Source organism: Papilio machaon, chromosome W (assembly GCF_912999745.1).
Source record: "Papilio machaon chromosome W, ilPapMach1.1, whole genome shotgun sequence".
NCBI lineage: Eukaryota > Metazoa > Arthropoda > Insecta > Lepidoptera > Papilionidae > Papilio > Papilio machaon.
The window spans coordinates 5,796,871-5,868,959 of record NC_060015.1 but is presented as its reverse complement, the minus strand read 5'-3'; the positions used below and the strand labels follow the sequence as shown (position 1 = coordinate 5,868,959).

Below are 72,089 nucleotides of genomic sequence, written 5' to 3'. Positions count from 1 at the left end.
CACACGTCTTACTGTTTAATAGAAAATTTATGTTGTTTAAATTTAGTTAGCTCTCTAATTCCGTGACGTCGGATTGTCGATAAAAAAATTGACTGAAAAAGTCAATTGTCCATCATTAATTGTCAGTGTAGTATATATAGTACATCGCTCCTATTGTCTAAATTATATTTTAGTATATTATATAACTAAACTATAGATAGGATTATTGAAAATAGCCTAAGTTCTATTAAAAGTCTCGACAAAATCGGCCCATACGATTCGGAGATTATTCATATGGCCATTTCCCGCTTGGGCCTTATACTCGTAATTTTTATTTATTTATTTATTTAAACTTTGTACATACCCATATAATTTTGTGACATCAAATAAGAAATGAAGTGTTGTACTGGAGAGCTTAACTCTAAAAGAGTTCTCTTACAGCTAACCATTATATAGAGAGAGCCATTATATTTTTGTTTATAAACAAAAATTAACTTTAACTGTTAACTTTAACTTGCGTTAAATTTTCGTAAATTAAACGCTTTAACGATTAACGAAGTTAAATTTTTATTTAACGAATTAACGATTAACGAAGTTAACTTTTTGATTAACTGTGCCCACCTATGTGAAGATCATCTTGTAACAGATCCAACAATACAAACATTCATATTTATATTCACACATATTAGTAAGAAGTAAGATTAGACTACAGATATAGGACACGGAATTGGCTATTTGATGTACAGTGCATTACGATGTAACAGGAAAGGCGGTGGAATTATAATTTATGTCCGGAAAAACCATAAATTTCAGATTACGAACATAAAGACACTGCACTGTGAATCATTGGTCGGTACGATATTAACACCAAATAATAAAACATTCTATATCTGTACATTGTATAGGCCACCTGACCAAAACAAACACTTGTTCTTCGATGAATGCACCAGTGTCATACAAACTAATTTTGCTAAAAAACATAATGTAATCATTTTAGGTGATATAAACATCGACATAAAAACGCACACACCAATTCGCTGTTACTACTTAAGTAAAATGGCTGAGTGCGGTCTAGCGTGCGCGATAACGGATTACACGAGAATAGATAACAAAAAAACCTATATATCCAAAACTTGCATAGATCACATATTTGTTCGATCGCACACGCTAGACCTGTACTCCGCCTCGGTTGGTACGGTACTAGCCGATCACTGCCTAACCGTTCTCACCTGCGTAGATAAGGCGGCGAACACACCAGGTGAAATTTTGAACTCGATTTATTATGATAGGAAAAAACTTAATAATATGCTAAATGAGATAAATTGGTCTCCAGTAGATAAAATGAAATGTCCTAACAAAATATATTCCTTTATCAAAATGAAATTTAACGAATGCTATGAGAAATCTAAATTAATAAAAACAAAACAGAACATCAGTAAACGCGATAATAAAGAGTGGATTAATAAAGACGTAATAAATATGTGTAAAAAGAGGGATAAGCTATATATTAAGTGGAAAAAAGACGTCAATAATACAATTCTTAGTCAGGAATACAAAAAATATAGGAATAAAACTAATAAATTCATTAATAAGACTAGGAATAACTATTACCATCAGAAAATTAAAGAAAGCATGTCCAATCCAAGAATTACATGGACTATAATAAATAAATTATGTGGTAAAATTTGTGAAAGTTTAGATGAAACGCTAGACAAAGCATTCTGCTTTAGACACGTAAATACGGATTCCATAGCTAATAATTTTGCGAACGAATTTGACAAAGGTGTACAAAACATAATACCGAAATGTAGCACTAACCTATTGTCATACAAATCGTATTCAAAGAATCAAAATGTGACTTTTAGGATGCAAAAAGCTAACAATAAACAAGTTTTAAAATTAATAAATAATTTAAACAATAAAAAGGCACCAGGGGTCGACGGCATACGCCCGGTCGACCTTAAAGCTATCTCAGATAAAATTACCAAAGTTATTGTAAAACTAATAAATACCAGTTTCGATACTGATACCTATCCGACAGAACTTAAAATAGGCCTAATACGACCAATCTACAAAAGCGGGCGCCACGATGAATACTCAAATTATAGACCCATCACAATTCTCCCATGTATCAATAAAGTCATGGAAAAATTCGCATGTGATCAATTCCATACATTTTTGCAAAAAAACAATGTCATATCACAATATCAGTACGGATTTCAGCCTAAAAAATCAACCACACAACTCCTATCAAAATTCACCGACGAAGTAAATAGGCATCTAAACGAAAAAAAACATGTTCTGGTCGTATTTATAGACTTCAGCAAGGCTTTTGACACCTTAAATCACAAATTTCTATTACAAAAACTCGAAAATACCGGATTTAGAGGGCCCACCCTTAAATGGTGTACAGATTATATCAGTAACAGATTCTTCCAGGTCAAAGTTCAACAATCACTGAGCAAAAAAACAAAAGTAACAACTGGAACAGCACAGGGTTCAGTAATGGGTCCACTCCATTATTTGACCTATGTAAACGAGCTCGATAAAATAGTCGGCAAATGTGATCTATACCAATACGCTGATGATACGTGTCTTATCTCCGCAGAACGGGATATTGAAGATGCCGTTAATCATTTAAACGAAGACTTTAAAAACATACAAATGTGGGCTCACGATCTCGGACTAGTCATTAACGCCAAAAAAACAAAAATTATACATATACATTCCAGTCATATTAAGTACGAAAAGCCTATACAGATACTAGCCCACAGCCACGCGTGTCTACATCAGCAAAACAAGTGTACATGCGATCCCATATCTGTAGTTCAAAGTCACAAATACCTTGGCCTAACTATAGATGAAAGTATGAACTGGAAAACCCATGTTGATAACGTATGTGACAAGTTAAGAGCCACGTTAGCTAAAATAAATATAATCAGGCATAAAATACCTTACAAAGTACGTCTAAGCCTATACCATGCTCTAGGGGAGTCGATCATCTCATATGGGTTAACCAGCTATGGCAGGACATTTCGCACATATCTGGATAGGATATATAACCTACAAATTAGACTCTTAAAATGTATTGTTCCTCGTCACCTTAAAGAAAAATACAGAGAAGATTACTCAAAACTTTTCAAAATCTGCAACGTTATTCCGGTACACGAAAAAGTCAAACTCTTGCTATTATCGGAGCGTTTCTCAGAATTAGAACCGTTGCAAGAACATTATACATATAATACTAGATACAAGACACAGGAAAAATATCGATCACCAAAAGTAAATAACTACTACGGGAGTAGGATGAGTAAATATATTTTAACCAAAACACTTAACGACATACCCTTAGAAACACGAAAACTACTTAATAATAGAAACATTAAAAGCAAACTTAAAGAACACTTTTTACAATAATAATATAAAAATAACTGAAAACACTTATTAAAACGCAAGTAAAAAATATATATATTTTATAATAATAAAAAATATATTATTTTATCATATATATAAAATACATAATAAAATGTAACAATTAAAGAAAATACACAAAAAATCTAACTAATAGGTAAACTAATTATATCTAAAACTAAAAATATAATTTATACGCCAGTGTGTTCGCAACCTAACATTGTAAAAGAATACCAACAACACCTACCCTCGAAATGATTTGTTAATTTAGTTAGTTCTATGATAAGATTTTATATTGTATAATTGGTACACTTTAAGTTGTTATGTATATTAGATATGTAAACATATGGTGAACTGCGCAGTGCCGGGATAAACATTCCATGTTTAATGGCACTAAGTCACACAACTGAGCAAAAAATCTGTAAATTTTGTTGATTAATAAATAAATAAAAATAAAATAAATTGTACTCCTATAGAAAGAACCCACCCGTTTATATAACAATTTGAATACCTTATTATTACAGTAATTTAAAATACCAAATTAATTATAGTTTCGACAGAGAAAACTTACTTACAATCTGTTCTTTCATTGTAAAAAACAATTTAGGATACCTTCGCATTGTATTTCTAAATGCGTTCTTATCTAAGAAAAGAAGCTGCAAGAAAAAAACAAATAAATAATTATTAAATCTGCAGAATTGATATATTGAAAGATTGAATTCTTATGAAAGCAGAAAGGTAGGAAAAAGATTACCTTGCAGGAAATCATTGCAACAACGGACGGCGACGCATAAGTCCCATCCGTTACTAAAGATATTTCGCCGAAATAATCCCCATCAATGAGATACTGAATGTCATCGTCCACCGAGGAACAAACTGCCAATACTCCAACGTCGACAATAATAAGGCCGTCGCTTGATAGAGATGTCTTAAAACAAAATACATATGTTACATATAAAATCATATTCTTCTATCTATGAAAGTTCCTTTCCTAAAGAATATGTTTGGAGGAGCGATAATCGTAGTTTTGTATTTAACGATACTTTTTATATACTTTATAGAGTTTTTAAATTTCATTGCTTACCTCGACCACAACGTCATTTTCTAAATACACCTCTTCAATTAATAATAACACTATTTCTTCAATCAAGTTTTGCGGGAATTCAGAAAAATAGGGTATCCTAGAAATGTACTTTCCGTAAGAACTTATGATGATTTCTTTTTTTAAAGATGCAGGAATCGCATGAAAGCAACCATTTTGTTTCTCAGTTATGGTCAGTTTAGTCATGTTGAAATTATGATATTTAAGAACTTTTTGACTGAAATCGTCAGATAACTGACGCCAACGCAGTAAGTTAACGATTCTGTATTTATTCATTATTACTTGCTCTTGGGGATATTTGATACGACTGAGACAACCATGACACTCTATTAGGTTCCACATGTAAAAAACATTGGCTAATATAAAGGAAATGAGTGAAGCCATTTTATCCCAATAATAGATCTGTGGTTTCAGCCCAAAACTAAACAATAAGAATGATTTTAATACACGAGCTAGCTCCAGGGTGTAGAAAAGAACATTAGGTAGGGGATATCTTTCATCATATCTGAATTTAACAACGGAAAGAAAATAGGAAGAAGGATCTATTTTTCCGTTATGCATTACGGCTAGAAGAGAAATCGTATCAACCAATTTTACAACTAGGAGCATGGTACTAAGACCTAAAACAGCGATGCGGAGAAATTTGAAGAAATACATGGCACGAAAAGAACTTCGTTCTCTATTCCAATAATTAGCTGCATCATATAATCGATAAAGACGTACTATACCTATAAGCCTCAAAGTATATACGAACGTGTTACATTTACAAAGTGCACAACTAATGTTTTTGCCGTATTTAAGAAACATTATAGACTGGAGTGGTAGTGACGAAACAAAATGGAGGAATAACTTTGTTGAGCAATAATTCAATGTTGACTTCTTAACGTCTAAGTTAATGCTTCTATCTTCTTTAACAATGTACCCAGTCAACATGTTCACAAATAAATCCATAAGGATAATTGCTTCACAGATCACTCCAATAAAATAAATTTCCCATGTCAGTTCTCCATATAAGATTGAAGTACTATGATGAAATATTGCTTTGCTTAATAGATCAGAACTTAATAGAAGGCATTCCCAAAAATTCCTGCAAATTAATATATTTTGTATCAACGTTTCATACGTTAGTACACTTAAAAATTCTTGATATTTCTTAAATGTAACATATTATACATGTAAGTGTTGGTGTAGATAGTGGTCCCAATCCAACATGTATTTCCAAGGTTCACCGTTTCCCACCCGTCCATATACGAATCGGGTATGGGTGAGTGAGGGGACCGGCGCAACAATAGTACAAATTAAGAGCGGAAACGGAAATACAATGACCCATGCCATAATTTCAAACCTAAGCCTTTCAATGAATAATTTAGCTGTCTTTCAGTTATTTACCAAATCACGCCACTGTTGAAAAAATAAGTTTCATACCTGAATTTACTAAATGGATGAATGCTTGCCCCATGATAGCGAAATTGTTTCATCCTTTCCATTCGCATAGAATGAGAACTTCGATAATAACTTCTAGATCTTTCATCACTGTAGGAAAGTAGAAACAAATCACTCCACCAACGTCTCAGGCGTGTCCACCAATAAAAATTATTTTCTTGAATGTCCACATCCAAAACATCTTTATCATAATCTATTGAACAAGCGTGGTCGTAATAGGATTCTCCATACGAATTTACGATTTTCTTGTACATATCTGGAAAGGTAGGTAAACTTTCCAAAACATGCAAAACTGCTTCTGCCTTCTGCAAATAAAATGTGACGTAAATTTAATTGAAAAAAAAACCTAACGATTTTAAAACATTATTGACAAGTTATTATTGGACCATTATATCCTTCTTGAAAATGACAGCTCACGCTTCAATATTAAAACTCACACTGCATTGGTGTGAAATTAGACTTTTTTCAAAAGAAGTTAGTTTATAAAGTTTGCGTGCAAAAAATTTCGTGCAGTAGTCGTACACTTCAGTACACTTGCTGGGAATGGGAATACAAGCTTTGCGGTGCGGTGCGTAGTCGTCATAAAATAGAGAAGAGAAGACTTTCTGCTTCTTGCAAACTTCCCGGTCCTGGGCGATTTCTAGGTCCTGGCCAAGTCTATGACACGGTAATAATAATACCGTGAGTGAGAGAGATACAGTTATACCCAATTCCTGTGACGTGACAAAGACAGGGATAACTATCTTCTGTCCCTTTCTGCGTACCAGGCTTTGGAGTTTGTTTGGAACAAAGGTTGTCCCCTACAAACAACCTAGGTTGTCCCTAACAAAGTTTGACATTCGTGCTATTTTTCGAAAATTGTGAGTACTTAGTGGCTGTAATTGTGCAAAAATATTTTGATATTACAGTTTTAGTGAGACCAAGTGTATAAAACATGGTATACTGCTGTATTGTTGGTTGTAAAAGCCGTAGTCAGCGAAAAGAGAAAAACATAACCTTTCAATCGTAAGTACTGAAACTACGCACTTATTCACATGTATTCATACAAAATAAGGAAGAAAATACAAACTAGTTGTTTTTTACAGTCTTTGTAATAACTAATATGTTAAAATACGGGTAAAATTAGCTAAAATAAAATAGTATTTTTCGAACATTATGCGCCCAAACGCAGATGTCATTTGTGTCAAATAATATACTGTAGATCTGGGAAACAAGCGGCCATATTAAACTTCTTTTCAAATTGGTTGGTTATTACCCGTAAAAATAATACCACCATCTTGTTGTAAAAATTACCCTGAATTTAGGGGAAATAAATTATAGTATGTATAATGTATATAAATGAAACAATTCACATTTTTTATACTATTTTCAACAGATTTCAAAAGGAGTTTTTAATTCTGGTATATGCTGTGTTTTTAAATATTTAATACTTTCTTATCCCGTTGATTTTAAAGAGTATGCTTTTTAATTTGTCCCATGTAAATTTTGTTTCTTAGAAATTACAATCAAAATAGTTTAATATTAAGTAGTTTTACATGTAGTGTTCACTGTAATGATATACAGAGTAATTTAAAATTATATGACTATAATATTGGTATGTTTTTTGTAGCTTTTTATGAAGACTTAGGGCTTCGTGCATATCGAAGAAAAATAGGACATCGTTTGAATGCTCGTCTAATGGACCTAAGACTGAAGAGATGCCGCGCTTTGTTGAAGCGGTACGCGGGAAAAAAATATCGGGAAATTCTTTTTTTGGAGTCACTCAAGACATCCTTGATTAAGGCAGCCGCCGATATTGACATGGACCTCGTTCGTGCTGCGATAGACGACTGGCCGAGCAGATTGAAGGCCTGTATTCAAAATCACGGATGTCATTTTGAATAAACTTTAGTGTCATAAGAATCTATGTTTTGTTAAGTTCAATTTGGTATATAAATGGTCACATAATGAATAAACTTGTTTCAATTATTTTATATTAAACATGTGACAGAATTTATGACCTGACTAAGTATTACTAAAAAAATCTGTTTACGTAATCTTAGTCACATAAACAAAAATTTTTTGTTTATGTTTTTTATATTTATTACGTTTATTAATTACAATTTAATTGGGAATATATAAATTGGTATATATTAAATTATATCGTAATTATTCATTTTCGGGACAAAACAAATAACTGGTAACCCCAATCCTTTTACTTATATATAGGTATAGTCTATAGTACTCTCTATCTGTCCCTTACGGGTGAACGCGCATGCCATATCTATATAATTCTTCATCTGAGGTCCTGGCGTTGTTGTTAAAACTTTAAACCAAAGAGCATAGAAAAGTTATTTCATTTAATCTATGACAGATGGCGACGCGAAGAGACAATTTGTGTGCGACGAAATCGGCCATTATAGTCGCGTCGTTCTTGTATTTTTGTTTAATATAAATGTTTTCCATTATCTAAGATGCCGAAAAATATTACTAGTGAGGTTCGTGAAATAATCCTTAAGGTTAAAGAGTTCATGGACGAAGAGAAACGAATGCAAGCTCCAATAATTCCACTTAGTAAAGTGTACGTCAGAGTTTCGGCTGCCACAGGTTAGCGCTTTCTATGAGAAAAATATTTTGTTTTTAATAGGTTTTAAACAGATATCCTTAACTTATAATTGTAGCTTCCTTTTTTTATCAAAAATGTCGCCCTATTTAATTTAGTAAAAGATAATAATACATTATTCCACCTCATTGCACTATCAAAAATTGCAGTTATTGTAAAAGAGACTAAATCCTGTTCATTCTATTTTAACAATGGCCAAATTATTGATTTATGGAAAAACAATATTACAAAAGGTGATAAGCTAAATGCACAGATACATACATATATATATATATATATATATATATAGAATAATAAGTGAGGTGCAGAATCCTACAAAATCTCTCCATAATCAATGCACTTTTATAGTGTACTGTTATAACAAATATATAACTTGAAATAATAATTTTAATCAATTCAACCCGCCAAAGAAAAGAGTTACAGCTTTCATCAAGAGGTTGCAATGTATGAGGACAGTATTAGATAAAAAGTTATCATTTTATTTTAGGTGTTTCTGAGCGTACAGTACTAAACATTGTAAAAGAAGCTAGATTAGTGGAACAGGGTCTTCTTGATCCAGAAACTTTGAGGAAAACACCTAAGAAAAGAGTGCGGACTAAAGGAAAAATTGAAGTGGATGAATATGATTTGCAGGTGATTAGGAGAAAAATTCATGAGTTTTATGCATTCAAGAAAGAAGTACCAACAATTAATAAATTGTTACAAATACTAAAAGAAGAAATCAATTTCAAGGGTTCTAGAGAAACACTTCGCAAAATTTTACGCAAAAATGGATTTCAGTTTAGGAAATCAAAACATGTCAAAGATAAGGAACCTGCAATGGCATCAACATCGGCAGTTCCTCCATACATTCATACAATGTTTAGTCATAAGCCTTAAGCTATTAATGTATTATACTTTAGGATCAAGAAGTTTTTAGCAGTAGTTTATTCAATATTACATTACTTTAATGTATTGTTTTGTAAGTGTATTGATTTAAATACAGATCTTTATCTTTAATCATAAATGTGAAAAAGCAATGATTTTTATTATATTTACCATGGGTTTCTGAGTCCAAAATCTCTTTATAAAACATATTGTCATCCATGTCATTATCTTGTACAAAACAGAGGTAACAACATATTTTAAACTATGATTTTGGTCTCGGAAGCCCACAGTCAGTGTGACAATAAATAAAGTGAGGCCTGTCATAATTGGTGTATAGAAGTTTTTACAGTATAAAATATAAGTAATATTGCAACCACTTCTTCTTCTTCTTTGTGCTCTTCATTACTGAAGGTCGTGCTCATCTTGAAGTGCATACACTGATGTATCGACGAGCTGCTTCCACACCGCTCTGTCTGCGGCTTGTCTCATGGCGGTCGGAATGTTGAGCCCCAATATTGTCTGGACTTGGTCAGACCAACGGATAGGCGATCGTCCTCTTGCTCTTTTACCCTCGCCTTTCCCTACCACAGCCAGTTTGTTGCAATTGCAAATTGCAAGCACAGGAGTGCACATTTGTTTTATTCTAAGATGTTTTCATAAGTTAAACTCTGATGTGTGGGTAATCATTTGATAAAAAATATTGTGACTATTTTGTAAGCTAGATTTAATTCGGCATTATATATTTAGATCTGTTATTAGAAAGATTTGTGAGTTCATTAAACAGTAACATACTCATATTTTGGCTGTTGCTGTTACAAAAAATTAAAATCTTATATGTGGTCTATTTTTATGTAAATAGTGGTAATACATATACATATTTATGTTATAAATATGTGATTAATTTATCAAAATATTTGACTGATATCTTTAATTTGTGCTAATAAAAATCCATGGTGAAATTTTTAACAGTATTTTAAATTATTTTAACTGATGTTAAATAATGATTCTATGAATGTATAAGTAAGCAGTGACATGTAAATTTAGAAACTATTAAATGTTTGCATTTTGTAAATATGTTTAATTTCTATTCAATTAAAAATTTAAGCAGGGAATATATCGGACAGCCTTTTTATCATTAAGTAGTATGGTATATAGGTCTGTAAATTTTTATGGAGACCAGTTGAGACAACCTTTGTGGCAATTGTTATGAATGTAGGTGGATGTGGTTATTATTAGTGATGCAACGGATGTCTGTTTCCGTTTCCGCAAGTGCGGAAGTTCCGCACCCTTTTCAACATCCGTTTCTGTTTCTGTTTCCGCAACTTTTATAACGGAGATAAAACGGAACTTTACGACACCTGAGAGATCTAAATGCGCGGCGCGAGACGCGCAGTCCGCGCGCGGCCTTTCGGCACTTGTCGCATTTGTTTGTTTACGTACTTTTTCGTGAATTTAAGCGCGTAATATTTTCTGCTGCTGTTTGAAACAATCAGCTTCTCCTGCTGGAGTTGACTGTCTAGTTGTTGTCCATATAAAATTTGACAACTGGCAAAATGTGACTATTTCATACTTACGAGTTATTAAATGTGCTTTTGAATAAGTGATAACCATGCAATATATCATCATCATTATTATCATCAGCTCAGTATACATCCCCACTGAGGGGCTCGGAGCCTACCCCAAATTTGGGGTGATTAGGCCATAGTCAACCACACAGGCCCACAGCGGGTTGACTTCACACATATCATTGAATTTTTTCTCAGATATGTGCAGGCAGCATCACTATGTTTTCCTTCATCGTAAGAACGTCGGATAAATGTACATATCTAAATCGAAAAACACATTGGTACATGGCGGGATTCGAACCCAGGACCTGCAGATTGCAAGTCAAGTGCCACGAGCCACCGACGCCTAATAATTATATCTTTTTCTAATCTAGATTTGGTGTATTTGATACTTGGCACATTCACTGTTTACAAAATAAAAAAAGGTAACAGCTGGGAGCCAAAACTTTTTATGGTGAATTTTTATTTAGTATCTGGGAATGTTTGAACATATAGATAAATTAATAATGTTATTATAATTATTTAAAAAAAAACACATTTTTTGCATTTGAGCACTAGGGATCATCATTTTGAGCACTAGGGATGGCAATGGTTTAGTTCACTAATATGTAGATATTTGTTCCACTATTGCATTTCTATGTACTAATATGTTACAAGATTTTGACAAAGTCAAGTTTTTCATCAAATTCCAGAATATTGAGTAAAACCTGAAGGATACTAATCAAAACCAGCTTTTATCTTCTCGGTTCAAGATCTTGTAACATTTCATACACATACACACATGTGTCATAGCATTGTTACTACATTATTCCCACAACAAGAAGAGCTGGACTACGAAATACCCGCAAACGCCGCCGAAGTCCCTGCAATCACGAACGAGGAATTCGTAGGCGCATACAACGCAATAAAGAATAAGAAGGCGCCGGGTATGGATCGCATCCCTAACGTAGCTCTGAAGGCGGCAATGAAGGGAGAGCAAAATGGGTTTCAGGAGGTATTTAACAGTGGTCAGCAGTGAATGTATTAATAAAAAAAATATATTTGTTGTTTTTCAACACGAGTGGTTTGGCGAACATTAATTTTTAAATAGTGTAATTTTGTTTCCTGAAAATAAATTTAAAAAAAAACACGTATTTTAACTTATTGAAGCACAGTAAAAATACATACATTGAAGGCTAAAGGATACCGATATCCAATCCTTACTATCCTTACTAATATTATAAATGCGAAAGTAACTCTGTCTGTCTGTCTCGCTTTCACGCAAAAACTACTGAACCGATTTAAATGAAGTTTTGTACACAGATAGTCTAGAGCCTGAGGATGGACATAGGCTACGTTTTAACGCGAAAAAGGGGTTGTAAGGGGTTGAAAGTGGGCGTGAAAGTTTGTATGGAATTATCGTCATTTTTACAGGTAGAAGATTGAAACTTATTTTCAAGGCTAATTTGATAAAGATAAATATGAAATTAAATTTTTGGAAAAATTTTACCCCCAAGGGTGCTAAATAACAATAGGGGATGAAATTTTGTTTGGCAACATATTCGGTTTTGGTGAATGTTTTGTTTAATATGCTTTGCTGTAACCCTTACCAATATTTAGTCTAGAGCCTGAGGAAAGACGTAGTCTACATTTTAACGCGAAAAGGGGGTTTGAAGGGGTTGAAAGTGGGGGTGAAAGTTTGTATGGAATTATCGTCATTTTTACAGGTAGAAGGTTGAAACTTATTTTCAAGGCTGGTAATTTGATAAAGATAAATATGAAATTAAATTTTTGTAAAATTTTACCCCCAAGGGTGCTAAATAACAATAGGGGATGAAATTTTATTTGGCAATATGTAAGGTTTTGTTGAATGTTTTCTTTAATATGTTTTGCTATTACCCTTACCAATATTTAGTCTAGAGCCTGAGGAAGGACATAGGGCACATTTTAACGCGAAAAAGGGTTTGCAAGGGGTTGAACGTGGGGGTGAAAGTTTGTATGGAATTATCGTCATTTTTACAGTTGGAAGCTTGAAACTTATTTTCAAGGCTAATTCTATATAAATAAATAGGAAATTAAATTTTTGTAAAAATTTTGCCCCCAAGAGTGCTAAATAACAATAGGGGATGAAATTTTGTTAGGCAATATGTAAGGTTTTGGTGAATGTTTTGCTTAACATGTTTTGATGTTACCCTTACTAATATTTAGTCTAGAGCCTGAGGAAGGACAAATCCTACTTTTTAACGCGAAAAAAGGGTTATAAGAGGCTGAAAGTGTGGGTGGAAATTTGTATGGAAGTATCGTTATTTTTACAGTTAGAAGCTTTAAACTTATTTTTTAGGCTGCTGATTTGATATAAATAAATATGACATTTGAAATTTGTAAAAGTTTTACCCTCAAGGTTGCAATGTAACAAATCGGAATAGGGAATGAAAGTTTGTATGGGAAGATGTTTATGTGAATATTTTGTAAGTTTAATATTTTTTGGCATTTTTTATAAGTTTAAGTAAAAAAAACAACAACAACATAATTCTCGACCCGTAACCCAGAGGGGTAGGCAGAGACTCAGGACCTACATGTGGCGCGGTCCGGGCACACCTCTTTCTATGTTCTTCTACATACATCAAAGCATAGCACGTTGGTTAAATAAAATAATTAGCTCAAAAAAAATGCTACCCAAAATAGTATTTCACGCGGACGAAGTCGCGGGCACAGCTAGTATTAAATATTATTAAAATAAAATATATACATACTAGCTGTGCCCGCGACTTCGTCCGCGTGAAATACTATTTTGGGTAGCATTTTTTTTGAGCTAATTATTTTATTTAACCAACGTGCTATGCTTTGATGTATGTAGAAGAACATAGAAAGAGGTGTGCCCGGACCGCGCCACATGTAGGTCCTGAGTCTCTGCCTACCCCTCTGGGTTACGGGTCGAGAATTATGTTGTTGTTGTTTTTTTTACTTAAACTTATAAAAAATGCCAAAAAATATTAAACTTACAAAATATTCACATAAACATCTTCCCATACAAACTTTCATTCCCTATTCCGATTTGTTACATTGCAACCTTGAGGGTAAAACTTTTACAAATTTCAAATGTCATATTTATTTATATCAAATCAGCAGCCTAAAAAATAAGTTTAAAGCTTCTAACTGTAAAAATAACGATACTTCCATACAAATTTCCACCCACACTTTCAGCCTCTTATAACCCTTTTTTCGCGTTAAAAAGTAGGATTTGTCCTTCCTCAGGCTCTAGACTAAATATTAGTAAGGGTAACATCAAAACATGTTAAGCAAAACATTCACCAAAACCTTACATATTGCCTAACAAAATTTCATCCCCTATTGTTATTTAGCACTCTTGGGGGCAAAATTTTTACAAAAATTTAATTTCCTATTTATTTATATAGAATTAGCCTTGAAAATAAGTTTCAAGCTTCCAACTGTAAAAATGACGATAATTCCATACAAACTTTCACCCCCACGTTCAACCCCTTGCAAACCCTTTTTCGCGTTAAAATGTGCCCTATGTCCTTCCTCAGGCTCTAGACTAAATATTGGTAAGGGTAATAGCAAAACATATTAAAGAAAACATTCAACAAAACCTTACATATTGCCAAATAAAATTTCATCCCCTATTGTTATTTAGCACCCTTGGGGGTAAAATTTTACAAAAATTTAATTTCATATTTATCTTTATCAAATTACCAGCCTTGAAAATAAGTTTCAACCTTCTACCTGTAAAAATGACGATAATTCCATACAAACTTTCACCCCCACTTTCAACCCCTTCAAACCCCCTTTTCGCGTTAAAATGTAGACTACGTCTTTCCTCAGGCTCTAGACTAAATATTGGTAAGGGTTACAGCAAAGCATATTAAACAAAACATTCACCAAAACCGAATATGTTGCCAAACAAAATTTCATCCCCTATTGTTATTTAGCACCCTTGGGGGTAAAATTTTTCCAAAAATTTAATTTCATATTTATCTTTATCAAATTAGCCTTGAAAATAAGTTTCAATCTTCTACCTGTAAAAATGACGATAATTCCATACAAACTTTCACGCCCACTTTCAACCCCTTACAACCCCTTTTTCGCGTTAAAACGTAGCCTATGTCCATCCTCAGGCTCTAGACTATCTGTGTACAAAACTTCATTTAAATCGGTTCAGTAGTTTTTGCGTGAAAGCGAGACAGACAGACAGAGTTACTTTCGCATTTATAATATTAGTAAGGATTAGCAACCTCAAAAATAAGTTTCAAGCTTCTAACTGTAAAAATGACGATACTTTCATACAAATTTCCACCCTAACTTTCAACCTCTTACAAACCCTTTTTCGCGTTGTAAAGTAGTCTTTATCCTTTCTCGGGCTCTAAACTAAATATTTGTAACGGTAACAGCAAAACATATTGAACAAAACATTCAACAAAATCTAAAATATTCCCAAACAAAATTTCATCCCTAATTGTTATTTAGCACCCTTAAGAGTAAACTTTTTTCAAATATTGAATATTAATTTCTTTATATCAAATTAGCAGCCTCAAAAATAAGTTTCAAGCTTCTAACTGTAAAAAAAGACGATACTTCCATACAATTTTCCACCCCCTCTTTCAACCCCTTACAACCCCCTTTTCGCGTTAAAATGTAGCCTACGTCTTTCCTCAGGCTCTAGACTTTTTGGCAAGGATAACAGCAAAACATATTGAACAAAACATTCACCAAAACCGAGCATATTGCCAATCAAAATTTCATCCCCTATTGTTATTTAGCACCCTTGGGGGTAAATTTTTTACAAAAATTTAATTTCATATTTATTTATATAGAATTAGCAACCTCAAAAATAAGTTTCAAGCTTCCAACTGTAAAAATGACGATAATTCCATACAAACTTTCACCCCCACGTTCAACCCCTTGCAAACCCTTTTTCGCGTTAAAATGTGCCCTATGTCCTTCCTCAGGCTCTAGACTAAATATTGGTAAGGGTAATAGCAAAACATATTAAAGAAAACATTCAACAAAACCTCACATATTGCCAAATAAAATTTCATCCCCTATTGTTATTTAGCACCCTTGGGGGTAAAATTTTACAAAAATTTAATTTCATATTTATCTTTATCAAATTACCAGCCTTGAAAATAAGTTTCAACCTTCTACCTGTAAAAATGACGATAATTCCATACAAACTTTCACCCCCACTTTCAACCCCTTCAAACCCCCTTTTCGCGTTAAAATGTAGACTACGTCTTTCCTCAGGCTCTAGACTAAATATTGGTAAGGGTTACAGCAAAGCATATTAAACAAAACATTCACCAAAACCGAATATGTTGCCAAACAAAATTTCATCCCCTATTGTTATTTAGCACCCTTGGGGGTAAAAATTTTCCAAAAATTTAATTTCATATTTATCTTTATCAAATTAGCCTTGAAAATAAGTTTCAATCTTCTACCTGTAAAAATGACGATAATTCCATACAAACTTTCACCCCCACTTTCAACCCCTTACAACCCCTTTTTCGCGTTAAAACGTAGCCTATGTCCATCCTCAGGCTCTAGACTATCTGTGTACAAAACTTCATTTAAATCGGTTCAGTAGTTTTTGCGTGAAAGCGAGACAGACAGACAGAGTTACTTTCGCATTTATAATATTAGTAAGGACTAGTAAGGATTATGTAAGTTGTATAATCTGTTTAGTATATTCGTATTTAACTAGTTTAATTATACATAGTTCTTGCTCTTATTTATTTATTTTTGACCTTTTTTTTTAATATTTATGATACACCCCGCTATTTATGTTAGTCTCTCCTGTCCCACAGGGTTGCCTGGAAGAGATCGCTTATAGCGATAAGGCCGCCCTTGCGATGTAAATTAGTATTTAGTAATTCTTCTGTATAATTTGTATTAGCAATAAGAGTTAATAAATAAATAAATAATCTATTTTTTGAATATAAAGCTAATGTGCTCTTTTTTATTTTAAAGTAACCAATTTTTCTTTTTTTTTAATTATCTATATTAGGCTGCTACTAGTTGTATTTTTTTTTCGTTTGTATTATTAAATTTTAATGTTGTAAACCAGCAGATGGGCACCTCTGAACGGGCGCATGGCCCACCGGCACAGGCTGAAAACCAGCTCCACAAGGCTATGCCTTGCGGTACATGCTGAGCCTGCTGCCCATTGTTGTCATATTTTTTTTTCTGTTTTTAATGCCTGAAATATTGTATTCCTTATGATGACAATAAAGAAGTTTATTTATTTATTTAGTAAATAATAAAAAACGCTGTACAATTCAATCAATTTTTTTTATAATAATCCAGTTTACATTTTAACACTTTTTCTTTTAATAATAAATTTTTTAACTTTTGCCTTTCATTGGCCATCTGCATCTCGTGGAGTTCCTTTCTGCAAGCAATTTCTGTTTCAGATATTTGCAGTGCTGCACTTACAACACACACAACTATTATTATGTTTTAATTACATCCAAATAACAATTTGTGTATCATAAACAATTAATACTAGTTTCATCAACATCAGTATAATAAATTTACTGTGATTAGATTGTACTTTTTTACTAATTGATTGTTAAGATTACCTATCTCTCTCTACACTGAATCTTGTTTGAAGTACCAAAAACACATATAAATATTTGTTACTATAGGTATGTATCATGATAAAAAATAAAAATTAGATAAAAAAATAACACACCTTTTTATTTTTTAATTTATAATAATTTGGACTCTTCAGTTTTTTCATTGGTGGTGTGGTTGTGGTGGTGATTTGTGGTTTGTCTGGTGTACTTGTCTGTGACATCTGAAAGAATCAAATTTTAATTATTTCTGGATATTATTTAGGTACTTGCAGTTCAATGCATGCATGTTTGAACATGTCATATTTACCAATAAGTTATTTGTTGGTGTTGTTTTCGGTCTTTGTGGATGTTCCTGGTTGCGACATCTAAAATAATGTAATTAAAATTATTTATTATATATTACTATTATATTAGGTCCTTACATATGAAATTGGCGTTTTTCGTACTGGCCACTTTAATCACGAATTTCTCCTCTTTGGTAAGGAATTCCAAATTCAAATTTGTACAGCTATAGACTCATGTATTTGTGGTTCGATGACCGTCATTCATTTGTTTTTTTTCTTCTGTTTTTTTCTGTTTGCGTCACTCATTTTACAAAATGGAAAACTTAAAATATCGCATTATTTACGAGTACGAGTTCCGCCGTGGCACTAGTGCTGCGGAAACGACTCGAAGGGTGAATGATGTGTATGGCGGTCGCGTTGCAAAAGAAAACACAGCTCGTTTTTGGTTCCAACGTTTTCGTTCTGGAAATTTCGATCTGCAGAACGAGCCCCGTGGACGGCCTGAGACTCAAGTTGATAATGAAGAGTTGAAGGCTATTGTGGAAGCGGATCCATCGCAAACCACGTCCGAGTTAGCTGCAGGCTGCGATGTTAGTGATAAAACTGTTTTAATTCACTTGAAGCAAATTGGGAAGATTAAAAAGCTTGAAAGGTGGGTACCTCACGAATTGACTGAAGCAAACCGGCAAACGCGCGTCGACTGTTGCGTTACATTACTAAACCGGCACAATAATGAAGGTATTTTAAACCGAATCATTACCTGTGATGAAAAATGGGTTCTTTACGATAATCGGAAGCGCTCAGCGCAATGGTTGGATCCTGGCCAGCCAGCCAAATCCTTTTTTTTTTTTTTTTTTTTTTTTTGTACGAGGGGAAATGCAGTTACGCACCCCTGCGCCGGGCCTGTATGTGCAGTGGCGCAGGGAGTGTGGGACTCGCCTAAAGTCGTTCGGCCATACCCACTAAAACCCCTCGGGCCCTCCATTCCGCCTTGTGGCTGGGTCACGGGAACACTTACGCAATCTTCCGCGACCCAGCCGGCGTTGTCCACTCGGACTCTCCTCTTGTGGGGACAAAGATGTAGGGAGTCCCCACAACACACGTCTTAAGGCGCACCCGATACCAGGCGCGCCTAACACCCGAAGGTTTGGCGAGCGATGGGCCAATAGGCCGTCCATCGCCCGGAGCTCTGCCATTACGGAGGCAGACGGCGGGTGTGCGCCTGCTGCCTGCGCCCGTCGCGACGACGGCGAAGAGGGTCCGCGGCTGCGTCCTCCTCCCGCCGACGTTCCGCCGCCTCCTTCAGCGCCATCACCTCTTCGCAGAAGGAGGCGACAGCGTTCCAGGAGCTCTCGCTACCCACCATCGCGTTGACGACAGCGGGCAGCGAGAGGTCCATCCCGATTTCTGCCACGAGTGCGGCGCGCTGGGCCGACCAGTGCACACACGACTCCAGAGTGTGCTGCGCCGAGTCCTCAGCGTGGCCGCACTCATGACACCTCGCACTGGGCTCTCGCCGCGCAATCCGGCACAGATACGCCCCGAAACAACCATGTCCCGAGAGTACCTGCACCAGACGGAACGAGAGAGCCCCGTGCTTCCGACCCGTCCAGAGCTCGAGGACGGGCCGGATTGCCTCAATGGTGCGTTGGCCGGCGGACGCCGTAAGCAGCCGCTCCCGCCATTCGGTGACGAGCTGCGCCTCCGCCGCCCGCCGCCACGCACTCTCCTGATCCGGGGGAGGGATCTCCCCCCGGGATCGGGCTTCCACCCTCCGCCAGTAGGCGCCGGAGAGCACCTCCGCATCTAGGTCCCATGGTGGCGTCCCCGCCAGCACACAGGCCGCGTCGCATGACACGGTGCGATAGCCACGAGTTACTCTGACCGCCATGACCCTCTGCGGCTTTCGCAGCAGGGCTCGAGTCCGGGCGGTCAGAGTATCCGCCCAGATGGGTGCGCCGTAAAGCGCCATCGACCGCACCACGCCTGTGTACAGGCGACGACACCGCGAGCCCGGGCCGCCCAAGTTTGGCAGGAGCCGGCTAAGGGCCCCAGCTGCCCCCATGAGCTTCGGGACGAGACGCCGGAAGTGCTCTTCGAATTTCCATCGGCTATCGAGGACGAGTCCGAGGTATTTCATAGTGCCCCCGACGCCGATGGAAATTCCGCCCACCATGACCGCGGACTGGGTCGGAGGTGCTCGTCGAGGCCCGTGAAAATACATGGCCTCCGACTTGTGCAATGCAACCTCCAAACCCAGGCGTCGGATCCTGGCCACCGTTATGACCAGGCCAGCAGTGGCCCTACATCGGGCCTCCCTGTGGGTGCTGCCCCGCGCCGTCACCAAGGTGTCGTCGGCATAGCAAACGACTTCGACACCGCTTGGGAGGGGCAGGCGCAGCACCCAGTCGTACCCGATGTTCCACAGGAGCGGCCCGAGAACCGACCCCTGCGGAACACCGCACGAGGTTGCCTTCTGCAACCAGCCGACGCTGGTTGGATACGCGACCGATCGCTCGGAGAGGTAGGCCACGACGATCCTCCTGAGGTACGGCGGGAAGCCGTGGTATCCCAGCGCCTCCCTGATGGTTTCCCAGGGCAGGGTGTTGAAGGCGTTGGAAATGTCTAGAGACACGGCCAACAACACCTCGCCCCGGGACTCGGCATCCTCCGCAAGGGTCCTCACCCGCGCAATGGCGTCAAGGGTAGACCTGCCAGTGCGGAAGCCGAATTGGTTGGCGCTGAGATTCGGCCCCACCCTCTCCAGATGCTGGACGAGACGAGCGGCAACGACACGCTCAAAGAGCTTGCTGATCTCGTCCAGCAGAACGATCGGCCGGTACGCCGACGGCTCGTGGGCCTGACGTCCATCCTTTTTGAGCAGGACCAGTTTCCCCTTCTTCCACTCACTCGGGAACTGGCCCCGCTCCAAGCAGGCCTGGAAAAGTGCCCGAATCCACGGTTCGAGCGGCTCCAGCGCTAGAACCCAGGCGCAACCGGGCACACCGTCGGGGCCGGGGGCAGTGTTTTTAGCGCGCATGCGCAACACCGCCGCCCTCAGCTCTTCCTCCGTTACCGGCGGTGCACCTGAATCCGCTCCTCCCTCTACAGTGGGGTCAGCCATTTCCGGCGCCACGAAACCGGCAGCTGCCGGCGGGAACAGGCCAGCGACCACCGTGTTGACTTCATGAGGCTGAAGACTCTGGGTGATGGGGGGACCCCTAGACCGGAGCTTTCGCCGCACGGCCTTGTAGGGCCTCCCGAATGGATCGATATCCAGAGTCTTCAGCATCTCGTCATTCGCCTTGTCCTTCGCAGCGCCGATCGCCACCCGCAGGGCTTGGATCCCACTTCTGTAGAGGGAGTAGAGCCGCTCTTCTTCCGTCGGGTCCCGACGCCTCCTCCGACGGTAGCGGGTGTACCGGCGTCTCGCCGCTACGCAAGAACCGCGCAGCAGCGTGAGCTCGGCGGTCCACCAGTACACCGGCTCCCATACAAAACGCCAATTTCATATGTAAGGACCTATTAATAGAGCGTCGGTGGCTCAGGGGTTAAGCACCTTGACTTGCAATCTTCAGGTCCAGGGTTCGAATCTCTCCATGTACCAATGTGTTTTTCGATTTTCGATTTACATATGTACATTTATCCGACGTTCTTACGGTGAAGGAAAACATCGTGATGCAACCTGCACATATCTGAGAAGAAATTCAATGATATGTGTGAAGTCAACCAACCCGCACTTGGCCAGCGTGGTTGACTATGGCCTGGTCACCCCTAACTTGGGGTAGGCTCCGAGCCCCTAGGTGGGGACGTATAGTGAGCTGATGATGATGATGATGACTATTATAATAATAATAATAATATAATTGGTGACAGCATTTGGCTACTAAAACTTATTAACAGCTGTATAACACACATACCATTTCTATTTCTGGTTCAGCATTCTCACAGAGACTAATAAGTATTGGTGGTTCTGGTTTATCTATTTTATTAATAGTTAGCTGAAATAAGAATTATCATTGTAATGTTTTAATAGACATACATGTTTCTTTACCACAGATGATTTATTTATTTACCTGGTTATCTGAGTCAAACTCATTTGAGTCTACAGTGAACTCATGCGGAAGCCACACTGCTATATCATCACCAGTTGGTGGGTCAGTAGCAGGTGGTGGACCACCACCTGTTTGGAGAATTTTTTTCCGTTCCAGGCACTTCTTTTTTTTTCAGTCATTTTTATTATGCCCCACTGAGCTTTAATTTGTTGGAGTGTTCGCGGAGTACGGGCCATATTGTTAAAACTGAAACACAAAATGCTGAGTTATAAACTATTTACATAAAATACCTCATTTAATGTATTCAAAATATATCGAATTTGGTACACCTACCTTGTACGTAAATTATTCCAAGCCTCCACCTTTTTCGCGTTTGAGTTTGCATCTGTGTTTTTATTTTCTATTATTGAAACCGCCTCCCTTATCAATTCTTTGAATATCATCTAATAAATAGAAGCATAAGCAAGCGTTAGTTTAGGAAGTCTAAGAATGTTTCCTTACCTTGGTCCAATTTTAGGTGTATCACTACTAACTTTATCTTCCTCCAACCAGTTTTCACTTCTCTGCCTTTTAACAGTCGAGATCGATTTCAATGCCATTTTCAAATAGGTAACGCAGGGTTGTGCAGTGTGGTTCCGCTTGCTCTCGTCAATGGAATAATTTATTGCGAACAGTAACATATTTTTATAACTTGTGGCGGGGCAGGAGTGTGGAATCTGCATACAAAAAATGTTTCAGATGGTTTGCACGGGAAAAAGTCGATGGGTACTTAACTAACTTAAAAATCCTCGTTCGATGGCACTTGACTAATGGAATGTGTAGCAATAGTAGGTAAAAAAACTACTTTACTACAAAAAATAAATACAAATACGACTTGAAAACACTTCAGACTTGACGTTCCGTAGGTATAGGTACCTAGCGTAGACAGCAAAATATGGTTTTAAGCCGTCATATTGTCTATGAACAGACGTAATTGCGACAATCTGTACATATTATCTATGGTCGATTCAATATGTTCGTCAAACTTGTTTGCCAACTTCGTAGTAATGGCAACATTTTTGCTTATAGACGATTGTTAGTTATAGAAGGTTTATAGAACTGTTATGAATAAGCTCAGATGAAGAATTATATAGATATGACACGCGCGTTCACCCGTAAGGGACAGATAGAGAGTACTATAGACTATACCTATATATAAGTAAAAGGATTGGGGTTACCAGTTATTTGTTTTGTCCCGAAAATGAATAATTACGATATAATTTAATATAGACCAATTTATATATTCCCAATTAAATTGTAATTAATAAACGTAATAAATATAAAAAACAATGCGTAATTTTTGTTTATGTGACTAAGATTACGTAAACAGATTTTTTTAGTAATACTTAGTCAGGTCATAAATTCTGTCACATGTTTAATATAAAATAATTGAAACAAGTTTATTCATTATGTGACCATTTATATACCAAAATGAACTTAACAAAACATAGATTCTTATGACACTAAAGTTTATTCAAAATGACATCCGTGATTTTGAATACAGGCCTTCAATCTGCTCGGCCAGTCGTCTATCGCAGCACGAACGAGGTCCATGTCAATATCGGCGGCTGCCTTAATCAAGGATGTCTTGAGTGACTCCAAAAAAAGAATTTCCCGATATTTTTTTCCCGCGTACCGCTTCAATAAAGCGCGGCATCTCTTCAGTCTTAGGTCCATTAGACGAGCATTCAAACGATGTCCTATTTTTCTTCGATATGCACGAAGCCCTAAGTCTTCATAAAAAGCTACAAAAAACATACCAATATTATAGTCATATAATTTTAAATTACTCTGTATATCATTACAGTGAACACTACATGTAAAACTACTTAATATTTAACTATTTTGATTGTAATTTCTAAGAAATAAAATTTACATGGGACAAATTAAAAAGCATACTCTTTAAAATCAACGGGATAAGAAAGTATAAAATATTTAAAAAACACAGAATATACCAGAATTAAAAACTCCTTTTGAAATCTGTTGAAAATAGTATAAAAAATGTGAATTGTTTCATTTATATACATTATACATACTATAATTTATTTCCCCTAAATTCAGGGTAATTTTTACAACAAGATGGTGGTATTATTTTTACGGGTAATAACCAACCAATTTGAAAAGAAGTTTAATATGGCCGCTTGTTTCCCAGATCTACAGTATATTATTTGACACAAATGACATCTGCGTTTGGGCGCATAATGTTCGAAAAATACTATTTTATTTTAGCTGATTTTACCCGTATTTTAACATATTAGTTATTACAAAGACTGTAAAGAACAACTAGTTTGTATTTTCTTCCTTATTTTGTATGAATACATGTGAATAGGTGCGTAGTTTCAGTACTTACGAGTGAAAGGTTATGTTTTTCTCTTTTCGCTCACTACGGCTTTTACAACCGACAATACAGCAGTATACCATGTTTTATAAACTTTACCTTACTAAAACTGTAATATCAAAATATTTTTGCACAATTACAGCCACTAAGTACTCACAATTTTCGAAAAATAGCACGAATGTCAAACTTTGTTAGGGACAACCTAGGTTGCTTGTTGGGGACAACCTTTGTTCCAAACAAACCCCAAAGCCTGGTACGCAGAAAGGGACAGATAGTTATCCCTGTCTTTGTCACGTCACAGGAATTGGGTATAACTGTATCTCTCTCACTCACGGTATTATTATTACCGTGTCATAGACTTGTGAATAAGCAATTTTATCGCACGTTATATAAGCCTATAGAGCATTTTAACTAATGAACGTTATAAACGTTTCATAAGCGTTTTTTTATGAATAAGACCGTAAAGGTTTGGAAGTATTGACAAAATACATGTCACCAGCAGCCAAAAGTTTGTTTTGCATGCAAATAAAAGGATTTAAAAAAGAACCTAGAGGAAGGAGATTTATCATTGATGAAAAAATTTTAGCATTATCTCTATATAAGCCATCTCCTAAAGCCTACCGCTTGCTTAGTCAAATATGTGTAATGCCAAGTCGAAGAACATTGCAGAATTTCCTGCAAAAAATTGATTTATTGCCTGGCATCAATGAAAATATTTTCAAACACCTAGAAAACAAAGTGTCGAAAATGCCAAACAAACATAAATTTTGTTCCATATTGTTTGATGAAATGTCAATAGGAACTAATTTGCATTATGACAGGGCACATGACTGTATTACAGGCTTTATTGACAATGGTAGTAAACCAGAATTAATATTTGCAGACCATGTACTTGTATTTATGGTGAGAGGCATTGTCAAAAAATACAAACAGCCAAAAGGCTATAGTTTTTGTTCAGATACAACCAAGACAGCAGATCTAAAATTTCAACTCCAAAATGTAATCGAAAAAGTTCAAAACATAGGCCTCAAAGTTGTTGCAACTGTCTGTGACCAAGGGGTGACAAATCTTGCTGCAATTAAACAACCGATGGACGAGACCAAAGAGAAATATTTACGTAATAATATGGAATATAGAGGAGGATTTTTTGAAGTGGCGAGTTTGAAAGTTGTACCCATTTATGATGCACCACATTTAATAAAGGGTGTACGTAATAACTTGTAGAACAAAAATTTAAAATATATTGAGGATGGCCAGGTACGAATCGCGAAGTGGACACATGTGGAGAATCTTTTTTTAAGAAGCCCTACCTTTATGGGTGTAAAGTTAGCCCACAAGCTTACTGCTCAACATGTGGTACCAAAAATAATACCGAAAATGAAGGTCAAATACTGCACCCAGGTATTTAGCAAGTCTGTAGGTCTACTCTAATTCGACGAAACGAAACTTCGTTAACGAACGAATTTGAAACGAAATTTCGCAATGGACCTTACTCTATAACATTTTCGGACACGCACGCGAAGTTCGGATCCAGAGACAATTTTCGTGAACGATCTTCGTGAACGACATTGTGATGGTCTTTTTATGTGTCATTTGCGGCAAATTCCGGTTTTCGTATTATCTTAAAATAATAAAATTAATTGGCTTTATTTTCAATTTATACATTTAACTTGTAGTTTACCATGCATTTTTTATAATTTTCATGTACCAAATATGTAAACGCGATAATGCAAAGGTTCTTATAGTTGGTCGTTGCACGGTGGGACGAATACAAAACTGCGGGAATACGATATTTGAGGCAGTTCTGCTAAAAGGAAGGAAGCACAGTACCTTGTCTTTTTTCACCGGTCTTCTTCTGCTTCTGGACACCTCCAGCACGAACCCGCACTCACTTTAAAGACCTTTTCGAATAAAAGTTGCGGAGCGGCACACGCACAACGACGACGATTTCAGCCATTATAACTTTCAAAACGCGCGATTGCGGGGCGCGTCCTTCTCGCTCACCTGTACTGTGCGGGAAAAGGACGGGAAAGGATGCAACGACCAAACGTAAAAACGGCGTAACCATTCCCCCGGGCTTGAAGGAACGCCTTCAAAAAATTTAGATGAAAATAACGCGATATCTAACTTCTAACTAAGTACCTACATTACTAATACGACTAATAACTAAGTTAATGAAAAAACGAATGTAATTTAAGCGCGCTACTGTTTAGGTAACGGACAAAGTCGAACAACGGGACGCAAGTACGATCCAGTCGTAGTCCTAACCCGGGCGACGCGAGTGACTCCTGTGGAGTCGGGAAAAACTTCCTCTATGACACCTAATGGCCAATGTAGCGGTGGTGTATTATCAGTTATGATAATTACGACTGAACCCACAACGACTGGATCTACCGGCGTATTCCACTTACGACGCGATTGCAACGTATGGAGGTAATCCCTTCTCTAGCGCTTCCAGAACGATTGAATTAGTTTGTCTAATAAATTGTGCCTAGCCACAATAGTAAGGCTTTCATCTATTTCTTCCGCTGGCAAATACCGTAAAGGTGAGAGATTTAAAAAATGCGCTGGAGTCAAAGCAAGGGCTTCCGAAGGATCACTAGAGAGCGTTGAACATAAAGGACGAGTATTAATTACTGATTCAATTTGAGCAAGCACAGTGCTTAACTCTTCAAACGAAAGAGTGGTGTCACGCGACAGACAGTCGGCGGGATTGTCTGTACCCGAAATCCTTACTAATATTATAAATGCGAAAGTAACTCTGTCTGTCTGTCTCGCTTTCACGCAAAAACTACTGAACCGATTTAAATGAAGTTTTGTACACAGATAGTCTAGAGCCTGAGGATGGACATAGGCTACGTTTTAACGCGAAAAAGGGGTTGTAAGGGGTTGAAAGTGGGGGTGAAAGTTTGTATGGAATTATCGTCATTTTTACAGGTAGAAGATTGAAACTTATTTTCAAGGCTAATTTGATAAAGATAAATATGAAATTAAATTTTTGGAAAATTTTTACCCCCAAGGGTGCTAAATAACAATAGGTGATGAAATTTTGTTTGGCAACATATTCGGTTTTGGTGAATGTTTTGTTTAATATGCTTTGCTGTAACCCTTACCAATATTTAGTCTAGAGCCTGAGGAAAGACGTAGTCTACATTTTAACGCGAAAAGGGGTTTTGAAGGGGTTGAAAGTGGGGGTGAAAGTTTGTATGGAATTATCGTCATTTTTACAGGTAGAAGGTTGAAACTTATTTTCAAGGCTGGTAATTTGATAAAGATAAATATGAAATTAAATTTTTGTAAAATTTTACCCCCAAGGGTGCTAAATAACAATAGGGGATGAAATTTTATTTGGCAATATGTGAGGTTTTGTTGAATGTTTTCTTTAATATGTTTTGCTATTACCCTTACCAATATTTAGTCTAGAGCCTGAGGAAGGACATAGGGCACATTTTAACGCGAAAAAGGGTTTGCAAGGGGTTGAACGTGGGGGTGAAAGTTTGTATGGAATTATCGTCATTTTTACAGTTGGAAGCTTGAAACTTATTTTTGAGGTTGCTAATTCTATATAAATAAATATGAAATTAAATTTTTGTAAAAAATTTACCCCCAAGGGTGCTAAATAACAATAGGGGATGAAATTTTGATTGGCAATATGCTCGGTTTTGGTGAATGTTTTGTTCAATATGTTTTGCTGTTATCCTTGCCAAAAAGTCTAGAGCCTGAGGAAAGACGTAGGCTACATTTTAACGCGAAAAGGGGGTTGTAAGGGGTTGAAAGAGGGGGTGGAAAATTGTATGGAAGTATCGTCTTTTTTTACAGTTAGAAGCTTGAAACTTATTTTTGAGGCTGCTAATTTGATATAAAGAAATTAATATTCAATATTTGAAAAAAGTTTACTCTTAAGGGTGCTAAATAACAATTAGGGATGAAATTTTGTTTGGGAATATTTTAGATTTTGTTGAATGTTTTGTTCAATATGTTTTGCTGTTACCGTTACAAATATTTAGTTTAGAGCCCGAGAAAGGATAAAGACTACTTTACAACGCGAAAAAGGGTTTGTAAGAGGTTGAAAGTTAGGGTGGAAATTTGTATGAAAGTATCGTCATTTTTACAGTTAGAAGCTTGAAACTTATTTTTGAGGTTGCTAATCCTTACTAATATTATAAATGCGAAAGTAACTCTGTCTGTCTGTCTGTCTGTCTCGCTTTCACGCAAAAACTACTGAACCGATTTAAATGAAATTTTGTACACAGATAGTCTAGAGCCTGAGGATGGACATAGGCTACGTTTTAACGCGAAAAAGGGGTTGTAAGGGGTTGAAAGTGGGCGTGAAAGTTTGTATGGAATTATCGTCATTTTTACAGGTAGAAGATTGAAACTTATTTTCAAGGCTAATTTGATAAAGATAAATATGAAATTAAATTTTTGGAAAAATTTTACCCCCAAGGGTGCTAAATAACAATAGGGGATGAAATTTTGTTTGGCAACATATTCGGTTTTGGTGAATGTTTTGTTTAATATGCTTTGCTGTAACCCTTACCAATATTTAGTCTAGAGCCTGAGGAAAGACGTAGTCTACATTTTAACGCGAAAAGGGGGTTTGAAGGGGTTGAAAGTGGGGGTGAAAGTTTGTATGGAATTATCGTCATTTTTACAGGTAGAAGGTTGAAACTTATTTTCAAGGCTGGTAATTTGATAAAGATAAATATGAAATTAAATTTTTGTAAAATTTTACCCCCAAGGGTGCTAAATAACAATAGGGGATGAAATTTTATTTGGCAATATGTAAGGTTTTGTTGAATGTTTTCTTTAATATGTTTTGCTATTACCCTTACCAATATTTAGTCTAGAGCCTGAGGAAGGACATAGGGCACATTTTAACGCGAAAAAGGGTTTGCAAGGGGTTGAACGTGGGGGTGAAAGTTTGTATGGAATTATCGTCATTTTTACAGTTGGAAGCTTGAAACTTATTTTCAAGGCTAATTCTATATAAATAAATAGGAAATTAAATTTTTGTAAAAATTTTGCCCCCAAGAGTGCTAAATAACAATAGGGGATGAAATTTTGTTAGGCAATATGTAAGGTTTTGGTGAATGTTTTGCTTAACATGTTTTGATGTTACCCTTACTAATATTTAGTCTAGAGCCTGAGGAAGGACAAATCCTACTTTTTAACGCGAAAAAAGGGTTATAAGAGGCTGAAAGTGTGGGTGGAAATTTGTATGGAAGTATCGTTATTTTTACAGTTAGAAGCTTTAAACTTATTTTTTAGGCTGCTGATTTGATATAAATAAATATGACATTTGAAATTTGTAAAAGTTTTACCCTCAAGGTTGCAATGTAACAAATCGGAATAGGGAATGAAAGTTTGTATGGGAAGATGTTTATGTGAATATTTTGTAAGTTTAATATTTTTTGGCATTTTTTATAAGTTTAAGTAAAAAAAACAACAACAACATAATTCTCGACCCGTAACCCAGAGGGGTAGGCAGAGACTCAGGACCTACATGTGGCGCGGTCCGGGCACACCTCTTTCTATGTTCTTCTACATACATCAAAGCATAGCACGTTGGTTAAATAAAATAATTAGCTCAAAAAAAATGCTACCCAAAATAGTATTTCACGCGGACGAAGTCGCGGGCACAGCTAGTGTGATATAAATTATGCGGCGCTAAATTATTTTGTATCTTTGAAACTCTGTTGGCTACAAAGGTATTCCATCGGTGAGGCGAGGAATGTACCCAGCAGAGAGCGACAGTTGAGTCCGAAAATGCGAATATGTTACGAAAAACCACGCGAATTTGACATGTGTCTATCACCTTTTTAATAAGTTGAGTTAATAAAAGAATAGCACAGAGTTCAAGACGAGCGAGTGAGACAACTTTTTTTGGAGAAACCTTCGATTTAGCTGTTATCAAATTGATTGGATTAAAAAAAAGTTCTCTGTATCTATGTTTTCAGCTGTAAAAAAAGTTATTGTAAATAATAACATTAAAATTTAATTTAATTTTCTTTTTCCCCTTATATAATTATTCTAATCTTTTAGTAAACTCAATTCGATTTTAATTATTTATTTTATTTCGCGATAAGTTTCCTACGTTTTTGATACCCATAATTTGTAAATAAGTAAAATGGCGAATCAAAAAATCATTTCACCTGACGTTGGCTAAATGCACAAACCGTGCCAAAGCCAAAAATAAAAAGAAGAAGAAGAAGAAATAACTAACCTAAGTACTATACGATTTTATTTATTAAAAACTACCAGTCTCCGCAACTTTAAACTTTGGATAGTAAGTCCTTAGATATAATTGTGTTCGCCATAAAAGCTACAATCGCCAACTCGACCGTCAATAATGTATATTTCAGCCCTATTGTTGTATAAAATACATGATTCAATAGCAAGGGCACTTGCAAAGGATATGTAAAATAAAAAAGGATGTGTCTGCCATAACAAACATGCTTCAGAATGAATGTCTTGTTTTATGTCTACAATCATTATTACATTAGAACCAACCTTGATCCATTGCTCCATAGACTTGTCAGGATCACTACCTACCTGACCCAGCAACATCTTTAATGGTTGGCAAAGTTCCTGGCGCCTCACTCTTCCCTGCGGGGTGTTTACCATTTTAAATACGTTATTGACGTACCTTTCCATAAATTCCACCATTATGGCGATTTGCTCGCTGCTTGCGTTTTTAGAATTCATTTTACAAAACGTATATTGAAACACAAACACTTCACTAAACTTTTGTATTTTTACCGCGAGAATATTTGACCTTTATACGTCAAATTCAAATGACACAATGTTGATCGTCAAGTATAGACAATAATTTGTTTTTTTTGACGATTCACCTTCGTCTGCACGAAAGCGACTGTCGTCTGTTACTGCCTAGCCTTACACGGAAAAACGAGAGACGCTATCGCTTAGACGAAACGATCGAACGTTTCGTTTTTAGTTTTTTACTGCCTAACCCCGCTGGTAACCCCAATCCTTTCACTTATATATAGGTATAGTCTATAGTACTCTCTATCTGTCCCTTACGGGTGAACGCGCGTGTCATATCTATATAATTCTTAATCTGAGCAAAAAAATCATTCTACCTGACGTTGGCTAATGCACAAACCGTGTCAAAGCCAAAAATAAAAAGAAGAAGAAGAAGTTTGACATGATTGACAAGTGTGCGTCAATGAGTACAATCATAAACTGCAGCGTGACACTGTCATTCCTAGAAGTGTTTGTTTACCAACACGGATTTGTACAAACAATAACTATAAATTTGGACGACATAAAGGTGTAAAATTACAGTAACATAAGTAATCCACATTACACAATTCTAAAATCCCTTATCCAAGTGTGTGGAAGACTAAACATTTAAGAAACTATGTACTAGAATGAATACAGGAAATAATAAAATAGAAAGAGAAAAAAAAAAGAAATGCACTATTTTTTTTTTTTTTTTTATAAGAGAAGGGGGCAAACGAGCAGCGGGAACATCAAGGTGTTCATCGACGCCCATGGACATCTGCAATACCAGAGGAATCGCAAATGCGTTGCCGGCCTTTGAGATGATGATACGCTCGCTTCTTGAAGGACCCTAAGTCGTACTGGTTTGGAAATACCGCCGAGGACAGACCATTCCACAACGCGGCCGTGCGCGGCAAGAAATTTCGCGAGAACCGCACTGTTGTGGAATGCCAGCCATCCAGATTGTATGGATGGTACCTGGCGGTCTGTCGGGTCGTCCGATGACGAAACTCGGCGGCAGGAATCGTTCCAAACAGTTCTTCGGAACACTCCCCGTGGTATAAACGATAAAAAATGCAGAGGGAATTGACGTCCCTCCGCAAGGCCAGAGTATCAAGCCGATCGGTAAGAGCTCGGTCGTTGACGATTCGAGTCGCTCTCCGTTGTATGCGGTCAAATGGAAGAAGCTGGTACTGGGGTGCTCCCGCCCAGAGGTGCGAGCAGTATTCCATATGGGGCCGAACTTGCGCCTTGTACAGTTGTAGGCGGTGGCCCGGCTGGAAATACTGCTTCGCCCTACTGAGCACACCCAGCTTTTTTCTTGTGGTTCGTTTTGTGCGAGCCGGATTAGCAAACGATTTCACAGAGGGCTTGCCATCTGTGACTGTTGACTGCACAGATGAAGCAGGGCTGGCTTCAATCGGGACAGCATCAAGTTCTGCCAAGCTCTCAACTTGGTGGATTGAACCATCCGATGTCAGCACATGAATTATGCCGTCTTTTGTCCAACAGTTCGTAATGCCATGTTGCTTCCGAGCCTCCAAGAATATATTGTGGCGATTTCTAGTCAGAAACTCTGATTGCGTTATACCTGAGCCCTTTAGTTTGGTTTTGGAAAACCAAGTTTTATCACGCATGGAGACCTCACGGAATTTTACTATGATTGGCCTTGGATTTTTACCTCCTAGCCTATGACAACGACTGATGCAAGAAGTTGAGAAACCCGGAACTTTCAATTTGTTGGATATCAATTTTGACACAACTTCAGCAGTATCCTCCGTCTTGTCTTCAGAGATGCCATGAAGTAATGTTATCTTACGCCTTCGCTGTAATTCCATCCGGTCTATGTCTCTGCTCAAAAATTCTATTTGTTTTTGCATTGTTTCCAGCACCGATGCAATGAATTTCTTGAAAGAAGAAAATTCTTCAGCAAGTGATGAGGCTGTAACTGGGACAGGACTAGACTTCTGCAGTCAAGTTGAAATTCTGACATTCGGGTGTTAAACATCTCAGAAATAGTAGCAAAAGATTCTTTCATTGCTTCCATAACTGTGATTGGATAGTGTGACTTTTGTGGCAATGTTTGTGTAAAATTAGAAAGGAAATAGATAGCCAGTGGGTAACTAACTCTCACATGTAAGTACTGAACATAGACACTACTTAATTATATTTTTAAATTATATTTGTAATTGGGAGCTGATAAAACTGTTTAACTTATTTTACACCACTTACTTTTATTATATTATAAATTCAATTTACAATTAATATTAATTAAAATATTTTTAATTTGACAGTACTCCAAAACAGTTTTTTTAATGTTCTAGAAAACTTGAATACACTCATTTGAATGCTGCGTCAAAAAATGCAACTGACAGTATACGGGATTGCGTTCCGTTTTAAATCGTAACCAGTATAACTGGCTATAAAGGAACGGCTTCACAGTAGGTATACTGAATTGACGTCACACTGTACAGTGGTCGCAGTGCATATCGGAACATACCCTACATGTCTTGATTTGCGTTTGTGTATTCCACTTAAGTTTTGACGTCTGTTAAATTGTAAGCAATGCTTACGAAACGGGATATTTAAGTAACGTTTCATTATTCGGGCATAAGGTCAGTGTTATGTAAGTTTTACCATTTAAAACCAGTGCTAAACAGACATACGCTAAGAATAGTATATTTCGCGCTTGCCGACATGTTTTTAAGTTACGGATTCATAGTGGTACGGGCGAACGTTTAAGACATATTTAATAAATATCAGAAATTTACAAATAAGACTGATAAAGTTCCTAGTTAGTAAAAATGTTAAGAAAAAATGTAATAATAATAAAGATTATTTATTTATTTATTTTTATTTATTTATTTATTTAGGGTTGCCAACAAAATATGTTACACACAGTTATACATAATCTAAAACATAAGTTTCATCTAAGCGTAATCTTAAACATTATGATAAGCTATTTCACGTTTGCAAAATTTTACCAGTAGATAAAAAGATTGATTACCTATTAGGATTAGAATACTATGAAAATGAAAAGATTCATTGACAAAAAATATTTACAGTTTAGATTTGGCGATATAGATTAACAAAGTTTACTTATTTCTAAAATTTCTATTTCCTATAACCCTCACACTAGGCTAAGCCTGTGTCGTGAGGATTATATAAGGTACAGATGAGTTATCACTTTTTTTAGTTTAGCCGATTTAAATCCAGGTTATTCTCGAGTTCGCCGTAGGACAACGAGGCAAGCCAGTTTGACACGATATTTTTTACCTCGTAGATTTTCTTGTTTTTAATGTTACAGTGCATCGCCACTCTGTTATATGTAAACGCCTTGGCAAAGAGACCGTGGCGTTGCGCGAAGGCAGTATTCACCACTGGCATATTCACTCTGTAAACCCTTTTATCTCGTAGATATTTGTACTCATCAGGGGCAGATAATATTTTGCGGTGCGTCAACAGCGTGCTTTTTAAAACGTAAAGCTTTCTTACGCTAAGAACGTCAGCCTCTTTGTACAGTTTGTCTGTAGAATATTTATATGGTTTCCTAAGCATGGTTTTGAGGACTGATCTTTGTGCTCTCTCGACTTGGATCATGAAGGTTTTGGCAGCACTCCCCCAGCATGTTATACAATATGTTATTATTAACTGGCACAATGCGTAGTAAATTGCTTTGAGGGTTTCCCGATTTGCTACATCTCTAACACTTCTCATTACTGATATAATCTTTCTGAATCTTGACGAGAGAGGCTCTATATGGAATTTAAATGAAAGGTTTTCATCAATATGAACTCTTAAATATCTGAGGCACTTCGTACGCTTAAGCGACTCACATGAGCAAACTCCTCCAGGACATGGATAATGGATTTTGATAGAGGTTTCATCCGGTGCTGAGGCCGCTGACTTATGGAAACATATATATTGAGTCTTCTGCTTGTTCAGAGTCAGTCGGTTCTGTTCAAGCCATTGCGAAATAAGTATCATCCCTCGTTCAGTAGCATTACAGGCAGAGGTCCAGGAGGGTCCGTGGAAAACCACTGCCGTATCATCGGCGTAGCAAATAATCTTGGCATTTGTTAAGTGGAGCTCATGAATATTGATAATGTAGAGGAGAAAAAGAGTCGGACCCAAAATGCTGCCTTGAGGAACGCCGAAATTTATAGAATGTTCCGAGCTAGTAATACTGTCAATCTTTACACGCTGTCTCCGTTGTGTTAGGTAGCTTTTAAACCAATTTAAAGCAGTTCCACGAATTCCAGCGTTCTCCAGTTTTTGTAAAAGTATGGGGACAGAGACAGTGTCGAAGGCTTTTGCCAAGTCTAGATATACGCTGACACAACATTGCTTTTTATCAAGGTGTGATGAGACTGTATTGGTAAGTAAAGTAACTGCATCTTCAGTACTTTTGCCTTTACGGAAACCGAATTGGTGGTCAGAAATTAAATTTTGGGACTCAAGATAGCCAACAAGACGTTTATTCATAAGTTTTTCAAGAATTTTAGAGAAGGTTCTAGGTAGGTAGGAATATTACAAGGACGAATATAAAATATTAGTAAAAAATAAATATAATACGCGAAGAGTAAGTGACAAAAAATTATTTCAGCCGAAGGTAAAGAATTACTATGGAGAAAGAACGTCTAATTACATGGTACCAAAATTATTTAATAGAATAGCTAAGCTAAGACAGAGACGTGATAGAAGCAGAAAATTGTTAAAGTCAAAGCTGACAGACTTGTTTCTCGATGAAGAAAAAGTGTCCTCATCGATAAACAAATCTGAAATAAAGTGAGGTTATGTTTATGTGTTTAATGTAGTTATGTATGCTGAGACCCCCACGAATGCCCGCGTCAGCGAGATATTCTAAAACATTGTATTACATTGTAACAATCATCGTTTGACTTAGCGTAACGGATGTCGATAACATTCCTGAGGGTTAAATTACCAGATAGGATAGTATTTCACTAGCATAGGAACAATAGCATTGTAAATTAGTCTTAAGTTAACTCTGGTAGCGAGCATACGAACTTTTGTTAGTACTTGTAACCAATATACATGTTTTATTAAAATAAAGTCGTATTTTTAAAAGGCCTTCCGGATCCCACAACACTTGACTATGTTTATCTTAAGTGCATGTTGTTGATTGAAGACATTTTTGTTTTTTTGTAATAACGACCGCGTCTCGCCGTTAAGCATTACAGCTTGGCGAGATAAAATTCTTTGTTAAATCTTTTGTATGAAAAAAAAAACAAATTGATATTGACTGTTTACTTTGACGATGTCTCCTTCACTTTCAATGTGAGTTGCTACCATTATCATGATAAAACCTCCAGTAAATGTACAGGTTGCCATGTAAATCTTTATTTTATACCAGCGGTCACCCGCGGCTTTAGCGCTGAATTTAAAAATACTAAAGTCCAGTCGCGGAGCACGAAGAATTTCGTACATTGCACTGTCATTACCTGTCTCTGTCACTCCCGCGCAAAACAATGAGTCTCGCTCGCACAGATACAATGGCCGCCGTCCTCAGGGACTGTAAACCTTTTACTGGAGACTATAAGGTTTGTTCTTGTCTGCATAATGTGGTTTTGGTTGGCCTTGAGGCACGACAAAAAGTCCTTGGTTTGCTTGACCTTGACTTTACTTGTAATATAAAATCTAAATAAATAATTTATATAATAATAATAACTATATTTCATAAGTTGGTGAATTTTCTTTCTCCTTCAAATAATTCATGTAAACCGCACTAAAAACAAAAATGTTTGTGACTACTGTCAGTAGGTCGTCAAAATCAAACGTTTCGGAGATTACCCGAAACTAACCCGGCTTTGCGGACAGATAGACAAAAATTTTGAAATTGGTTTTTCGTTAACAGTTACGCAAATACATTGATTTATTTTTTCGATATTATTTAAAACTCCAATTTTTTAATATTTTTTAACTTACTATCGCCCGCGATGATGTCCGCGCGGAATTTAAATAAAACTTAATTAGTAGCCTATGTGTTCTACGTCTATGTAAAATTTCAGCGAGATCCCTAAAGCCAGTCTGGACATACCTTCAAATATTGATAAGATGTATTGGTTTTTGAACTAACAACTTATAATTACTTCGCTTTTATTAAAATGATTTATGTGACAGATGATGGAGACGGACATGAGAGGCAAGCGGCGCGCGCGGCCCGTGCTGCAGCTGGTGGCAACGCATGTGGCCGTCAAGTTCACAAAGTGCGCGCCCACCTCATTGCGCCTGCGCGCCGGCGCACGTCTGCTGGACCTGCGCGCGCACGGCAAATGCGTCTGTGGTCAACTACCCCCCACACATGTAAATACTTCATCCCACAATTCACGCCTGTAACCTAGAGAGGTAGGCAGAGATGACGGACCTCCATTTGGCGTGGCCAAATGAACCTCCGTAATCCACTTTTAGCCATTTCGTGAGACTGACAGTTGGTGGAGCCGTGTGGTCGTCATTTTCTCTAGGGAATTCACACACATTTCGCTGATATGTGCGGGTTTCCTTCACCGTAAGAAAATCGAAAAAACAGTATGGTACATGGCGGGATTCGAACCCAAGACCTGCAGATTACAAGTCAAGTTAACCCCTGAGCCACCGACGCTCCCTTAACGTAACTTTATATTAACAATAACATTGTTATTCACAGGCTAATCATGAGCCGACTATATATTTAAGCAACATTGAAAAGTCGGAGGAACCATGGAATTGGCCCGGATAAAACTTTGGCGGCCGTCCAGTGGAGACTGCCTTAGCTGTTGACGAACAGTTTCGAGCTTCTCCTGTGGCCCAAGCACGAACATTTTGACGTACGGTAATGTAAATGTATCGAGTAGACGATACGAATACCGCACCAAATCAAAGTTCGCAGCACGAAGCACATTCGTAATGTATTCGAGAGCTCGACATAAAAACATTAGTGACGTCATTTTAATGTAACTAGTGTTGAGACGCCGTGGCGTTCTGAAACCTTGTACAAAATAACTATAAACGTTATAATCAATCTACTCACGATATATTTATAATATTTTAGATACATTTCAATTTAATATGTTAAATATTGTTAGGACTGTTGAGGGTAGTCTCACAAAAGGTTTTATAAGGAAGCGTGCGCTGCTGCTCGAAGCAGTCTCTTTCCATCCGTCATTGCGGAACGTCTGACATTTTTATTTATTAACGTTCGGTTTGAGTTTATACTACAGCGAGGATTATTATGAAATAGAGTTAAATTCATTATTTCGCTGTTAGTTTAATTCTTTTAAAAATACTTTTGCATCAAATATCTTACAATATATAAATTTCTGGTTATAAAAATATGTTTTTTGTTGTTTTACTACTTAGATTATTAGTTAACGTTAAACGCATTTTATTAAAATTATTTAGGCATCGTGTTTATGAACGCCCCCGACGCTTGACACTTGAAACACTTCAAAACACTTGAGTTATCAACTAACCATTTTGTTTGAAATTGTTTTAAACAAGAACTTTTTAAATAATTCTGTGTCTCATAATCAATACAAAATGAGAACGAGTCATGCACAATATGTTATGATGGTGGAATTTATGGAAAAGTAAGTGGCTTTTGTAGTATTTATACTTTTTTAAAATAAAGTGCGAATATAATTTATTATTTTTTCATTTCTCTAAACTAAAAAATAGTAAAACATGTATATTTTTTATTTCCTAGGAATGGTGATTTATCAAAGCCAAGTGGTGGTCCTCGTGGTCGACATTTTATACAGCAAAAATGGCAAGAATTGGCAGAAAAATTAAATAGTGATGGTAGCGGGGATCCTCGAACGGATGATAAGTGGCGAAAAGCAAGTATATTGCTAATATTTTATAATATTAAGACGCCTTTTAGTTAATTAAGTATTTTTGTTTAATTTCTGCATGCCTAATATATATCAACTGTGTGCTTATTTCTTTGTATATTTATTCATCAAGGTTTGGAGTGATTACAAAAACAATGTAAAAAGGAAATGGGCGAAAATTAATAGGGCTGCTCAAGCTACGGGTGGTGGGCCTGCACTTCAATTATCATTAACAGATTTAGAAAATCGAATAATGCAGATAATTGGAGTTCAGGCAGCTACAGGGATGGCAGTAAATGAAGCTGGATTTGGATTCAATACTTCAGTTAGTTTATTTTATTTAAAATATTTTTGTTTTACTTCTTGTTAACCCACTAATCATACTAACAATATAAATGTGAATTTTTGTGGTTTTGTATGTTTGTATTAATTTGAGTGTAATTTGAAATGTATATAGCTTATATCCAGGATTAACACATGTACACCTTTTTATGCTTTTTAAATTATTCCTATAATTTACAGGACACCCAGGTAGAAAGAGAAAAAAGTAATCTTTTTTCAGAGGAAAAAAATGAAACAGAAATGGAAAAAAATGTTACATCCTCTGATGTAAAGCTCTGTAGCTTGACTGACAATGTTCAGTTACAATACACTCCAATTGATGTTACAAATGGTAAATTACGTTCTCTAGATTTATGTATAAAAATATCTCATGTTTATAATTTCTTAACACATATATTTTACATAATTAATATTTCCAGAAGATTGGAATGTTCCTGGAACAAGTCAGCAACCCACGGTGGCTCCTTCTCCAAAACTATGGAAGCCTCCATCAAAAAAAAAACAAAAATGGACAAGACTGCATTGTTATTGAAAATGTTACGTGAGAATGAGGCGAAAGCAAGAGAATCTGAGAATGAAAGAGTTAGTTTAGTGTTAGAGCTTGAGAGAGAAAGGATACGACAGCGTGATGTAGAGCTTCAGTTGCAAGCTCAATTGTTGGAGGTAATGAAAGATATTTTAAAAGTGTTGAATAAATTTGTGGATGACAGAAATAAATGATGATAGGAATGGATGTTCATAAATGTTTTGAAAGGTGATCTCTTTGATGAACTGAATGAAAGTATTTATTATTAATTACATCTAATAATAGTTTAAAAATTTAGGATTAAGTTATACCATGTAACTGAAGACATAAAATTAAAAAATTAAATATTATGGAGTCTACTAATTTTATCAATAAGAATATTTCTAAAAGTTCTACCCCGAAGTAAATCATCAGTATAATTTAAATGTAAGTTTAGCTGATTAATTACCATTTGTACATTTAAAGAGTAAAAGTGTTTTCTACAATAAAAATGATGTTCGATTTCACTGCTTGGAGAAAATATATGAAAGTGGGATCCATCAAAACATCCAATTGTTCCTGGTATGCCAAATTTGGTGTAAAATCTATAACATTAACAATATATAACAATGTATCTTTCATCACTTCTTCTGATTTTTGAATACACAAATCAGATTGTTTACAATCAAATAAAGTAAAAATATTGCCATCACATACTTCTTTTTTATCAAGTCCCTCTGTGACCTTGTTTTTGGGAATTTTATAAAATAATTAATTAATCCAGGTGTTGCCAGGGCATCTGTTACTTCCCTTACATATTTACTGACAGTTGTTTGCCCTAAATATTTCCCCTCTCCAACAAGTCGTTGGTATGATCCAGTGGCATAAAAAGACAAAGCACATAAAACCTGCAATGAATAGATAATATTTTATAAAACTTTATTAGCACGCAAGGAAATAATATTTTGTTTGCTTTGAATTAGAGATAAATAACAGTGATTAGAGAAATAATATATGGAGTACCTTTTCTTCTAAGCTAATTCTCTTGGTAGATTTTATACTTGTTTTCTGGCAGAGTTCAGCACACAAAAACTTAAAAGCTGATTTACTCAGACGAAACCTATTCTTCAACTCTATGTCACTGAGATTTAGAAGGTTAAATCTTCTTCTATTTAAAGCTCTTCTAGTAATTTCCCTAGAAAAGAGGTACATATATTTTAAAATTTTATATGAAACTGAACTATTTAAATATGATTTCATTAATTCTAATCAGAATTTTATGTAATTATTATATTCTAACTAGACTAGAACTAGATCATTACTTTTACTTGATTCGGTTTTTTCTTCTCTTCGGTTTCCGAACGTTCACATCTGTCAATTATGTCAATGTCGTATAAAAGGGAGATTGTCAAAATCAATTGCCGGTGGTAGTCTACCGTCCTCGGATTTATTATTTGTGCTGTTGTAATTCTACTTTTAGAGAATTTAAATCATTCGTGATCGCACTTGATATTGAAAATATTATGGCAGGTTAGCCAAAATAAATAAAAATGGTAAGTTTTTTTATGATATTAAAATCATATTTCTTCAAACCTGAAGCCTTAGGGCTGAGCACGTTGATTGACCCCTTCGTTGTTTCACAGGGAGAGGTGGGAAATCGCGAGCGGATTGGTTTATAAGTCCTTTAGAAAAAAAATAAATTTGTACCAGCCGCCGTGGTATGTATAGGAGAATAATTTTAATTTATTCGGTGTTATAATTGTTAGATTTGTCCTAATGGCTGTCTTGTCTTTTTCAGATGGGTTTTCTTTACATTTCTTTCATATTCGTCTCCGTTTTCGATATAATTGTTACTTCATAATAGTAATTATGGATTAAAGCATGTGCATTACTAGACATGCTTCTTTGAAGTCCCTTCCGCAGTCCATGCAAAGAGCTTAGGATGAAGTAAGGTACAACCTTCCTTACCATCACTACAAATCAACATCCAGGTCAGTGTCACCAAATTCCTGAGTAGGATCTGTCCAGTGGATGCTCGGACTGTTGTCCAGAAGTTTCCCTCCGAGCTGCCACTGCACAGGTATATGGCTGATCGAGCATAGGGACTTGTTGTGTTGTTTATAACTAATTTGTTTAAAATGGTATAATTTAAAGGTTCAAAATTGTTTAAAAATAATAAGTGGGTAAAAGCAAAGTTGATGAAGACACGCAAACTAGTAACGCGACCCTGAGTATAAGTTTTATCCTTTACAATCTCCGATAAACATTTTTAATTAAAAAGCCTTAAGCTAGATAACCTCTTATTACATTTCAATAAAATTTAAATAAAACAACTATCATTTGGATGATTCTTATTGTATATATATATGTTTCTATTCTTATTGTAATATAATAATTTGTGAAATTAAATGTGTTGGTAATCTGATAAAAAAAAAGAATAAATAAATAATATTATTGTTGTGAGATCATATTGTCTTTTCATTTCCCTTATATCTATAAACTGGAGGAGTAAGTAAAACACCAGTTTTCAAACAATAATAATATTTATTATTGTGTAGGCCAATTCATATTTTAAATAATATCCGAAAATAATTATTTTTATGTTTTTAAGTACTTTTGTATTTTATAAACTCACTACACAAGTAATTACCCACTCTCCTCCATAGAATTAATAAAAATTTGAATTTAGTTAAAAGTTGTTAATTAACTAATCTTAATATAAATCTAAGCGTAATTAGCTTACCTTGTATCCCTGACTTCATTGTCAATATTTTCAATTAATTCACTTAAAATATAATAATACAGTCAAAACCGTTTATGGCGACATCGTTTAGAACAACATACCGGTTAAATTAACCAAAATCAAAGGTCCTGGCTGAATGTTATATAACCGCTTTATCGAAAACATTGGTTTTTACGACATTGTTTACTACGACATACCGCATTAAGCGACCACATTTGGTTAATTTTTTCGGAGAATTATATCTGTAGAACGACCGGCTCAGCTGTATTGTAAACAATTTGAATAGGTAACAGTATCCACATCTGGCACAGTATAATAGTCAATGGCTATTATCGTAAAAGTAAACAAAGTTTAGGGTCTTTTGTAATTCTTAGAAACAAAGCACATGCATGCCGTAGCCTCAAGGCCAGCTTCGGCATATCTCTTAAGCAGTGTTACCAACCCTACTGTTTTAACAGTAGATTTGCTGTTTTCACATTGATTTCAATGTTTTCTGTTTCATTAATATTTTCTACTGTTTTTCAACTAGCGTTCAGCGTCACCTATTACACTGCTATGCAAAAATTTTTTAATAATCGCTACGTAATAAAACGCAATGACAATAGATGCATACAAAAATGATGGAAAAATGATATTGTTCTTTTATATTATACGTTTGTATTGAAGTAAACAAAATGCGGTTTAATTTCATACATATATTTCCTATTAATACCTGTCACCGGTTGTTACAACTATCGGTTTTTACGACTCAATAGTAGTCCCTTCGATGTCGTTATAACAGATTTTGACTGTATAATGGCACACGACGACTTTTTAATAAAGATAACATAATTTTTGTACGAATAACGGTTCAAATACAAATGAAACAACTTTAAATTGTCAAGACAAACGTTCTCGAAACTTTTTTCACCATTAAAATCTAAGTGACAAAACTTTCGAGCATTTACATTAGCCAGCCGCAGGTATTTACGATACCGTACGTCAAAAAAAGATTCGTGCTTCCATTTTCATACATTTGACTATGTGACGTCATCATTCTCGATACATTTACATTACGATAGTTAGCTAAAAGTGTTTGTGCTTCCAAATTTAGTTATTTTAAGGTTCGATAGAGGTGCTGTTCATGTTTTCATACAAAAAGGCAACTCGATACATTTACATTACCGTACGTCAAAATGTTCGTGCTTGGGCCACTGAACCTAATGTAAGTTATAAATTTATTCATTTCATTTATTAAAAGTAATTAATTCTGAAATGTCGATATCAATAACTGGCATGGATTTGATTGTAAAATTAAAAGAACATTTTTCTAATAAAAACTCTAGATCAGTGAAATGTGACCCATGTGAAAAAATAAAACATTGAGGACAGAGATAATAATAAATAAAATACACTAGTTAATAAATATGTATAATTATATTATTAATTAGGAAGCATCAGAAAGTAATGTGGAGACTCAGTGGTGGAATGAGGTGCCTCAGGACGGGGACAGTGATGAGCTTTGGGAGCAGATGTCACCCGTGGTCTTCGTCGAGTACTGTCACGACAGAGCGCCGCCGGATTCACACATCAATCCTTATGACAAGCCACCGTTGGACTTTGAATACAGGTATACAATCATGCTAGTATAGTAATGTTCAAATGTATCGTTAATTTTAGGTATTAAAAATAGTAACTTTTATAAATTTTATAATTTTCTGTAATAAATCATGCAGCGACTGGGCGGAAGAGTGCAGCATATCGATCCGCGTGCAGCCGCTGCAAGTGGAATTGTGCGGCGGGCTGCTGCATAGAGTTGCTGCAGTCGTGGACATGGCGCTGCACCTTCCTCCGCACCAAGAACCCGGTTAGTTGACACTCTCAACTATCTTTGGCTTCCAGATCAGGCGGTCATACGGACCAAATTGTGAAAATTGGTTTTTCGATTCCGCTCGCAATTTTCTTGACTTCATTTTTGAAACACTCGTTAGACATTTTATAAATATTTACTATATTTTTTCAGAGCAATCATTACGTACTCTGACTGTGGAGGAATGCGAGGCGTTATCTAACAACGTACCGCAGCGGCGATGCGATGTGGAAGTATGCGGGTTGGTGGTGCGCGCGTGGCCCTGGCAGCATCCGCCACCTCACCACCGCGCCGCGCCTCCCCTGCTGCTGGACTTCGAGCTGCCCTTGGCTGTAGCCACCATCTCAACACCCTTGTATACATACAGGTACAGAATAACCACAAGCTTAACTGACCAGAGAAAGTTAACGCTGTCATAAGTGATACACAAGACAAGACAACTGCAGTTTGTTAAGGTGACACTTTTTTTCATTGATAGAGGGTGTCTATCAACGATACGATAATTTATGCATAAAAAAAATATTTGAAAATACTCTTGAAATTTAAATTATCGGAACATCTTTCGCAATTAGTATCTCAAGTAAATAACCAAATATCGATAAAAATAAAAAAAAAATCTTTATTTAACTTAAAACCATTTTTCACAAAATTAGTGGGGCTCTGTCTCCCGAACTAGTTAAAACTGTGTTTCGAGAGGCAGCGCCTTCTCTTATATATTACTTAATTAAGCGTTAGTTGCTATAGTATAAAAGATACCGTAACTATTGCAATAATTTAATTAAAAAGCTAAAACGAGAATACCAAAGAAAACTTTTGTTGGTTAAAGATCCCAAAAAGTTGTGGACTAATATAAAAAACATTGCCAACATAAAATCTGAAAGGACTTCAAATACTGATTTACTTCAACCGTACCAAAACCCTATTGTTTCTGTCAATCGTTTCAATAATTACTATGCTAGCATCGGTCAGGAGTTAGCCAACAATATTCTAAACAGTAATCGAGCATCATCTATTGACATTAATGCGCCCAACGCGGTCTCGAGACATCCTACTTCTTTAGTTATGACGGATACCGATCCTGAAGAAGTCAGCAGTATATTGATGTCCTTAAAATCGGACAGTGCCCCGGGATGGGATAGTATACCAACAAAATTCTTAAAGATGGCAAAAGAAGTAGTTTCCCCTATTATCTCCCATTTGGCGAATCTTTGCTTCGCTAAAGGAATTTTTCCCAATTTACTCAAAATATCTATCATAACACCAGTATACAAGGGTGGAAATAGAGACGAAATAAGTAACTACAGACCAATCTCTGTCCTGCCTGCAGTTTCCAAAATTTTAGAAAAATTAATAAATATACGGCTTATAAACTATCTTAACAAATATAAAATTTTATCCAATTCCCAGTATGGATTTCAGCGAGGAAAATGTACACAGGATGCAATTTTAGAACTAACAAAAAGGATAACTCATCTACTGGACTGTAAGAAAAAATGTATAACTGTTTTTCTAGATTTAAAAAAGGCTTTTGATACCGTCTCTGTTTCCACTCTAGTACGAAAGCTAGAAATAATTGGAGTTAGGGGCAATCAATTAAAACTTTTAGAAGATTACCTAACTGCCCGCACTCAAAGGGTAAAAGTAGATAAATATACCAGCGATGACCATAAAATTAGCTTTGGTGTCCCACAAGGAAGTATCTTGGGTCCGACGTTATTTTTAATTTACATTAACGACTTATGCAATCTAAAATTAGAAAATGGACATGTAATTTCGTATGCCGATGACACTGCTGTAGTATTTGAGGGAAAAACTTGGGAGGAGACACACAAAACTGCAGAAGCTGGTATGAGGGATGTCTCAGCGTGGCTAAAAACAAATCTATTAACACTAAATACGTTAAAAACAAATTACATGTGCTTCTCTATTAACAATCGTACACAACCTTCAAACTCAAATATAAAAATCCATAATTGTAATAACCAACAAGATGATTGTTGTTGCCCGGTTATAGAAAAAGTTTGTTGCACCAAATATCTTGGGGTTATGATAGATCAAAAATTATCTTGGCATAGTCATATTGAAGTGGCTACTAGCAGAGTGCGTAAACTTATTTGGATTTTTAAAACTCTGAGAAATGTAGCTCCATATAAACTTTTAAATCAGATATACTTTGCTCTAGCTCAATCGGTTTTGATATATTGCATCCCTATCTGGGGGGGCAGTAATAAAGCTAAATTTCTAGAACTTGAACGTAGTCAACGGTCCCTACTTAAAGTTATGTACAATAAGCCGTATAGATATCCCACAAAAATGCTTTATTCAGAGAGTATGTTACTGAGTGTACGGAAATTGTACATTCTTTATTTGTTAACCGAACGGCATAAAACAGTTACTAATGATTCTATTATAACAAGTAAAAGAAGGCAAAAAGCAATATGTGAAATTGCAGTAAAAACTTATTTTGCTTCTCGCCAATATAATAGGCAATCAGAACGTATATATAATAAAATTAATAAAATATTAAATATCGTTAAATTAAATACATATGAATTAAGAAATAAAGTTACAAATTGGCTTAACAATCTTGAATATGAAGAAGTAGAAGAGTTACTAACCGAACTTCAATACTAAATAAATAAAAATAAAAATAAACATATTTCGTACCTTCGCATACATATACACAGACATACATCTACAGAAATACACTACACAACCACACACACTGACATACACACGCAATCACATCACATAAAAAATATACCATAATTTAAAATTATTTTTATTAACACATATTGAACCCAGTGTGAACGGGTCCCTATACTCGAACATTTATAATAAACACCCGCAATGTTCCATTGAATGTATGCACTCTTTTTAACTACCCAAATTGTTTTTAACTTTTTTGTTGATTTGTAAGGTATATTGAATGTAAAAAAAAAAAAAAAAAATGAATGTTACGGAAGAACGGAGCATCCTGCTACAAGTATTCTATACTTAAAAGGATGCTCCAACAACTGATGTAATATGTATAAGTGTTTTTTGTTTAAATAAAGTATTATTATTATTATTATTATTATTATCATATATATTAAAAGATATATTGTATTTTGTTATATCGATGGTTTCTCGTCAGGGTGTGCTCGGCGGCATGTCAGATGCCCGAGGACGAGGCGCTGGTGTGGAGTTGTGCGCGGGCGCATGTTACCTTCAACGTTAACGGTGCGACTGCGAGCGTGCGCGGCGCCGACACGCCCCCGCGACCGGTCGCACACGCGGACATCCGCGGCGCCGACACGCCCCCGCGACCGGTCGCACACGCGGACATCCGCGGCGCCGACACGCCCCCGCGACCGGTCGCACACGCGGACATCCGCGGCGCCGACACGCCCCCGCGACCGGTCGCACACGCGGACATCCGCGGCGCCGACACGCCCCCGCGACCGGTCGCACACGCGGACATCCGCGGCGCCGACACGCCCCCGCGACCGGTCGCACACGCGGACATCCGCGGCGCCGACACGCCCCCGCGACCGGTCGCACACGCGGACATCCGCGGCGCCGACACGCCCCCGCGACCGGTCGCACACGCGGACATCCGCGGCGCCGACACGCCCCCGCGACCGGTCGCACACGCGGACATCCGCGCCACCTCACACCGCCTCCTGCATCCGCATCTCTTCAAACACTACGCTACAATGCACAACAGCTACACATTCAATATACGTTAGTATTTATTACCAAACTAGCTTTTGCTCACGATTTTGTTCGCGCGGAACTAAAAATAAAACTTAATAAGTAGCCTATGTGCTTTCTTAGGTTCTATACTATCTGTGTACTAAATTTATTTAAATCGTTATAGTAATTTTGGTGTGAAAGCGAGACAGACAGACAGAGTTACTTTCGTCTTTATAATATTAGTAAGGATTAAGTAAATAGAGAGACGTCAAATTGCATTCATGGCATGGCGGCCATTAAGATATTTTGTGATTTTGTAAAGTAAGGGTAATTATTGGTTTGTTTTTATTAAATTTTTTACCAAATTTTTTTAATTGTCAAACACTTATTTCACAGGCGAAGCTGGGATTTGCGGTTTTGTGGCGAGACTTACAGCTGCGTATGAGATTTTGACCGCACTGCGTAACGCTCGTCCTTCCACCTTGCTGAACAACACGACGCTCGTATATGACGCGTTGCACGACGATGGTACGACATGCATATATGTGGACATACACACACGTATATGTACAACGAACACATGGGTATAAATGTTTTCAGACATCTTGGTGGTTCTTAACTTTGTACGAGTCGCTGCGTATAACACAATTTTAGGTGTAGCGGGATGCTTGAAAGTTATGTCTCTTATAGTCATCGAAGCCAGTGATCTTATTTTAGGTGCTCAATAACCTCAGTGTCATTAATTAGTCACTGAAGGAACACTTTAGTGTAGATTTACTAAGATAAATGTTTAATGAATAACTGACTTGACTTACAATCTGTAGGTCCTAGGGCTCGAATCCCGCCATCTACTAATGTGTTTTTCGATTTACATATGTATATATATCCGACGTTCGTACGGTGAAGGAAAACATTGTAATTCCGATTGAAACCCGCACAATATGTGTGAATTCCCGGGAGAAAAAGACGGCGAAATGGAGGTCCTCCATTTCGCCGTCATATCTCGCCGTCGAGATCATATCTCTGCCTACCTATCAGTTAAGATGTTCTGGTTCTAGAAATGGTGTCAGTGGACGCGTCATTGGAGCAGCTCACACTTCGGGGATACGCAACACTTGGACTTCGCACACACATAGTATCACTGCACTCCGTTAAGGCCTCCGCAATACACGCACCAAGTAAGTACTTATTATGAGGAACCTTTTGTATTTAGTCCAATAAATCGATAATAATCTGACACTATCATTGGTAACAGCATATAAGAGTGAATGAATTGATCTTATTAATATAAATGCGAAAGTTTGCATGGATGGATGTTTGTTTGAAGGTATTTTCGAAACGGCCCAACAGATCTTAATGAAATTTTCCACAGATATAGAATATAGTCTGAAAGAACACGTAGACTACTAATTATATTAGTTTTGATTTTAATGCCGCGCGGACAAAGTCGCGGGCGGCAGCTAGTTAATAAATAAATCGTATCATTTCTTTATAAAGTAGTGCTTACCAAAATGTCGTGTTTTGAATTGAAGTTAAATGGTACTTTAGTGAATGACTCATAAATATAGCGTAATTGTGACGAATATTCCATTTATGTATTTATATTCAAAACGTATTTGTAGTTGAATACTAAATTTCCTTTTTATCTCCAGAAGATGGCGATATCAAACAAGCCTGGTTGTTTTCTGGTCCAGAGGCCTCGACAACTTCGTAAGTTATCTTATTACGAACGTATGTATGCATGAAGCATTTAAACAAGATAATGATTCTGTTTGTATTGCACCATGATATCTTAAATTAAAAATAATACTCGCAACATCATAATGATGACGTTATATAATAGAATAGACTGAGTTATCCTTCCATGTTATGTAATTATTCAGGTGGATGTAAAGGAGCCAACTGAAAACCAGCGCAGGGACTGTTTAGGCCGTCTCTGTATACGCTGAGTTGGCCTCTTTTACCACATTTCTCTAAATTATTTTCATAAATATGTGCTGTGATTTTTTTTCTCTTGTATTTGTGTGGTAATAAATTAGTTTCTTTCTTTCCTTCATAATTTCATACAATTCAAATTTAAAATGATATCTTCGATTTTATTATTAATATTTGTGATTATATGAATTTCAGACCGTACTTGCGCATAGCGATGCAATGGGAAACAGATGTGGGGGCGGGGCCCCGGGAGGAGGAGCCTGAGCAGCTGAGGGCGGTGGAGTTCATCGGGGCGTGGCTCGAGCCCACTGCGGTCAGCCTCGACCCGCTAATGCTCGCAGGATTGGTGTACATGCCCCGTGTCACACTATCGAGCGGTCTGACGCTTTTGTTATACTTTAATAGCTGTGCTTGTTTTATGTTTAATTTATATACAAATAAGTTAATAAAATATAAATAAAAAATTAAGTTATTCTCAAATGTTCATTGCAGTGGATTCACAATCTAATCTAATTACTAGAAAATCCGTGTCATCATCCCTGCACTCAATGCTGCGTCGCCCCACACCACCGGTAAGTAGTTATTATTTACTAAACAAAAAAAGATGTGGTAATTTACATGATTTTAAAATTAGCTACAGAAAAAATAATTTGTTAAACAAAAAATTTTGTAATTTAAAAAAAAATATATGTTGTTAATTTTATGTTATATTTTATACTAGCTTTTACCCGCGACTCCGTCCGCGCGGAATAAAAAATAGAAAACGAAAATTATCCTATGTCTTTTTCCTGGTTCTAAGCTACCTGCCCACCAATTTTCAGTCAAATCGATTCAGCCGTTCTTGAGTTATAAATAGTGTAACTAACACGACTTTCTTTTATATATATAGTTTTAGAGAATTGTTAGTCAAGATCATCTCGAGCGTATTGCGCGCTAAAAGTTCCCAAAACCAAGTGACAGATAGCTGTAGTGAGGCGACGTAAGCGTTGATATTTGACATGTCTAGTGCTGCGCCGATACACCGGCACAGTGTTCATTTTTGTCTCTAACAATAGATAGAAAACAATTTTTTTTCTAAACAATAAAATGTATTTTTCTCAGGCTCTTTATAAAGCACTTAAATATTCCAAATTTGGTATCCCACTCCACAATATATCGTTTTAATATATTTGTAGTCGTCGAGTGGTCGCGGCGGCAGTCGTGCGGGCTCCGGTGCGGAGGTGCACACGCGGACGCGCAGTACCACCTCCAGCGCCGAACGCACAGAACTCATGCACGCGCCGCCCACACCGCGACCGAACGACACCCGCAACACGCTTGTACGTACGAATTGACTTGAATTGCGAGTCGGTTCACTGATCCGTTTCACACATGTGAACAGTGAACTGATCTGCAGATCATCAATTTTAGTTCAGTTACTCGCGACTATTCAATACTGCAGTAGTAGTCAGGTGAACACATATTATTGTTCAGGGTAAGAAAGCGGCGTGGTGGTGGAGCGGGGAGCGCGCGGTGCAGATGCACGCGAGGTTGCGACGCGCGCTGGCGTGCTGCGAGCTGGGACTGGTGCAGGTGTACATGCCCGCACAGAGCGTGTCCGCCCGCGGGTCCCGCCCCCTGCGCGCCATGGCCGGCATGGCGGGACTCCGAGACGCAGTCGAGAGCCACGCCGTACACAAACCAGTTCTAGTGTTCAGGTACTTTGCGATTTACAATTTCTAATCCATATTTCTCCTTTTTCTCGTTTAAGCAATTCTTCCGATATATGAGCCGCTTATTTTGAAAGTGGCCTAACTCCATTTATCTTCAAATCGAGATATTGAAAGTTTTGCGTTTCAATGAATTTAAAAATATACGTATAAGATACTAAGGAGTCATACTGCTTAAGCGTATCTAAGGATGTTAAATTTTAAGTTCCTGTTAAAATAGTGGCAATTATTAAGTAAATAACGGGCGTTTTCTTATCAAGAATGGAGTTGGGCCACTTTCAAAATTAACAGCCAGATTCATTATAAAATTTGAAGGTGCCCAATTCCATTCAACATAATTTAAGATGTTTCAAATTAAAAAAAAAAGAATACGGAATTTGTTTTGCATATGTTGAAAACACTTCGGAAACATAATTTATGCGATTCAAAACATTTTTTAATTACAGAACATAAAAAATTACAAACATAAATTTATTACAAAACAATTTACTAGACTACCCCGGCGTGGTAATAAATTCAGAACTTTAAAATTTTCATTTTCATTCATGGATGTCTCATAAAAAAATTTATATGGTTCATTTCTGACAAAACGCATCCAACATATTCTTAACCAGTTTACTGATTCTCCATCAGAATTTTTTACTCTTTTAAAAATTGCGTCTTCTAATAATTTTGTCGATACAAAATCTTCCTGTCTCATTTTATTTAGAATAAAATTATTACCCTTCCGAAACTTTTTAATAATCGTGGGGAACGTACAGTAAATTATTTTTTAATGCTATTTCTACCACGGCAAAATCTCTATCAATTGGTAAAAACGAATGTCCTGATATTAAAAAATGATGATCTATAATTTCTACATTATTATCCAAAGCTTGGACAATTTTCAACCACATTAAAGCTACTTTAATGTTTCTATTTTGCCCAGTGCACATGTCACTGTAAGCTATGATGTGTTTTTCACTTCTTAATTTTTTAATATGTTTTAAGATGCATGAAACAATAACTTGATGTAACTATAAATGGAGTTGGGCCACTTTCAAACTACACGGCTCAGTTGTTCAATTAATTCGGAAAACTTATGTGTACAAAATGTATCGTATTTTCTCTGAATATAAGCAATCTGAAGTGCTTCACTGATAAATAACATGAAGTTGTACATGTAACAATGGTAACCGGCAAAAAACTGAAAAACGGAGTTAGGTCACTTTCAAAATAAACGGCTCAAATATTATAATTAAATAAATAAATAATAATAAATAATATTAAATATTATTAAAATAATATATATATATACATATATTTATATACATATATAACTGTTGTGTATGCGTTTGCACAGCGCATGTTTCTGAACTGGCGGCTGCGCCCGCCGTCAATGTGACAACATTTTGAATAAACAGTCTGCGCTAAGCAAGCAATCGTTTCATTACTCCAAATACGTAACAATAACGTTTATATAAAACGTATATATAACGTTTTTGTTTTCTTCAGAATTAGGATAAAATAAAACAAAACTGAGTTTCTTTTGTTTGAAAGAAAGAAACGACATTTAATGCTACTATTTTAAATCCTAATCCTTATTTAATTAACATGGAAAAAAATATCAACTTTTAATTCACACAATGCTTTTTTCACTGAAGTATGAAACCTATGGAAATGAAATGTCAACAAAAAATGCGTGCCAATGTGACGTCACTTGGCCGCTAAACATGGCGGTTTTAGTGCTGCCCAGAAGATTTTAAGGTAATTAGGTTTTATCGATAAATGTTCTTGGCTCATTTTATTTTAAATATTATTGAGTATTAATTATTTGTAGAATTTATACTTTAATCGGAAATGAATATATTGTTATCTTACTAATATTATAAATGCGAATGTTTGGACGGATGGATGGATGAATGGATGTTTGTTTGAAGGTATCTCCGGAATGGCTCAAGGGATCTTGATGAAATTTGGCATAGATGTAGAGCATAGTCTGGAAGAACACATAGTCTACTAATAGTCGCGAGCGACAGCTAGTATATCATAAGTAAGAGTGATTCACAATTTAAACTTATCAAGGGACCGCGTGATAAAAAAACAAAGCACCTTCAGATCATTTATTTAATTACAAACGTCATTCCTTATGCATATTTGCGACGTAATTATTTACATTTGGCTTCAATTATTTTAAATCACAAGCAAAATATTGAAAATTGGTTTTTTTATTTATATCACAACTTTTCGACAACACAAGTACGGCTCTAAAAATGACATTTGGTGCGCTAAACATGGCGGATTTTTCGGCCTCATTAGGTATTTACGTATTTTCATGTTTCACTTTATGTCCGCACTGAAATACTGTTATCTTGTTTTCCTGCGAGTTATAGTGATGAGTAAGAACGAGATAGATATATGTTGATGTGTGTTCCTTCAAAATGGATGCTATTTGTATAAGTAATTGTACGTATAGAACAATATGTCGCGTCCCTATTATAAAGGTCTATGGCTTTTTTAAACTTCTTGACATTAACAGGTTGACAGTTCTTTTTTAATATCAGTACAGACTAAATACTGATTAAAGAATAGCTACTATCCCACAGATCAATTAAACAATAAAAATTTAAATAAAATTAATTTTAAAGAAAATTATATTTTTCTTTACATCTCCCCCACCCATAAAAGATACAAGAATATACTGAATCACATATCTTCTTTGTCATCATCTTCAAAAACAGGCGCTGGAATCAGTTTCGAAATATGGAAAAAACTTGATTCTGACTTCCTACGGTTTGTATTTATCTTATAAATTGAGTTTGAAGTTTTTTCTATGATTTATGTAAGGTCCGATTCTCAATTCGTCGAGCTTTTTCCGATTCAGTTTGTTTCCATTATCCACAAAAACTGTATCACCAACTTTGAAGTCGGCATGTTTTCTATTTTTATCATAAATTGTCTTGTTATAATTATGTGATTTAATTGTATTTTCGAGAGCTTTTTTCCTGTCTTGGATCAAGTCGTACTCGGTTTTTTTAGGTCTTAACTGATTGGGCAGAATCGTGACATCTGTACCGTCCAGAAGATATTTTGGAGCAAATCCAGTAACAGTGTGCTCCGTTTCGTTATAACTTTTTACACAATTTTGTGCTATTGTCGTCCATGCTACTTTAGAGTTATTTTCGTTTACCTTGCATCTAATTTTATTGACTAACATTTGATTAAGTCTTTCATTTAAACCGTTTGAAAAGGGCGAGTCCACAGCAGTAAAAATTATTGGAATATTTTTTTCGTCTAAAAATGTTTTAAATTCTCTAGAATTGATGCCAGGGTATTGGTCTGAGAGAATCATGCCAATATTTTTATTTTCTGCATAGTTTCTTACTAGTTTTATGAAATCATTTGTAGTTTATGTACTGGACGTCAAAATATATACGTATCTAGTAAAGTGATCTAATAGCAAGTGCAAATATCTCTTTGTTGACCTGGAACCAACCACCAAAGCCTCCAATGGTATCTATAGAACATATTTCGAAAGGTTCTGTTGCCGGACCCAGATGGGACATTAATCCATACTTGTCTTTTCCTCTTGATTTATTTTTCATACATACTATACAATCCTCACATACTTTTTTTATGTTTTTTGTCATGTTTTCAGCTGTGTACCATGTGCTGATCATTCTTTGCATTTGTTTAATCCCTATGTGACCTAGGTTTTTTTTTTTTTTTTTTGTTGACGCGGGGAATGCATTTACGCACTTCGCCGTCCGTGCTGCGGGGGCAGCAGGGACGGTTTCGTGAGGGACTCGCCGGCCGCAGAAGGCGACCGGAATACCCACTAAACCCCGCGGTGTTCTCCTTCGCCTGACCGGGCCGTGGCATCTACGTTAGTTTATCCACGACCTGGCTAGGGGAGCCCCTTGGTAGGGGCTCGACACGTGTAGGGAGGGGCTGGATGTAACACCCCCTCCCATCACCCTATGATGCCCTCCCTCGGAACACACGAGAGAGGGCATCCGCCACATTCGGCGCAGCAGATCCCCCGACCTGCCGCGCGTGGCCACCTCAAATTGGTTGAAGGGCCGCGGCGTACCTTGTACGCCGGCGGCCCCTCGCTGGGGCCCTGCGGGGCGGCAGCGTTTCGCTGGCGCGTTCGCGTTCCCGCAGGGCTTCTCTCTTGGCCGCCATCACCTCGCGTGCAAACGAGGCGACGGCGGCCCAGCTCTGCTCGCTGCCGGCCATCGATCTAACGACGGCCGGCAGCGACAGATCGCGTCCTATTGCGCCAGTGAGTGTGGCGCGTTCAGCGTCCCAGGCCGTGCACACGGCGAGCGTATGCTCGGCCGTGTCCACGGCGCCGGTCGCGCAATGTCGGCAACCGGGATCCGACTCAATTCCCACAACTTCACACAGGTAACGGCCAAAACAGCCGTGCCCTGTGAGAAGCTGCGTCAGGAAGTAAGTCGGCTCCCGGTGCCTCGCCTCCACCCACTGGCGCAGGACAGGGCGGACAGCCTCGACGAGCCGCCTGCTCACCGAGGTGTCCGCCAACCTCTCCTCCCATCGCCGGAAGAGATCGTCACGTCCTTCCTTCCTCCAGCGTACGATCTCTTCCGGGAGGGGTTCTTCACCTCTATGTCGCATCAGGGCCCTTCTCCGGTAAACCTCCGCCAGAACCCCGGCTTCGAGGTCCCAAGGGAGGCTCCCGGAGATGAGGCATGCCGCCTCGTACGAGACGGTGCGATACGCTCTGGAGGCCCGCTGAGCCATGGTCCGTTGCGCACGTCGCAACAAGACCATGTTATCCTTGCTCAGGGGCCTCGACGCCCAAATGGGCGCTCCGTAGAGCGCCTTAGAGCGCACCACACCGTCGTACAGGCGACGGCATACACCGCCCGCCCCCCCGCAGTTGGGGAGCAGCCTGGCGAGCATTCCCGCATACTTCACCAACTTTGGTGCAAGTATCCGGAAATGCTCACCGAACCCCCATTGGCTGTCGAGGACGAGACCAAGATATTTCATAGTCCCGCCGACAGCAATGGGGGTGCCGCTCACCACGATGGAATAACCGCGAGGGGGCTTAGTCCGAGGCCCATGGAAGAACATGGCCTCGGACTTCTCGAGGGCCACATTGAGGCCCAGGGCCCTGATGCGGCGCACCACGTGAGCCGTGCCCGCAGTTGCGAGCACTCCCGCGTCCCGGAACGTTGGGCCCCGCGCGGTGACCAGGGTGTCGTCCGCATAACAAAGAACTTCGACACCCCGGAGATTGGCACCGCGCAGAACCCAATCGTATCCGATGTTCCACAGGAGCGGCCCGAGGACCGACCCCTGTGGAACACCGCACGTCATGTCCCTGCGGACTACCTGGTCTCGGGCCGGATAAAATATGGCCCGGTCGACGAAGTAGTCCGCAAGGACTCGCCTGAGGTACCCCGGAACGCGGTGGTACCTCAGCGCCTCCGCGATTGTCGGCCAGGGGATCGTATTGAAGGCGTTCGCAATGTCCAGCGACACCGCCAACAACACTCCCCCCTGGCCGACAACCTCCTCGACCCTGTCCCTGAATCGGGTGATGGCGTCGATGGTGGACCGCCCGCGACGGAAGCCCAACTGGCCGCCGCTTAAATTGGGCCCAACCGCCTCCATGTGTGCGACGAGACGCGCAGCGAGCACTCGCTCGAACAGCTTGCACGCCTCGTCGAGCAACACGATGGGGCGGTAGGCCGACGGCGAGTCGGCCGGGCGCCCGGGCTTCCGGAGAAGCACGAGCTTACCCGTCTTCCACCGCCGCGGGACTCTTCCGGACGCCAAGCACTCCGACAACAGGGACAGCGTCTCCTCCTGTAGGACCGGCACGACTTGGGCGAGAACGCGCCCAGGGACGCCGTCCGGGCCCGGAGCGCGGTTTTTCAGCCTTAGCTTCAGAATCGCGGCTCCGAGCTCGGCCTCGGATACAGGCGGGATTTCCTCGCCCGTTACGGCCGGTCCCTCAGGATCCGGTGCCGCCATCCTCGGCGGCACCCACTCCTCCCTTGCCGGGAAGAGGGAGCCGACCACCTGCTCTGTGAGGAGCGGATCGAGAGACCTGGTTAGCGGGGGGGCCCATGGTCGGAGCTTTTGGCTCACGATCTTATATGGGCGCCCCCACGGATCACGGTCCAGGCTCTCGAGCCACTCCTTCCAGGCCTCCTCCTTGGCGGCCTTTATGGCCGAGGTCAGCGCCGCACGAGCGGCCCGGTACGCGGCGAGCAGTAGCGCCTCTTGGTCCAGGTCCCTCCTGCTTCTTCTGCGGCTGCGGGTGTACGTGCGGCGTGCCACCTGGCAAGCCGTGCGAAGACCGGCCAGGTGAGGTCTCCACCAGTACACCCGCGTTCGCGGGAGGGCCGGACCTGCGCGTTGCATCGCCGCGTCGCAGACGCGAGTCAGTGTTCCAGCTAGTCGCTCGCACCTCGCGTCTACGTCCAGGCCGTCCAACGTGCCATTGGCGCCCCACCTCTCCACAATGGCCGCCTCCTTGGCCAGCTCTGGGTCCAGGGTGGACACCTTCCACCGTGGACCCTCTCCCGGCAAAGGACGGTCCGGCGTTACGGCCGGAGCGTCCGCGGGGGTGGAGACCATGTCGAACCGGATATACCGGTGATCCGACAGGGTCTCCACTCCCTCCTCCACTCTCCATCTCCTCGTGCGGTGAGCCAGGGTGGGGCTAGCGAACGACAGGTCCACTATAGACCCGCCCTGACTCCGCACGCACGTCTGGGTCGTCCCCCTGTTTAGGAGGATGAGCCCCGTGGACACCGCCCAGTCCGCCAATGTCTCCCCCCTGAGGTTTGTCACCGGAGAACCCCACGCACTCGATTTGGCGTTGAAGTCTCCGGCGACTACCACAGGGGTGGGGTGTGCATCGGCCACAAGAGCGCCGACTTCGGCGAGCATCCGCTCGAAGTCGGCAAAACTCCTGCTCGGCGCGAAGTACACCCCGATCACTGCAATGCCGCCCAGCGACGCAAGAACCCAACCGCGACCCTTTGTTATACTTTTGAAGGGTGTGGGGCCCGTGCGTCTCCAGGCGACGATAGCCACCGAGTCGTCGCGATCGCCCGCCCAATCATCACGGGCGCGGACGTAGTACGGCTCGGCGACTATGATTACGTCGATCTTCCACTGCGCCGCGGTCTGTATCAATAAGTCTTGAGCCGCGACGCAGTGGTTGACGTTCGCCTGCAGGATCGAGACACTGGGGGCCATTATTACTGGGCGGTGTCCATCGCCTCCGTGTCAGCGGCTGCTGTAGACGACGAGGCGGGGGGTCCCTGATTGCCCCCGCCTGTCTTTTTCTTGCCGCCTCTATTGGGGGGCCGGTTCATCGCTGGGCACTTCTTGTGTCCCAGACGATGACCGGCCTCTACGCCCTCCGACGCACAAATTGCGCAGGAGGGTTCCTCCTCGCACGACGCGGCTTTGTGGCCCGGCTGGCCACATCGGAAGCACAGCGCGCTGCGGTCGACGCCGCAGTCGCACTGCACCCCCAAATGGCCGGGGACCAGGCAGCGGTAGCAGCGCTGCGGCCGCGCCTCCAGGAGGGTTGCCCTCACCGTCGACCAGCCGACCGTGAACCGGCCAGCGTCGACGATCTTTTTGGCCGCCAGGACAGGGCATTTCACCCACACGGTGCCCTGGCGGCCAGGTGGGCGATTTATGGCGCCCACCTTCACACCTTCGGGAGGGCAACCCCCCAACTTCGCTACTTGCGCTGCCACCGCCTGGCTGGTGGCCGCATCGCCCAGACCGGAGATGCGTATCTCGGCGCAGAGCTCCGGCCGGGAGACGCGGGCCACATCGCCGATGGTCGCCCGCAGCTTGGCTGCCAGTTCATCGGCCTTTTGGCCCTTGTCGGCGCCAGCCACCTCCAAGACTCGGCCGCCGGTTCTCGCCGTGCGGAATCGGAGCCCCTCTATGCCCAAGGCCGAGAGGTCGACAGACTTCTCGGCCCTGTCCAGGACGGCCTCGTAGGTCGTCATGGACCCCTCGGGTAATGTTACGACGACTGCTGCCGTTTTAGGGGCACGCAGTCGCCGTCGGGGGGCCCTCTTCCTCTTCTTCTTGGAGGCGGCGGGCGCCGCGGGGGCCGGGGCCGCCGGCTTCGGGGCCTTCGCCTTCCGCGCCACCACGTTCCAGGCCTCTTCGGGTTGGGGCTGGGGAGCGGGGGGCGCCGGCTCTGGCTTGCGGGCAGCCTCAGCCTCGCGGGCCGCCAGGCTCTTCTTGCCCTTCCCCTTCCCCTTTTTCGCCGCCGCGGCATATGTCGCAGCGGGAACTGGGGTCGGGGCGGGCACCGGCTCTACGGCCGGGGCGGGGGCAGCGCGCTTCACCTCGCGGCGAGTGCTGGTCGCTCCTGCGGTGGCGGTGGCGGCGGCGGCGGCATTATGCGCGTCCGCAGCCAGCGAAGGGCGCAATCTCGGCTTTGGCAGCAGGCGGTCGCCAATACCCGCGATCCGGGAGTCTACCATGAATAGGATCTCCTCCCGGGTCATCTGCGGGGGGGCGGCCGCCTGCCGCTTAACCGCCTCTAGTTCCGCCCTCATCGCAGCCAGCTCGGCCTGCAGGTGGGCGACCTCCTGTGACTCGGTGCGGGTTCGTAGAGCTCGCACTGCCTCGCCAATGGTCGCCACTGCCTCGCGGACGCTGGCGATGTGCTGGCACTTCATTTTGGCCGATTTCTTGGCGACGCTGGCAATTACGTCCAGCGCCGCCTCGACCGTGCCGGCGAGGTCTTCGGCGGAGTGCTCGCCGGACGCCGCCTCTCCCGGACCTTCGGGCATCGCCGCCCTGGCCCGGGCTCGCAGCACCCGGCTCCTCTCCGCGACCTGCGCCGCCAGCTCCGCCTCCGCCTGCAGCTCTATCTCCCGCTCCCGTTGAGCGTTAAGCTCCGCCTTTGCTCGGGCCAGGCCGGCGTACTCCCCCGTTGTTACGGGGCGTCCGCGGCCTCTCTTTTGCGGCGCCGTTGTTCTGGCGCCTGCCGATCCCTCCTCCGGCGTCAGCGATCGCTTTCGCCAAAATCGGCTGGGTGGGGAGCGCGATCTTGAGCGCATGCCCTCACCCCCGATTGCCTCTAATGAGGCGCAGCTGCCGCTGTCCGTATCGGACAGCTGCCTCCTCTCCAGGACCATGGGCGAGTCGCACCGAGAGAGCGACACCCGCAACTCCCGGACGGCCACACCCGCGGCCCTGTTCCCGCCTTCAACTGCTTCCACATCGTTGTGCGTCTCTTCTGTCCTTTGTGCCTTGCCAATGTCGTCGTTGTTGTTTTGTGTTTTCTGATTTTCCATATAGTTCCCACGAGTGTGGGGGAAAGGAAACTCCAGCCAGGCAGAGCCCCCTGTACCCAGACCGGGCGTATATACTGCGGAGGTCCGCCGGTATCCACAGGTTTTAACGACTTCGCTGTCAGGTTTTTAGTGACTGATCCTTGTCTTGGGCCGGCCAATTAAGGCAAGCCCCCTGTCCCGGCGACGCCGCTAGACATGACACGTCTGACCGGGACAGGTTGCCCGACGTTGTCCCGAAGGACATCCCCCTGAGTGCGGGTTAGCACACCCAGGGGAACCGCCGCGCCGCGGAATACTCCCGCCGAAACTACGTCCGAAGACCGCTGTCCAACAGGACCGACAATGGGGAGAACACCGCTCCCAAGCCGACTAAGCCGGCGACGACGCCGGTCTGCACCAGTTCACCAGTCGACTCTGAAAACAGAGCCAAACCGTGCACTGAGCAGACCCGGCAACTCGCGGGGCGCTCTTAAAAGAGCGCCTCGCCGCGGACCTTGAAGGTCCGCCATCCCACGACCCCTCCATGGGTCAGCTGGCCGGATATTGGTCAGCGGCAGATGACTTCCCTCCCCCCGTAGAGGAAAAGGAACCCATCTGCCGCCGTCCAGGGTGCACCGGACCAACCGCTTCCATTCCCCCAGGACTTGTCCCAGAGCAATCCAAGCGGCGGCCCAACGTGGAGGTTTCCGACCCTAGCACCCCTATGTGACCTAGGTTTGCATGTACATTTTTGATTAATTTTATACTGAATTTCTCAGAAAGGATAATTTTTTCTTATTTTTTCACTTGTAATAAACATTTTTTTTTTGTAATTAATTTGTCTTTTCTGCATTGTAACATTTCATTTTTATTTTGGTCTTCTAGGATATCCTTTAGAGATATTATGTTGACTGTTTTTAATTGTTCATCCAGGTTTTCATTTGCTTCTATAACTGGGTTTCTGCTTAAGCAATCAGCTTCAATGTTATACTTACCTGGAGAATATTTGATTTGGAAATCATATTGGGATAAATAGTAGGTAAGGTCTCCTAATTCTTCATCTGTTCTTGACTTTATGTTCAAATTCTCCAAGGGTTTGTGATCTGAATAGACAGTTAATTGCCTACCTATCAACAGATGCTGCCAATACTTCAAACATTCTTTAATTGCTAGGCATTCTAGATAGATAGCTTTCTTCCTTTTTTGAACTTCATTTAATTTTTTTGAGAAGTATGCCACTGGTTTCTCTTCATTATTTTCTTGTGGCTGTTTTAGGACTGCTCCTATTCCTAAAATACTTGCATCTGTATAAATGTGGATTGGCAAATTTGGATTAAAAATGGTTAATACTGGCTGAGAACACAATATTTGTTTCATTACTTCAAATGACTTTTGGAATTCCTTAGTCCAGTTAAAAGTTTGTTCCTTTCTTAAAAGATTATGTAATGGTTCTAATTTTATCGCTATGTTTGGAACATACTTATGATAAAAGTTTATTTTTCCTAGAAATTGTCTAACATTTTTCTTTGTGGTTGGAGTAGGAAATTTTTTTATTGATACTAAGTTGTCTTTCAGAGGCCTTACTGAATTTTTCTGTATAATGTGACCCAAATACTTAACTGAGTCTGCTGCAAACAAGCATTTTGAAAATTTTAGTCTGAAACCTTCAATTTTGATCGCTTGAAATAGCTTTTCCAAGTGTTTGATATGATCTGAGAATGATTTTGAGAATATTAAAATGTCATCAATATAACATACTGTGAAATCTCCAAGTTTGTGTTTCCTTATTATATTACACATTCTTCTTTGAAATATAGCCGGCGAGGTCTTCAGTCCGTAAGGTAGGCATGTCCATTGAAAGTGTCCCTCTTGGGTAACAAACGCAGTTTTATATCTGTCTGTGATACGCAGAGGTATTGACCAAAATGCTGAATTCAAGTCCAGTGTCGAAAAAAAAAAAAAAAAAAAAAAAAAAAAAAAAAAAAAAAAAAAAAAATTGCTATCTCTTGTTTTTATTATTAAGTCTTCAATAAGTGGGAATGGTTGTGACTGCGGGATGACAATTTTATTTAAGTCTCTAAAATCTATGCAAAGTCTTGATTTTTTATTTTCCTCTCTTTTATATTCTAAAGTAACAGGGGCAGCAAATGGGCTATAAGATTCTTCTATTATATTTTTTTTTTTTCTCCAATAATTGTCTGATTTGGTTTTCAATCTCTTTTTTATCTTCTTCTGTGCAGCGATATGGCCTCTTACTGCAATATTTTTCTGTTGACAGATCAATGTGTGCTTCATAATCTCTTACCGTTCCGATGTCAAACTTGTCTTTAGCAAATACAGATTTATTGTTCATTATTAAATCATCAATTACTGCCTGTTGTTGATAGTCTAGGTGATTTATTGAGATTTTTAAGTTGTCTTCAGTGAACTTATCATTTGAGTTTATTAAATTATGAAGTTTGACAGCTGTTATTTCCTCAGAAGTTTTATTTGTTTCCTTAAAAACTATTTCATTTTTTTCTACAGGAATTTTCTGGCTGATTTCTAAGTTTTCATTTTGAATCAAGTAAAACTCTTTTATGCAATCTAATCCAATTAGAAAATCATAATCAAAGTTTTCTTTGTCTATTACAAAAATGTTCATCTTTTTTTCTATTTCAAAAATGTTTACATCAAGTGTTATTATGCCATTTGCCTTTTTAACGCCATTAATCGTTTTCAAATTAGTATCTTTAGAATAATTGAGTTGTTTATTATTTATCTTCAATAGCTTTGAATTAATTAATGATACATTAGAGCCGGAGTCATAAATTCCATAAACTTCAATCTTTTTATTTAATACTAACTTTAATTTAATTAATGGCGGTACTATTAGTTTTTTTGGTATTCATTCTGTAGTTCACATTCTAATTCTGAATTGTTAATGTGTTTAATTTGTTTATTAATTTTTTCTCTCCCAATATTCATTTTAGTTTTGAACAAACAGGCATCTTCTGGATGATAGCGCACACCTTTTTGTAAATATTCACAAATGCTACACTTTTCTTTACACTTCAGCAATTATATCAATTAGAGTTCCTTGATCAATTGTTTTTCTTACTTCCAGTAATAGTTTTTCTTTTTTAATAGCATATTCTAATAAAGATCCCGTTTGATATTTAAAAAATAATGCATATTTGCTAGTAGTCCAACCTTTATTAGCATAGGTTTGTATAAAGTTAGATTTCCACTCGGACCACTCTGATTGTAAACTATGTTTGATCAACATCGAAGAGTACCAATCTATGCAGGATTTTTCAAGGAATAATCTGAAAACTTCAATTTTTTCCTCTTCTTTAATTATATCAAACCTTGCACACTCTTTTTCAAATGTTTCCATCCAGTAATATGCATTTATATTTTTTCCATCAAATTTTTCAATCACAAATCTGTCGGCTAATTTCTTTAAACTTTGTTTTTCCTTAATTTGTTGGGTCTCAATAAATTTTTCTAAAATCTTTACCAAGGGATCTTCTAAATCCCTTTTTCCAACAATAGCTGACTGTTCTTGGGTAACTTCCTCAAGAAATTGGTTCTGGAAAATCATATTTTCTTCTTCATCACAATATGTTTGTAATATATCTTCTGTCATTTTTATCCATACACTTCTACTTTGATGTCTTTTCTTTAACGTTTTTTTTCACTGTAGCAAAAGCTTTACAGTTTTGAATGTGTTTGTGATATTGTAATGATTGATATTCTTCCGGAAATATGAAAACTTTATCCACAGTTGCGATGGATGTTATTGCGATAAAGTTTGATTTTCCATCTGCCGTCGATTTTACTTGAAATGTAAATCTCAATTTGTCCATTTTCGTGTTTTTTAGTTTTTTAAGACGTTTTTGTTTTCTTCAGAATTAGGATAAAATAAAACAAAACTGAGTTTCTTTTGTTTGAAAGAAAGAAACGACATTTAATGCTACTATTTTAAATCCTAATCCTTATTTAATTAACATGGAAAAAAATATCAACTTTTAATTCACACAATGCTTTTTTAAACTTCTTGACATTAACAGGTTGACAGTTCTTTTTTAATATTAGTACAGACTAAATACTGATTAAAGAATAGCTACTATCCCACAGATCAATTAAACAATAAAAATTTAAATAAAATAAATTTTAAAGAAAATTATATGTATACCTCAGTATAGCGTGGCGACCCGTCGCCACGGCAAGCGTCGCCACGCCAACAATTCGGTTTACAAGTGATCCTATAGATGTTTCACATCAAAAATGTTGTGAATTTATTAAATTTTTTATGTTAAAGGTATAATGACTCACAAATGCATCGATTAGTGCGATGGCTCACTCTGGAACTTCATTATTTATTAAATGAGAATGTAGGGCATATATCTTATGTGATAACGAGGATCTTGGAGCTCCTACCTCAGTACCACATTAACTCTCCGGAGATCAGGGAGGCGATGCTCCGGTACTTCGGCGACAGGACCGACCATTTTCACACGAGGATATCTACTATGGTCAATGAGGTCATATCGAGTTCCGAGTCGGAAGCGAGCACGGACTCTGACATCGTTATGGTGTCCAGCTCCGAGCCGGCGGAGCAGCCCCCGGGACCCTCCAGAGTGCCCGCGCCCGTCTATCCTCAAAACTACATTCCAGAGCCTACGACGAACAACGTCATTCTTATAGAGACCTTATCGCATACCGATACAGATGACGATTCATCGGAAGTTATGGTTGTAGGATACATAAAACCACCTCAGGACAGGACTCCCGAAGTGGTCGATTTACTCGGATCGGATAGCGACGTGATCGTTCAGGAAAACGTACCGGAAACGTCCCAAAGCCACGACACGGAAAGTAGACCCTCCGGATCACTAGTTAAATTAAGTTTAAAGAGACACAAGCCTCCAGTGTCGGACTCCGATAGCGAGAGCGACGGCGGCGTACCTCCGCCCTCCAAGCGCAAGCGGCGACATCGCTCCAACGACACGGCCACCACCTCCGACACTTGCCGCACCACTCCCACGCCCACGACCAGCTTCCCCTCGCCGCCCCTAGCCGCACTCCGGCGCTTCCCCAGCCTGACCTCCACGTCCTCGAACTGCAGCGAGCCCAGCGCCTGGTCCAGCGGAGAGACGTACTGTTCCACAAACAAGAGAAAAAGATTGCACAAGAAGAAGCCCAAGAAAAAATGTAAAGAGGCCCCGGTTGAGAAGAGTAAGAAGAAACCCAAAAAGCACAAGAATTCGAGTGATTCAAACTCAAGTGCCAGCCCGCGCGGTGCGAATGATACTAGTGCGGTTATTAATTCTGTCGTAGCGAATTCTAGCTCGTGTCAACGTTCTCACAAATTGGATGTGGGACGACGGACTGTGATCACGCAAAGGTATGAGCCCCAGTCTGCCGTCAAATACGATACAGACGGTACGTCGGATTCGGAAGACGATCTGCCCTTAAATCTGACAGTGAAAAGGAGCGCCTGTTCTTGAGTATAATTATTACAATTCTAATGTACGCATAAGTATATGCTAACATTTGTACGGGTTCCCGAAAACTAGAAGTGTGCTGGATTACGAATACACTGATTGTTCCCTTAAATACAGAGATGCCGAATTTATGTTACAAAATTAGTAGCTTTAACCATATTGTAAGTTTAATTTCTTCATCTGGCACACTTCAAATAGAGAGATTTTAGAGTATTTTTAGATTTAGGTTTATTAATTAATTTATTAAGTAACTCAATTCATTTTGTTACAATTAATCTTAATACTTTGGGGTTATGATAATTAATATATTTTAAATTTCTAGTTCCAAATTTATTTAAACATAAAAAAAAAATTGTGCTCAATATCACTGTATAGCAAACCGACCCATTCGAAGCTCTCGCGGCCGTATGCCCGCTCGGTACAACAGTTAATCTATGTCCATGTATGTGTTTAGCAGGACTTAATCTTTGATTTTTGGTGACACTTAAAAGGAAATGGTTGTTTTTTTTCTTTTCTTTTCTGGATGTTTCTGATAATAAAATCACAGTGTTCTTTTTGATTAAAATAATTGTATTAATAAAGTAGTGTTTTTTTTTCTTGTAACTGAACTCATAAGTGGCTTTCGTGATTCATATAAAGTGTTAGACGACACACGAACCCTACTATATCTGGCTGCCCAACGTTTTCTAATTGTTTTGTGCTCATATTAACAAAAATGGCGCACGCGCCTCTGTGAACATTTTACTAACTATTGTATGGTGTTAGTGCTAAATCATAATGCCTCTAACGAGAAGTCAAGATCGCCAGCAACGTCGCGATTACGTTATGCCTGTTGAAGATGCAAACGCCAACGAAAATCATGAGGAGCATGATAGCCCCCATGATCGCCGCCACGCCGAATCAAGTGGCAACAATTCTACATTCAACCTGGATGATGTCTCAGCGTTGATGGCCTCGCTGCAGCGTTCGCAGGCTGAGACATTTAAAAACATTATGTCGTACGTGATGGAACAAAGATCGTCGACGCCGGCAGCTCCGCCGATGCCCCCAGTGAACGTAGACGGTACCTTGGCGCGTTGCAAAGCTTCATTCAGCGGTGCACCTGGTGAATCTGTTGAGGCCTTTATAGATGCAATTGAAAGCTATACAGAGTGCGTTCAAGTATCCGACGCTAATATCATACGAGGCCTAGCTATGCTTTTGTCTGCTGACGCAGCTACATGGTGGCTAGGATTAAAACATCACATATCCACTTGGAACGAAGCCAAAGAAAATTTAATATATGCATATGGCACCCGCCTTCCACCACATAGAGTATATTTAGAAATATTTGCTTCCCCGCAGGTGGAAGAAAACACTGATAAGTTTGTTGCTCGTGTCCGTGCGCTTATGGCAAAGCTACCGAGGGATGATATCTCGGAAAAAGTACAACTGGACATGGTATATGGGTTACTTCATAACAGAATACGCACAAGATTGCGCCGTGAAGAATTCACATCTTTCAACTCATTGCTGAGCCATGCTCGGAACATAGAAGATTCATTAGAGGAAACTCAACCGAGGCCGTCCACTAGTGGTGTGCGTTCGACCCGTGCCCAGCCGGCCTCGGCTGCGGGTCGGCACGAACCGTGCGTCACTCGTGCGAGCGCACCGGCGCGCGCGCGCTATCCAAACTCCGCCGCGACCGTCGTGCCCGCCTCCGCCACCGCTGGGCCTGTCGTCGCCCGGCCTGCTGTTGCCACACCTACGTCTGCTGTACCAGGTTCTACAGAGCAGTCTGTGACTATAAAAAAACAGCGTCCGGTGTGCTCCTACTGCAAAAGGTTTGGACACACAAAGGAACAGTGCCGTAAGTTAATCAGCCGAGGTGAGTCAAGTGTATCTAACCTTTCCGAACACAATCAAAATGACAATGCTTTTTACAGTGTTCAGTGTAGTATTAATAAAAATAGTAAAATTATTTCTGATTTCCCTGTTGAAAATGCAATGTATAGTATTAAGCAACATGATAAAAATAATTTTGTTAGTAATTTTAAGTGTCAAAATGCAAATATTAATTATGCTACCATTGATAGTGGCCTTACTTCCAGAAAATCTTATTTTCAGGTCAGTAATGATTCTATATCAAATAATATAAACTGTAATTGCTCTAGTAATAATGAGATGCCAATCTTTTGTGATTATAATGTTTTATATAATCAGGATGTTCGGACTAAGTGTAAAAATTTAAATTTTTGTTATAACCAAGGAATTGTAGCTAAATATAAGAACTCATTATTACCTTATAATCAAATTATTGAACCAAATTGTAATAATTTAAATTTTTCAGTTAATTGTGACTGTGAAGAAAAATGTAGTAAGTGTAATTTTGGAAAAATTAATGATAGTTTGGAAAATGATAATTGTTTGGATTTAAATTATTGTACATGTGAGGGAAGTGTTGTAGCGTCTGTGTACGACCGTGAGAGCGATGATAGGTATTTGCATTTACGGCCTATCTTCAAAATCCAAGTTCTCGGTAAACAGGGTACTGCACTCATAGATACAGCAGCTAAGCATTGTATTGCTGGTCACACGCTATATGCTCTCTTACTACATAAGGGTCACCCTCTTACTCCCTCCACTAGACATGTCAAACTTGCTGATGGGCATGTTAGGGATATGGATGTATTGACAACCATATTACCAGTGGGGTTAGAACACATAGTCATTAATATTCCATTTATAATCTTCCCTGATTCTAATGATAATGAAACTTTACTGGGTATTGATTTTATTAATGCTGCCAAAGTGGTTATTGATTTTCATCGTCATGAATGGTATTTTAGTGCCAATACTAAGGTGCATTATAAATTACTTTTCGAACCTATGTCTCGTGGTTTGTGCATAGCTTCTGCTAACATGCTTCGGGATGATGAAGGCATACACTTGCAACCAGCTGAGCGCCAAGCACTATCTGAGTTCCTTATTCGGCATGAAAGTATTTTTACAGCAGGAGGAGGTCCGACACCGTTTGCAGAGCATTGCATAGACACCGGAGATCACCCTCCGATAGCTGTGCCGCCCTATCGCCTTAACCCGTCCAAGAAGGAGACGATGAAGCAGGAAATCGAGAAGATGCTGGCAGATGACATCATTGAAGAGTGCGAATCCGCCTGGTGCTCTCCTGCTTTGATGATACCGAAGTCCAATGGTAAGGTAAGATTCTGCGTGGATTATAGGCGCTTAAATGAAGTAACTAAGACGGATACTTACCCACTCCCACGCATTGATGACCTTCTCCAGAGTACGAAGAAGAATTGTTATATGACCACAATTGACCTTCGTTCGTCATATTGGCAAGTTATGGTCCGAGAAACAGACAGAGACAAAACAGCTTTTGTCTGTCCCCTAGGCACTTACCGCTTTAAGAGAATGCCATTCGGGTTAAAAAACGGGCCGGCAACCTTCCAAAGGCTTATTGATCGTCTACGCTCCTGTGCTGCTTTAAAAGATGTTACAGTACTTGCTTATCTAGACGATTTATTGATTATCTCAGAAGGATTTCAGCAACACCTACAGGATCTTGAAGCCGTTTTTAAACGCTTGTCAGAATTTAAACTTCACGTCAACAGAGAGAAGTGCGCTTTTGCCAAAGAAAGTGTCCGTTATCTCGGTCACGTCATCACTCAAGACGGTGTTTCTCCTGACCCTGAGAAGGTCAGTGCTGTCCTCAATATGCTGGAACCATCTAACTTAAAACACTTGAGAACTTTTCTCCAAACATGCTCTTGGTTCAGGAAATTTATTCCAAATTTTTCAAAGATAGCAGAACCGCTTACTCGTCTGACCAAGAAGAATTGTACATGGAGCTGGGGACCTGAACAAACTCAGGCATTCGAGGAATTGAAACGTCTGTTGACCACGGCGCCCGTACTTGTTCAAGTTGATTTTAAAGAACCCTTAGTACTGCGTACCGACGCGAGCAATTATGCACTTGGCGCAGTTTTGGCTCAAGGGGAGGGCAAGGACGAAAGGCCTATCGAGTATGCTAGCCGTCTACTCACCGCAGCAGAGCGCAACTACTCTACTACAGAACGGGAAGCGCTTGCTGTAGTCTGGGCTGTGGAGCGTTTCAGGCCATACCTCGACGGACAACCAATTATTATAGGCAGCGACCACCAACCCTTGCGTTGGTTGCTTTCTTTAAAGTCTCCTGCTGGTAGGTTGGTCCGTTGGGCGCTTAAACTTCAAGAATTTGACATCAGATTCGAGTACACCCCAGGAAAAGCTAACGTGGTTGCTGACACGTTAAGCAGACCGATCTGCTCCAATGAAACACAAAATAACTGCGGCATCTGTTCTGTCATTTGCAACCTGCCCACAAAGTCACCTACCCAGTTGCGCCAGGACCAGTTGACGGATCCAGAAATACGGAAGATCGTCACGGAATTGGAAGGAGTGGACGAACTTGCTGCTAAAAGATGGTCAGAAAGGGGATTTCTAATGGAACAAGGTGTATTATATCGACTCAATCCGGATTCTGATGCCGAGTCCCCACAACTAGTCATTCCTGCTCACCAAGTGACCGATATTCTCAAAGAGCTTCACGATGCCCCTACAGCCGGACATGCAGGAATTGACCGCACTTACCAACAAGTCTCACGTCTGTTCTACTTCACAGGAATGAGAAGAATCATATCTGATTATGTAAAAGCATGTATCCATTGTCAACGCTATAAGGCTGCTAATACCAAGCCTCCAGGTCTATTGCAGACGCCGGTGATGAACCAGCGCAACGAGGTCTTGGCAGTTGATCTTTTCGGCCCGTTGCCACCTGGAAAACAGGGGGAGCGTTGGATCTTGCTTATAGAAGATACAGCTACGAGGTGGACAGAACTGTTCCCATTGAAAGAAGCTACTGCTGAAGCGTGTGCACATGTCCTCATAGAGGAGTATTTTATGAGGTTTGGTCTTCCACGCCGACTGGTTTCTGACAATGGCGTACAATTCATTTCGGCAGTCATGCGTCAATGCATGTCCATCCTGGGGATAAAGCAAAACTTTATTCCTCTCTATCACCCAGAAGCAAACCCCGCCGAACGTAAAAATAGAGATCTTAAGACTTTGTTAGCACAACTCGTGGAAGGCGACCACACTTCCTGGCCAAACATGTTACCAGTGATTCGGTTCGCTCTTAATAACGCTATATGTCGCACCACAGGTATGTCGCCTGCTTATTTGTCATTTGGCAGAGAGATGAGGTCCCCCACAGAAGTCGCCCATGACCTTCGTGCTGTCCTAGACAAAGATAACTTTGTCCCGCAAATAACTCCCTATCTCAGGAAATTTGTTAGCTCCTTTTCAGCGGTGCGTGAACGCGTTGAAACTCTTCAAGATAAAGCTAAAGAGTATGCTGATCGTTCGAGACGGCCTATTGTAACATTCAACGAAGGTGACAAGGTCCTCATCAAATCACACGTTCTCAGTAAAAGCGCTAAAGACCTCACTTCGAAGTTTGTTCCAAAGCGCGATGGTCCGTATTGCATCGTTAAAAAGGTCAGCCCTACCACTTACCACGTCGCGCATGTTGACAAGCCTGATGAAGTTTTAGGGAAATATCATGTGAGCGATCTCACTCTATACTGTGAGAATCAAGGTGATACTCTTCCGCGGCCCGTGATGCCTAAGAAGAAACGTGGTCGTCCCCCAAATAATGTTGAAACAGGTTCTCGAGTAC

At 39.4% G+C, this 72,089-nt stretch overlaps 5 protein-coding genes and 1 long non-coding RNA gene across 6 annotated transcripts; 5 read left to right on the top strand and 1 right to left on the bottom strand.

Annotated features, from left to right (window-relative positions):
* Positions 1-2,991: 2,991 nt before the first annotated feature.
* LOC106716985 (potassium/sodium hyperpolarization-activated cyclic nucleotide-gated channel 2) lies at positions 2,992-6,573 on the bottom strand. Its single transcript, XM_045685541.1, has 5 exons — positions 5,918-6,573; positions 4,475-5,579; positions 4,145-4,318; positions 3,966-4,046; positions 2,992-3,024 (listed from the first exon to the last, which is right to left on the bottom strand). The coding sequence occupies exons 1-5, from the start codon at positions 6,187-6,189 to the stop codon at positions 2,992-2,994; spliced, it is 1,665 nt and encodes a 554-aa protein (XP_045541497.1). The 5' UTR covers positions 6,190-6,573.
* Positions 6,574-8,246: 1,673 nt separating this feature from the next.
* On the top strand, positions 8,247-9,433 carry LOC123723343. The gene is made up of 2 exons (XM_045685922.1): positions 8,247-8,521; positions 9,025-9,433. Exons 1-2 carry the CDS (start codon positions 8,389-8,391, stop codon positions 9,414-9,416), a joined length of 525 nt encoding a protein of 174 aa, XP_045541878.1. The 5' UTR covers positions 8,247-8,388; the 3' UTR covers positions 9,417-9,433.
* Positions 9,434-38,374: 28,941 nt separating this feature from the next.
* On the top strand, positions 38,375-39,839 carry LOC123723287. The gene is made up of 4 exons (XM_045685865.1): positions 38,375-38,590; positions 38,707-38,839; positions 38,967-39,506; positions 39,595-39,839. Exons 1-3 carry the CDS (start codon positions 38,541-38,543, stop codon positions 39,201-39,203), a joined length of 420 nt encoding a protein of 139 aa, XP_045541821.1. The 5' UTR covers positions 38,375-38,540; the 3' UTR covers positions 39,204-39,506; positions 39,595-39,839.
* A 9,256-nt stretch (positions 39,840-49,095) lies between these two features.
* On the top strand, positions 49,096-50,256 carry LOC123723396. The gene is made up of 3 exons (XR_006756729.1): positions 49,096-49,128; positions 49,603-49,660; positions 50,081-50,256. It is a non-coding gene; the product is annotated as an uncharacterized LOC123723396 (long non-coding RNA).
* Positions 50,257-50,364: 108 nt separating this feature from the next.
* On the top strand, positions 50,365-51,607 carry LOC123722997. The gene is made up of 3 exons (XM_045685540.1): positions 50,365-50,457; positions 51,061-51,204; positions 51,359-51,607. Exons 1-3 carry the CDS (start codon positions 50,365-50,367, stop codon positions 51,605-51,607), a joined length of 486 nt encoding a protein of 161 aa, XP_045541496.1.
* Positions 51,608-65,200: 13,593 nt separating this feature from the next.
* On the top strand, positions 65,201-66,373 carry LOC123722996 (E3 ubiquitin-protein ligase Topors-like). Its single transcript, XM_045685539.1, has one exon. It carries the CDS (start codon positions 65,201-65,203, stop codon positions 66,371-66,373), a length of 1,173 nt encoding a protein of 390 aa, XP_045541495.1.
* The last annotated feature ends 5,716 nt before the right edge of the window (positions 66,374-72,089 follow it).

Coding starts and splice junctions, on each gene's coding strand:
- LOC123722996 (XM_045685539.1), top strand. CDS start 65,201: ATGCATCGATTAGTGCGATGGCTCACTCTGGAACTTCATTATTTATTA.
- LOC123723343 (XM_045685922.1), top strand. CDS start 8,389: ATGCCGAAAAATATTACTAGTGAGGTTCGTGAAATAATCCTTAAGGTT. Junction 8,522..9,024: donor CAGAGTTTCGGCTGCCACAG/GTTAGCGCTTTC, acceptor ATTTTATTTTAG/GTGTTTCTGAGCGTACAGTA.
- LOC106716985 (XM_045685541.1), bottom strand. CDS start 6,189: ATGTACAAGAAAATCGTAAATTCGTATGGAGAATCCTATTACGACCAC. Junction 4,319..4,474: donor AAAATGACGTTGTGGTCGAG/GTAAGCAATGAA, acceptor TTTTGTTTTAAG/ACATCTCTATCAAGCGACGG. Junction 4,047..4,144: donor TTGCAATGATTTCCTGCAAG/GTAATCTTTTTC, acceptor TTTTTCTTGCAG/CTTCTTTTCTTAGATAAGAA.
- LOC123722997 (XM_045685540.1), top strand. CDS start 50,365: ATGTTCATTGCAGTGGATTCACAATCTAATCTAATTACTAGAAAATCC. Junction 50,458..51,060: donor TGCGTCGCCCCACACCACCG/GTAAGTAGTTAT, acceptor ATATATTTGTAG/TCGTCGAGTGGTCGCGGCGG. Junction 51,205..51,358: donor ACGACACCCGCAACACGCTT/GTACGTACGAAT, acceptor ATTATTGTTCAG/GGTAAGAAAGCGGCGTGGTG.
- LOC123723287 (XM_045685865.1), top strand. CDS start 38,541: ATGAGAACGAGTCATGCACAATATGTTATGATGGTGGAATTTATGGAA. Junction 38,591..38,706: donor ATGGTGGAATTTATGGAAAA/GTAAGTGGCTTT, acceptor TTTATTTCCTAG/GAATGGTGATTTATCAAAGC. Junction 38,840..38,966: donor CGGATGATAAGTGGCGAAAA/GCAAGTATATTG, acceptor TTATTCATCAAG/GTTTGGAGTGATTACAAAAA.